The 72,089-nt window shown below is 44.6% G+C and overlaps 2 protein-coding genes across 2 annotated transcripts; both read left to right on the forward strand.

The window, feature by feature from the left end:
* The first annotated feature begins 4,244 nt into the window (after positions 1-4,244).
* Positions 4,245-25,124, forward strand: LOC139530317 (F-box only protein 40-like). The gene is made up of 7 exons (XM_071326607.1): positions 4,245-4,395; positions 13,416-13,458; positions 13,728-14,939; positions 23,196-23,482; positions 23,719-23,850; positions 23,932-24,280; positions 24,482-25,124. Exons 2-7 carry the CDS (start codon positions 13,456-13,458, stop codon positions 24,695-24,697), a joined length of 2,199 nt encoding a protein of 732 aa, XP_071182708.1. The 5' UTR covers positions 4,245-4,395; positions 13,416-13,455; the 3' UTR covers positions 24,698-25,124.
* Positions 25,125-34,218: 9,094 nt separating this feature from the next.
* Positions 34,219-56,027, forward strand: LOC139530318 (apoptosis-inducing factor 3-like). The gene is made up of 19 exons (XM_071326608.1): positions 34,219-34,594; positions 35,272-35,353; positions 37,995-38,104; positions 38,365-38,474; positions 38,787-38,831; positions 39,079-39,160; positions 39,279-39,391; positions 40,059-40,145; positions 40,480-40,571; positions 40,761-40,891; positions 41,052-41,167; positions 41,313-41,384; positions 41,502-41,565; positions 41,724-41,800; positions 43,350-43,467; positions 45,325-45,423; positions 45,499-45,574; positions 51,761-51,865; positions 53,483-56,027. Exons 1-19 carry the CDS (start codon positions 34,579-34,581, stop codon positions 53,520-53,522), a joined length of 1,635 nt encoding a protein of 544 aa, XP_071182709.1. The 5' UTR covers positions 34,219-34,578; the 3' UTR covers positions 53,523-56,027.
* The last annotated feature ends 16,062 nt before the right edge of the window (positions 56,028-72,089 follow it).

A 72,089-nucleotide genomic window follows, 5' to 3' on the forward strand; every position in this document is an offset into this window, starting at 1 on the left:
TGAAGGCTATGTTTCACAAAGCTATTGGTTTTTGAGTTGGTGATACAGAATTGCTTTCTAATTACCACTATGTGTAACGATGACGCTGGGAGTCAGGAAGGAGGTAGTGAGTTTTATGATAACAAGAAAGCGCCTGGATGTGAACACATAAACAATACTGCCTGAAGAGTGATGCTAGGGAGTGTTAGATAAAGGGGGAATAATCAGAGTAGTGATGAAGACCAGATGTGCCTCATGATGGGTTGCCAGGACCGGTGGTTAGTAAACCGGTGACATTGAGTGCCAGAGCGGGACAGTAGCCCCCCACCCACCCAGCCCCTACGCGTGGCTCCAGCTGCAGGACAACGCTGGCCAGGACGACGGCCCCGGCGCCGAAGACGGCGAAGGTGGAAGGTGGACTGCGAAGGTGGAAATCTCAGATGATTTTGGGATCTAGAATGTAGTCCACCAGAACCCAACACCGCTAGTCTGGACCGTACCCCTCCAAGTCCACCAGGTACAGGAACCGACCCCACAACATCGGGAGTCCAAGAGGGATCTGACAGCATAGGCAGGGCATCGTGTGGGACGGCATCAGCCAGGGGACCAGGAACCACCGGCCTGAGGATGGAAACATGAAAAGAGGGTGAGATCCGGTAGTTGGTGGGGAGCTGTACTCTATGTTACCTAGCTGGGCCCCCACAAACTGGGGGCTCAGCTTCTTACAGGGTAGGCAGAGTTGGAGGTTCCTGGAAGAGAGCCAGACGCGATCACCAGGCTGGAACACAGGAGCCTCATTGCGTTGGCGATCCACCTGCTCCTTCTTGCAGCAGACAGCGTACTGGAGCCTCACGTGGGCCTTGTTCCAAACCTCTTCTGTGCGCCTGAACCACTCAACCACCGCAGGATCTTCGGTCTGGCTCAGGGTCCACGGAGCCAGGGCTGGCTGATAACCCAAAACACACTAGAAGGGAGTCAGCCCGGTGGAGGAGTGACGGAATGAGCTTACTCCGCCCAGGGAAGGAATCGGGCCCACTCCCCCTGCCGGTCCTGGCAGTGACTCCTCAGGAACCGCAGATCCTGGTTCATCCTCTCCACCTTCCCGTTAGACTGAGGCTGGTACCCGGAAGTGAGGCTGACCGTGACCCCCAGCTTCTCCATGAAGGCTTTCCATACCCGTGAGATGATTTGCATGCCACGGTCGGAGACAATGTCATCCGGAAGGCCATAGTGCCAGAATACCTGCTGGAACAGTGCCTCAGCAACCTGGAGAGTGGTAACAAAGCTAAATTAACAAAGCTAATTTGAGAACAAGGCTACCTAAATTCTATCAGCATATCGATTACAGTGCACCAGCGAGTAACACACTCGACCATTGCTACTCTAACTTCCACGATGCATACAAGGCTCTCCCCCGCCCTCCTTTTGGCAAATCTGACCATGACTCGATCTTGTTGCTCCCCTCCTATAAGTAGAAACTAAAACAGGAAGCCCCTGTGCTTAGGTCTATCCAACTCTGGTCTGACCAATCGGATTCCACGCTTCAAGATTACTTCGATCACGTGGACTGGGTCACGTGGTATCGGATTTGTTCCGGGTAGCCTCAGAGAATAACATTGACGTATACGCTGAATCGGTGAGTGAGTTTATAAGGAAGTGTATAGGAGCTGTTGTACCCACTGTGACTATTAAAACCTTCCCTAACCAGAAACTGTCGATTGATGAAATATTAGCGGAAAACTAATTTTTTTAAAGTGTTTTACAGCGAAAACACAATATAGCGTTATATTAGCTTACTACAATCGCTAACACACAACACCATTGATTCAAGGAAAAAGGTGGCGATAGCACAGTTCGACAGATATATGAAATAGCATCCCAAATTGGGTCCTACCTTTGTTGATCTTCCATCAGAATGTTGTACAAGGGGTCCTTTGTCCAGAACCTTCTTTGTTTGGATTCAGAACGACCTCTTTCCCTCTTGAATTAGCAAGCACACTGGCCATGCGGCGCTAAGCTCTCCTTCGTGAACAAAGTCAAACAACGCAACACGCCTAACGTCCCGAATAAATTTCAATAATATAATAAAACTATATTGAAAAAACATACTGTAGGATGATATTGTGACATGTATCAAATAAAATCTAAGCCGGAGATTGTATTCGCCCATAACGACAGCTTTCCAGAAAGCGATTCCAGGTCCAACTTCGCGCTTTCGAAAAAAAAAAAAATGGCGGACCTCTCATTCCAAGATGATTTATTCCACCTCAGAACAAGATAATCAACTCATTTCTGCTCTCACTTCCTCTTGAAATCCAGGGGAAGGTGTATGAAGTGTCATGCCCATTTATAGGCAAGCTCTTGAACAGAGACCTCGCGTTCAGAAATCTCACTTCCGGATAGGAAGTGGGCTGCAGAATGAGTTCTGTTTCACTTAGAGAAATAATTCAAACGGTTTTAGAAACTAGAGAGTGTTTTCTATCCAATAGTAATAATAATATGCATATTGTACGAGCAAGAATTGAGTACGAGGCCGTTTGAAATGGGCACATTTTTCCAAGTTACTCAATACTCCCCCTGCAGCCATAAGAAGTTTTTAACACTTAACAAAGAGCTGCTGTTAGTTTCAGAATGGGTGGCAAGGAATAAGTTAATCCTAAATATTTCAAAAACGAAAACCATTGTATTTGGGACAAATCATTCGCTAAACCCTAAACCTAAGCCAGGTCCTACAGGCCCTCGTTTTGTCACACCCGGACTACTGTTCAGTCGTGTGGTCAGGTGCCACAAAGAGGGACTTAGGAAAATTACAATAGGCTCAGAACAGGGCAGCACGGCTGGCCCTTAAATGTACACAGAGAGCTAACATTAGTGATAGGCATGTCAATCTCTCATGGCTCAAAGTGGAGGAGAGATTGACTTCATCACTACTTGTTTTTGTAAGAAGTGTTGGCAAGCTGAATGCATTGAGCTGTCTGCTTAATGTACTGGCACACAGCTTGGACACCCATGCATACTCCACAAGACATGCCACCAGAGGTCTCTTCACAATCCCCATGTCCAAAACAGACTATGGGAGGCGCAAAGTACAATATAGAGCCATGACTCCATGGAACTGATGCAAGTAGTGGAATCCAATTAAGAAAACGGATAAAAATACACCTGTGAAACAGCGAGGACTGTGAGGAGACAGGCACACAAACACTAATATATACACACGTACAGTGTAATATTGTTGTATGGTGGAATTATACATTTTGTTTTGTAGTGGTGTAATAATGTTATATGATGTACTGTTTTATATGTTGTTTTATATGTAATATATTAAGTGACTTAATGTGTTTGAACCCCAGCAGCTAATGGGGATCCCTAATACATACAAATACAAACACTGCCTGGAAATAACCGTATTTTGCATGGACATTGCCATTGATGACTTACACCATTTTAAAGTAGTCAACTGGGTGGGACTTCCCATGGTTTTAGGAAGGATCACACAATTACATCCAGGTCATCAGGAGGGATCTGCCAAGGAATTATACTTGTGAGCAAATATTCCATAACTGCAGGTGAAAGTAAATCGGCAACCTTGGCTTCATACCTGTTCAAACAACACACTCCAGGTGGCAGTATGCACCGTTTAAGTGTGTTAACCAACTCAAGTAGTATAATAAGAAAATTGACTTCTTCAAAATGGAGATGGCCTCAATGGCACTGCCCAATGGGATACAAAGATGTGATGTTCAACTAAGTCCATGTGAGGAAGACTCCATGTAGTGGTTGTTTACGAAACAACTTGCATGAAAGTAAAGCTATGATTGCCCCAGTTGGGTATCAACTCCTGCCTCCCAGTCTTAGTATAGTATAGCCCTACCCCTCAGACAAGCCTTGATGGCCCCTTGTAGAGCTGAAAACAACTGAATGGGTGTAAGCAATATGGCAAGCAACTCTGTCCAACCCACAAAAGCCTGCCTGCCTAACCCATGACAGTTTCTACCATGGGGAGACAGTCAGACACACTGACACTTATCATTAAAGACACACTGAACTGATTGACAACATGACACCCATGTTGAATCTATAACGCCTTGAAACACTAATGAAATATGTGCAGTGGTTTCCTTCTGTCTGTCTCACGGTGTAACCTGACTCCACTGCTCCAGAGAGAGACCCCCTTCACCCTGTGGACCAGAATGCAACCTGGCTATATTTAAACTGCCCTGGTCAATGTCGTAATGAATTTTCAGGACTGTAACGCATGCAGGGATGACTGACTGACTAACCGACTGTCTGTATGACTGACTGTCTGACTGATGAGGTGACTGACTGGAATAGTTATTATAAAAGCTAAAAGCTGGACCTCAGCCTCAGAGGAGAGAGAGACAAGAAGAAAGACTCTTCAGCGTTGATACCCTGGTAAGACAACACTGTGTCAGATTAGTAAGTACACTGTTCTGAACTCCTGGTTCTGGAGGGTTGCAGTCAAGGTTGAGATCAATTGCATTTCTATTCAGACAATTCAGGAAGTAAACTGAAATTAAAATGTTTTTCTCATATACAAGCACTGAGTTTTTTTTTTATTGGAGTTGTAATTTTTGTTTATTTCTTGAATTGACTGAATTAAATGGAATTGAGGTGGTGACACTACTAAGCAACACTAGTCGCTCAGTTCGCCACACTGATTTAAGACAATGCCCTAACCCTGGTTGCAGTATGAACCGGGTTCTGCCCTAGCCCAGCACTAACACATGATATTCAGCTAATCAAGGTCTTGATGAATTAGTTGATAATTTAAATCAGGTGTATTAGTGTTGGGTTGGGACAAATACCTCCACACGCCGCAGCTCTCTTGGACCACAAGTGATATACTGTAAATTCTGGATTAGAGGTAAATTCTGGATTGACTCCTAGCCACACAGACAGACTAGATAGACAATTGTGTGCCAAATTCACACTTTTTTTGGACATTTCTGGTCATAGAGAAGCTACAATAGTCAAAAAACCTATTTGATTGAGTTGAAGTTGTAGTCTAGTTGAAGTTATAGTCTAGTTGAAGTTATAGACTAGTTGAAGTTATCGTCTAGTTGAAGTTATCGTCTAGCTGAAGTTATAGTCTAAAGTTATAGTCTAGTTGAAGTTATAGTCTAGTTGAAGTCGTAGTCTAGTTGAAGTCATAGTCTAGTTGAAGTTATAGTCTAGTTGAAGTTAGTCTAGTTGAAGTTATAGTCTAGTTGAAGTCATAGTCTAGTTGAAGTCGTATTCTAGTTGAAGTTATAGTCTAGGTGAAGTTAGCAGAAGTTTACTAAGGGTTGGTAATAGGCTGATTGGTCGGCTATTTGAGCCAGTAAAGGGGGCTTTACTATTCTTAGGTAGTGTCACGTTCCTGACCTGTTTTCCTTTGTCATGTATTTGTTTTAGTTGGTCAGGGCGTGAGTTGGGTGGGTTGGTCTAGGTTTGATTTTCTATGTTGGGATTTTGTGTTCGGCCTGGTATGATTCTCAATCAGAGACAGCTGTGAATCGTTGTCCCTGATTGAGAATCATACTAAGGCAGCCAGGGTTTCACTTGTGTTTTGTGGGTGTTTGTTCCTGTGTCAGTGTTTGGGCCACACAGGACTGTTTCAGGTTAGTCACGTTTGTTGGTTGTTGTATTTTGTAGTGTTTGTTGTTTTCCCATTAAAATATGAATACTCACCAATCCGCATCTTGGTCCGATACATGCTCCTCCTCGTCTGAGGAGGAAAACGACTACGACAGCCGTTACAGAAACACCCACCATAACAGGACCAAGCGGATTGGAGAAGGAAGGCAAGAACAACAGCAATGGGGAAATGAGGAATGGACTTGGGAGGAAATCCTAGACGGTAAAGGACCCTGGGCAGAGCCAGTGGAGTGTCGCCGCCCCAAAGCGGAGAGGAGGTTTTATGAGGCGAAAGCAAGGCAGAGCGGCTGGAAGCCCGAGAGGCTCACCCAAAAATTTCTTGGGGGGAGGCTAAAGGGGAGTGTGGCGAAGCCGGGTTGGATACCCGAGCCAACTCCCCGGGCTTACCGTGGAGTGAGAGGGCGTCGTACTGGTCAGACACCGTGTTATGCGGTGGAGCGCACGGTGTCCCCAGTACGCGTGCTTAGCCCAGTGCGGGCTATTCCACCTTGCCGCACTGGGAGGGCTAGGTTGGGCATCGAGCCGGGTGCCATGAAGCCGGCCCAACATATCTGGCCTCCAGTACGTCTCCTCGGGCCGGCGTACATGGCACCAGCCTTACAGGTGGTGTCCCCGGTTCGCCTGCATAGCCCAGTGCGGGCTATTCCACCTCGCCGCACTGGCAGGGCTACGGGGACCATTCAACCTGGTAGGGTTGGGGAGGCTCGGTGCTCAAGAGCGCGTGTCCTCCTTCACGGTCCGGTATATCCGGCGCCACCTTCCCGCCCCAGCCCAGTACCTCCAGTTCCAGCACCCCGCACTCGCCTTATGGTGCGTGGCCCCAGCCCAGTACCACCAGTGCCTACACCAGGCTTCCAGTGCGTCTCCAGAGCCCTGTTCCTCCTCCACGCACTCTCCCTGTGGTGCGTGTCTCCAGCCTAGTACCACCAGTTCCGGCACCACGCACCAAGCCTCCTGTGCGTCTCCAGAGCCCTGTACGCACTGTTCCTTCTCCCCGCACTCGCCCTGAGGTGCGTGCCCTCAGCCCGGTACCTCCAGTTCCGGTACCACGCACCAGGCCTATAGTGCGCATCGAGAGTCCAGTGTGCCCTGTTCCTGCTCCCTGCACTAGCCTTGAGGTGCGTGTCTCCAGTCCGGTACCACCAGTTCCGGCACCACGCACCAGGCCTACTGTGCGCCTCAGCAGGTCAGAGTCGGCCGTCTGCCCAACGGCGCCTGAACTGCCCGTCTGCCCAACGGCGCCTGAACTGCCCGTCTGCCCAACGGCGCCTGAACTGCCCGTCTGCCCAACGGCGCCTGAACTGCCCGTCTGCCCAACGCTGTCTGAACTGTCCGTCTGCCAAGCGCCGCATGAACTGCCCGTCTGTATTGAGCCTTCAAAGCCGCCCGTCTGCCATGAGCCTGCAAAGCCGCCCGTCTGCCATGAGCCTATAGAGCCGTCCGCCAGACAGGAGCCGCTAGAGCCTTCCGCCAGACAGGAGCCGCTAGAGCCTTCCGCCAGACCGGATCAGCCAAAGCCTTCCGCCAGACCGGATCAGCCAGAGCCTTCCGCCAGACAGGATCAGCCAGAGCCTTCCGCCAGACAGGATCAGCCAGAGCCTTCCGCCAGACAGGATCAGCCATATCCGTCAGCCAGCCATGAGCAGCCAGATCCGTCAGCCAGCCATGAGCAGCCAGATCCGTCAGCCAGCCATGAGCAGCCAGATCCGTCAGCCAGCCATGAGCAGCCAGATCCGTCAGCCAGCCATGAGCAGCCAGATCCGTCAGCCAGCCATGAGCAGCCAGATCCGTCAGCCAGCCATGAGCAGCCAGATCCGTCAGCCAGCCATGAGCCGTACAGCCAGGATCCGCCAGAGCCGTACAGCCAGGATCCGCCAGAGCCGTCATCCAGCCAGGATCCGCCAGAGCCAGCCAGCCAGGATCCGCCAGCCAGCCAGGATCCGCCAGAGCCAGCCAGCCAGGATCCGCCCCTCAGTCCGGAGCTGCCCCTTATCCTGGTGCTGCCCCTTATCCTGGTGCTGCCCCTTATCCTGGTGCTGCCCCTTGGTCCGGTGCTGCCCCTTGGTCCGGTGCTACCCCTCGGTCAGGTGCTACCCCTCGGTCAGGTGCTACCCCTCAGTCAGGTGCTACCCCTCAGTCTGTTACTGCCCTTTGGAATAGTGGGATTGACATGGAGGGTGAATATTGGGAGGAGGCCACGGAAGCGGGGGTTGACTATGGTGGGGTGGGGACCACGACCAGCGCCAGAGCCGCCACCGTGGACAGACGCCCACCCAGACCCTCCCCTAGACTTTGTGCTGGTGCGCCCGGAGTTCGCACCTTAAGGGGGGGGGTTCTGTCACGTTCCTGACCTGTTTTCCTTTGTCATGTATTTGTTTTAGTTGGTCAGGGCGTGAGTTGGGTGGGTTGGTCTAGGTTTGATTTTCTATGTTGGGATTTTGTGTTCGGCCTGGTATGATTCTCAATCAGAGACAGCTGTGAATCGTTGTCCCTGATTGAGAATCATACTAAGGCAGCCAGGGTTTCACTTGTGTTTTGTGGGTGTTTGTTCCTGTGTCAGTGTTTGGGCCACACAGGACTGTTTCAGGTTAGTCACGTTTGTTGGTTGTTGTATTTTGTAGTGTTTGTTGTTTTCCCATTAAAATATGAATACTTACCAATCCGCATCTTGGTCCAATACATGCTCCTCCTCGTCTGAGGAGGAAAACGACTACGACAGCCGTTACAGGTAGGGGAATAACTTTTGCTTCCATCCAGGCCTGAGGGCACACTAGAAAGTAGCCTTAAATTTAAGATATGGCAAATAGCAGTGGCAATATCGTCTGCTATTATCCTCAGTAATTTTCCATCCAAGTTGTTAGACCCTGGTGGCTTGTCATTGTTGATAGACAACAATACATTTTTTCCTCTTCCACACTTACTTTACGGAATTCAAAATTACAATGCTTGTCTTTCATAATTTGGTCCGATATACTTGGATGGGTAGTGTCAGCGTTTGTTTCTGGCATGTCATGCCTAAGTTTGCTAATCTGGCTAATTAAAAAATCATTAAAATAGTTGGCAATATCAGTGGGTTTTGTGATGAATGAGCCAGCTGATTTATGATGGAGCTGAGTTTGCCTTTTTCATTTAAGGTGCTCCAAAGATTTTTACTATCATCCTCTATGTCATTTATCTTTGTTTCAAAGTGTAGTTTCTTCTTTTTATTCAGTTTTGTCACGATTTCTCAATTTGTAGTACATTTTCCAATCGGTTGTACAGCCAGACCTATTTGCCATCTCTTTTGCCTCATCCCTCTCAACCATACAATGTTTCAATTCCTCATCAATCCACGGGGATTTAACAGTTTTTCCGTCATTTTCTTAATGGGTGAATGCAAAGTAGTAACTGGGATAGGCAATTTCATAAATGTGTCAAGTGCAGCATCTGGTTGCTCGTCATTACACACCACGGACCAAAAACATAGGAATCACTACAAAATTACGTACTATACTGGCTTTCCTAGATATGGCTACTATATTGTGATCACTACATCCAATGGATTTGGATACTGCTTTCAAACTAATTTCTGCAGTATTAGTAAAGATATGATCAATACATGTTGATTTCATTTATGTGCTGTTTGTAAATACCAAGGTAATTTGATTGATAACCTGAACCAGGTTGGAGGCACTAATTACAGTTTGAAGCTTTTTCTTTTTTGAGTGGGCAGGCTGATGAAAGCCAGTCAATATTTAAATCACCCAGAAATTATACGTCTCTATTGATATCACAGATTATCAGGCATTTCACACATGTTATCCAGATACTGACTGTTAGCACCTGGTGATCTATAGCAGCTTCCCACCAGAATGGGCTTTAGGTGAGGCAGATGAACCTATAGCCATATTACTTCAACAGTATTTAACATGAGATCCTCGCTAAGCTTTACAGGAATGTGGCTCTGAATATAGACCACAGCACCGCCCCCGTATGGCATTTCTATCTTTTCTGAAGATCTTATAACCATGTATTGCTACCACTGTACCATCAAATGTATTATCTAAGTGAGTTTCAGAGATTGTCAGAACATGAATGTCATCTGTTACTAGCAAATGATTGATTTCATGAACCTTGTTTCTTAAGCTACATATGTTAATGTGGGCTATTTCTAACACTTTTCTGGGATGCTTGATTGTTTTTCTTGCATTACTGGGAAGATTGTCAGAGGTAAACATGCTCGGGTTATTTTTATTTGTGCAGGGTAAGCTGCACACAGTGGACTTCCTGCTAGGGCAGACCACCTCAGTTTTAACAGTATAATTCTGGTTCATAGCCATATATTACTGCATACAATAGCTGTAGGTTCAACAGAGGCATTCAGGGCAGTAAGAGGGACATAAATTAGGTTACTTACATTGTGTCTATCATTTGAATGGTGTTTCCTCTGACACATTGGTGCAGCTGGGCGGGTGATCAGAAGTGCAGTTTGGCGGGTCATGTTTCGGGGGATGCATGACTCGACCTTTGCCTCTCCCCTGCCCGTTGGGGAGTTGCAGCGATGAGACAAGATCGAAATTGGAGAGAAAAGGGAGAAGAATAAAAAATATTCTACAACTTGATTGGAGTCCACCTGTGGTAAATTCAATTGATTGGACAGGATTTGGAAAGGCACACACCTGTCTATATAAGGTCCCACAGTTGACAATGCATGTCAGAGCAAAATCCAAGCCATGAGGTCTAAGGAATTTTCCGTTGAGCTCCAAGACAGGATTGTGTTGAGGCACAGATCTAGGGAAGTGTACCAAAACATTTCGGCAGCATTGATGGTCCCCAACAACACATTGGAACTACCAAGACTCTTCCTTGAGCTGGCCGTCCAGCCAAACTGAGCAACCGGGGGAGAAGGGCCTGGTCAGGGAGCTGACCAAGAACCCGATGGTCACTCAGAGCTCCAGAGCCCCTCTGTGGAGATGGGAGAACCTTCCAGAAGGACAACCATCTCTGCAGCACTTCACCAATCAGGCCTTTATGGCCAGACAGAAGCCACTCCTAAGTAAAAGGCACATGACAGCCCACATGGAGTTTGCCAAAAGGCACCTAAAGACTCTCACACCATGAGAAACAAGATTTTCTGGTCTGATGAAACCAAGATTGAACACTTTGGCATGAATGCCAAGTGCCACGTCTGGAGGAAACCTGCCACCATCCGTACGGAAAAGAATGATGGTGGCAGCATCATGCTGTGGGCATGTTTTTCAGCGGCAGGGACTGGGATACTAGTCAGGTGTGAGGAAAAGATTAACGGAACAAAGTACTGAGAGATCCTTAATGAAAACCTGCTCCAGAACCCTCAGGACCTCAGACTGGGGTGAAGGTTCACCTTCCAACAGGACAACTACCATAAGCACACAGCCAAGACATTGCAGGAGTGGCTTCGGAACAAGTCTCTGAATGTCCTTGAGTGGCCCAGCCAGAGCCCGGACTTGAACCCGATCAAAAATCTCTGGAGAGACCTGAAAATATCTGTGCAGCAAAGCTCCCCATCCAAACTGACAGAGCTTGACAGGATCTGCAGAGAAGAATGGGAGAAACTCCCCAAATACAAGTGTGCCAAACTTGTAGCGTCATACCCAAGAAGACTCGATGCTGTAATTGCTGCCAAAGGTGCTTCAACAAAGTACTGAGTAAAGGGTCTAAATACTTATGTAAATATAATATTTCAGATATAAATTTTTAATACATTTGCAAAACAAAATGTAGAATCAATTTTAGAATAAGGCTGTAACGTAACAAAATGTGGAAAAAGTCAAGTGGTCTGAATTCTTTTTGAATGCACGGTAGGCCTAAAGCCGACAAATAAAAACAGTAGAAAATATCCTGATAAAAATTCATGCTATTTCAATTTCATTCATCTCTCTACTCCGCCAGTCTGCCTTCCTTTCTATCTGTCTTGACTTGCGCTATCACTAGGGAAGTGCAACATTATATCAAATCAATCAACTGGTACCAAACACAATGTTAGGATAGAAGCAAGGGGAAATAATGCTCAAGTTGAGATAAATACAAGAGATGATTTGGACAGCGACATAAACATGATGATATTCTTATGAATGTACAGTGATGATGCAACTGTTGGTTGGCATAGTGATGCATAGTGTGCCTGTGATGACCAATACAGCAGGGCTTGGAACACTGCTCGTCCAGTCAGGATCCAAACAACAACAAAATGAACTTTAAAAAATGGATTAAACAGCATCTAAAGGAACGGCGGGGACTGCGAGGTGACGCACACACAGACATACTCTAACACACATCTGTTTTTTAGTTGTATTGTTCGTATTATTTTGGGGTTTGCGTGACTGTCCTTGTCTATCACTGTATCAGTGTTTCGTTACTTTCTTAGTGTTTTATTTGGATCCCAGGAAGAGTAGCTGTAAAAGCTAATGGGGATCCAAGTAAATAAACAGGTAAATGGGTTGACTGGAACGACAACGCCGTTTATCCGTGACTGTATTCAGAAAATACATCATGGGGGAAGTTAGGTCATGTTGTAAATGTATTCATTTATGCAAATGTAGGAAAATCATTATATTGTTCGTAAACTACACTGAACAGAATTAGAAATGCAACATGTAAAGTGTTGGTCCCATGTTTCATGAGTTGAAATAACAGATCCCGGAAATGTTCCATTCACACAAAAAGCTTATTTCTCCAAAATGCTGTCCACAAATTTGTTTACATTCCTATTAGTGAGCGTTAATCCATCCACCTGACAGGTGTGGCATATCAAGAAGCTGATTAAACAGCATGATCATTACACAGGTGCCCCTTGTTCTGGAGACAATAGAAGGCCACTAAAATGTGCAGTTTTATCACAAAACACAATGCCACAGATGTCTCAAATGTTGAGGGAGTGTGCAATTGGCATGATGACTGCAGGAATGTCTCACAACCGCAGACAATTGCATTTCATCGATGTCAATTTGTTTACAAAGAAATACCTTGACGAGATCCTGAGGCCCATTGTGAGGCCCAATCTTTTAAGGTATCTGTGACCAACAAATCCATAGATTAGGGCCTAATTTATTTATTTCATTTGAATGATTTCCTCAACTATAAGTCAGTAAAATCTTTGAAATTGTTGCATGTTGCAATTATAGTTTTGTTCATTGTATTTTAAACATGTTTTTACTTGTTACGTTGATATAAAGTGACTAGAGGGGACAGGAAAGACAGGGGAAAACATGGACTACATTCCGATTCTCTACCTTACCCAGAATTGCGCACTTGTATGAGGAATATGGTGGAAACTCCCACCAGGTATGCTTGCACCAATCCAATGCTTTTAAATACATAAGGGGGAGTGAACGAGTGCACACTTCTGGACAAGGGGTAGATCATAAGAACACAGACGTTGTGTCAAATAGGTAGTGGGACGGATTCGTACCCATGCCAACACCATACACCACCACCCGTAGGGGTGGTGGGACTAACCGCTGGACCACCCCCCAGGCCTCTAGCTGACAATGTCTATTCTTGTTTTATGGTTGTGTACATAAAGGAAGGAGGGCACAACATTGAGTATATTAGGACAGTATGATTACATGTCTTTATGGCAGATTAATGACAGTTTACATGCAAACAACGTTAATGTGATTCCCATGATAGTCCAATCAGATGATTGTCTGTGTTAAATCTGTACTGTTATTGTTTGTTGTTATTACCTCTAGCTTTAGGGAGGTTGAGACAAAACAACTTTATTGACTAATCATATCAATTATTTGTTTTTTCAGGATATTCACCAATTATTTGACACACTGAAGGTCTGTGAATATGGTAAGTTCAGAATTAATTTGAACTCAAAATGAATCAAATTTCAATAGCTATTGAAACCAAATAACGACAATCATAAAATGGGAAATTATTAAAACAGAGTTTATGTTTTTGATTGAGAGTAGTTTTGACTCTTTGCCTATGTTCTTTGCCTATGACTATCTCTCTCTTGCTTTGTCCCTCCCTCTTTCCCTCTCTCTGTTTTTCTCGCTCTCTCCCTCACTCTCATTTCCTCTACCTCCCTCTCTCCCTGTGTCTTGCCCTCCCCTAAGGTTCGTCCTTCCCGCCCCAGAGGTCACCGCCACTGTGACAGCTGTTTCAGCCAGTACTGCAAGGCCCCTGTGGAGATCTCGGTGTCATGTGTGCTCATCCCCTGCCGCCTGCTGTGTGGCGCCATCTTTCACCTGTGCAAAGAGGAGGAGCATGCGCTACTCTGCCCCAATGAGAGGGTGCCATGCCTAAATGCGGGCTTCGGCTGTCCAATCAGCATGCCCCGTTCCTGGCTGGCGGCCCACCTGCAGGTCTGTCCAGCCAGCGTGGTGTGCTGCTCCATGGAGTGGAACCGCTGGCCAGCCGAGGACGCCCAGTCACACACACATTCGGCCCTGCAGCATAACCTAGTGAAGGAAGAGGAGGAGGGAGGAGGACACGGCGAGGCGCTGGACCTGGCCATGGCTCTGAGAGATCAGCACCATTTGTTCCACTCCCTGAAGATGAAGAATCTCTTCCCTGAGCTGATTGAGAGGGTGGAAGAGGAGGAGAGGGAGGAGCAGAGGAGAAGGGAGGGGAGGAGGAGGGAGAAGGAAGAGAAGAAGAGGGAGAGGGAGGCCATGGAGGCACAGGGGGTGGATGGAGGAGTGTCTTTCCCTAACAGGGTTGGCTGTGTGTCTCCTGCTAATCGAGGATGGTATGGACCCCTCCCTGAGAATATTCAGGAGGCGGTTAGGGAGAGGGACAGAGAGAGGGAGGAGGAGAGAGAGCTGACCCAGGAGGAGAGGGAGGAGCTGGCCAGGGGAAGGGTGGTAGGATCAGAGGGCCCGGTGGCCTACGTCTGGGAGCGCATGTTTAACATGGAGAGGGGAGGCTGCATGATAGCTGAGGCTAACCAAGAGGCAGTGGCAAGGGGCAGAGGTCAGGGTCAAGCATCAGGAGTTAGAGGTCAAGAGATGGAGTCACATCAATCACAGACCCTGACCACCACAGGGACACAGGCACTTAATGACACACACACACACACAGACACACGCCCCAACCCCCAGTGCGTGGCCTGTCTGGCCGGCACTAAGAAGAAGCAGATGTATTACTGCAGCCAGCTGGAGCCCATGAAAATCAACACAGTGAGGACCTTTAAGATTCCCACCAGCTTCACGGCCAAACACACACGCATCAGGAACCCCGGACACCGGAAGAGGGTGGACGCGGCTGTGGACACCAGCGACCTGGGGGTGGAGCCACAGGACATGCCTATCTGGGAGGAGGTGCAGGTGAGAGTTCAAGGTAGTTGCGGACCGATAGTCTCCCGTTATAGTTCATTAGTCTCCTATTAGCATCAATTCATGCCTAACTGAACATTTGGACCCACCTCGGAGGAAGTTGCCGCACCTATTTTGAGTAATTCCTTTCCCAGAGCGGAAATTCTCATTTAAGCTAGCACATATTCAGGAATTGGGGGTGTGAACGTCGTGGTGATTTCCATGTGTAGCAGAGAAATAATGACAAATAAGATACTGACCGACAGCTGTCAGAGTAACTAGCTAGTATGCTAACCGTAGCTGGCTAATGAAAGTTATGTGAGCGCTATTTCATTTAAGACGGTTGAAAATGATTATTTCTTAAAAAGACTACCAGCCTACCTGTCAAGAAATGAGTCTCAGCTACACCGTGCCTACACAAGCTGTTGACATGTTGACGTTTGTCTGACTCTTCCCGTTTGCTAATTCCAGCAAAACTGTGTCATATTCCAGATCTCATTAAGCTAGCTATATATCAATGCATTATCTGGGCTGCGATTCCGCAGAAAGAATATAAGCTCTGGTAATACGGATAGTCTAACTATTGAGACAATGGGCGAGTTCGTTTCGCATGTACCGGTGCCCCGGGTGGGTGGAGATTTCTCTTTAGGATCAATGGAATGGTTGAAAAAAGGGAGGTGCAAAAACATTAGTTTGCACCCCTTATTTTAATTTGCTCCATGGCTCAGGCAGCCAGGTGCAGGCTACAGCAAAAAGAAGGAAGAGGAAGCGAGACCCCACTTGCTGTTTTTCTCTGGATCAATTCAAGTCAATGAACTAAGTAGACCAGACCCATCTGCTATTGCATTTGTGTCTATGGGAGACCCACCCCATTAACACTAGAACCACTGGGCCTTGAGGGACTGGAGAAATTCTAACAGTGTAATTCATATATTTCATATATGCTATTGCTAAAATAATAATTTGGTTGTTTTCATGAAGGTATTAGGTAGCATTAAATATACGATTTATTTTCTCATTTCAAATAACAAACTAGCATTTTCATTAGTTATGTCACTGTAGAGTATACAGTATCAGTCAATCAAAAGTTTGGACACACTTAACTCATTCAAGGGTTTTTCTTTATTTTTATTCGTTTCTACATTGTAGAATAATAGTGAAGACATCAAAACTTTGAAATAACACATATGGAATCATGTAGTAACCCAAAAAAATGTTCATATTTGTGATTCTTCAAAGAACCATTCCTTTGCCTTGATGACAGCTTTGCACAGTCTTGGCATTCTTTCAACCAGCTTCATGAGGTCGTCACCTGGAATGCATTTAAATGAACAGGTGTGCCTTCTTAAAAGTTCATTTGCGGAATTTCTTTCCTTCTTAATGCGTTTGAGCCAATCAGTTGTGTTGTGACAAGGTAGTGGTGGTGTATAGAAGATAACCTTATTTGGTAAAAGACCAAGTCCATATTATGACAAGAACAGCTCAAAGAAGCAAAGAGAAACAACAGTCCATCATTACGTTAAGTCAATACGGAACATTTCAAGAACTTTGAAAGTTTCTTCAAGTGCAGTCGCAAAAACCATCAAGCGCTACGATGAACCTGGCTTGTATACAGTGTGTGCAAATGAAGTAAGGAGGTATGGCAATAAATAGGCTATAGTGGAGAAGTAATTACAATTTAGCAATTAACACTGGACCGATAGATGTGCAGATGAGGATGTGCAAGTAGAAATACTGGTGTGCAAAAGAGCAGGGAATAAATTATATAGGGATGAGGTAGGTAGTTGGTTGGATGGGCTATTTACAGATGGGCTGTGTACAGGACCCGTTCCTGTAGGTTCATGCTCTACAACATTCGCAGAGTACGACCCTGCCTCACACAGGAAGCGGCGCAGGTCCTAATCCAGGCACTTGTCATCTCCCGTCTGGATTACTGCAACTCGCTGTTGGCTGGGCTCCCTGCCTGTGCTATTAAACCCCTACAACTCATCCAGAACGCCGCAGCCCGTCTGGTGTTCAACCTTCCCAAGTTCTCTCACGTCACCCCGCTCCTCCGCTCTCTCCACTGGCTTCCAGTTGAAGCTCGCATCCGCTACAAGACCATGGTGCTTGCCTACGGAGCTGTGAGGGGAACGGCACCTCCGTACCTTCAGGCTCTGATCAGGCCCTACACCCAAACAAGGGCACTGCGTTCATCCACCTCTGGCCTGCTCGCCTCCCTACCTCTGAGGAAGTACAGTTCCCGCTCAGCCCAGTCAAAACTGTTCGCTGCTCTGGCACCCCAATGGTGGAACAAACTCCCTCACGACGCCAGGTCAGCGGAGTCAATCACCACCTTCCGGAGACACCTGAAACCCCACCTCTTTAAGGAATACCTAGGATAGGATAAAGTAATCCTTCTAACCCCCCCCTCCCCCTTAAAAGAGTTAGATGCACTATTGTAAAGTGGTTGTTCCACTGGATATCATAAGGTGAATGCACCAATTTGTAAGTCGCTCTGGATAAGAGCGTCTGCTAAATGACTTAAATGTAAATGTAAATGTAAATGTACAGCTGCAGCAATCGGAAAGCTGCTCTGACAGACGATGCTTGAAGTTAGTGAGGGAGATATAAGTCTCCAACTTCAGGGATTTTTGCAATTCGTTCCAGTCATTGGCAGCAGAGAACTGGAAGGAAAGGCGGCCAAAGCAGGTGTTGGCTTTGGGGATGACAAGTGAAATATACCTGCTGGAGCGCGTGCTACGGGTGGGTGTTGCTATGGTGACCAGTGAGCTGAGATAAGGCGGAGCTTTACCTAGCAAAGACCTATAGATGACCTGGAGCCAGTGGGTTTGGCGACGAATATGTAGCGAGGACCAGCCAACGAGAGCATACAGGTCGCAATGGTGGGTAGTATATGGGGCTTTGGTGACAAAACGGATGGCACTGTGATAGATTTGTTTGTAGAGTGTTGGAGGCTATTTTGTAAATGACATCGCCAAAGTCAAGGATCAGCAGGATAGTCAGTTTTACTAGGGTATGTTTGGCAGCATGAGTGAAGGAGGCTTTGTTGTGAAATAGGAAGCCAATTCGAGATTTAACTTTGGATTGGAGATGCTTAATGTGAGTCTGGAAGGAGAGTTTACAGTCTAACCAGACACCTAGGTATTTATAGTTGTCCACATATTCTAAGTCAGAACCGTCCAGAGTAGTGATGCTAGGCGGGCGGGCAGGTGCGGGTAGCGATCGGTTGAAGAGCAAGCATTTAGTTTTACTAGCGTTTAAGAGCAGTTGGAGGCCACGGAAGAAGTGTTGTATGGCATTGAAGCTCGTTTGGAGGTTTGTTAAAGTGGCTAGTGATACATTTATTACATCAAGATGGCAAGATGCAGTAGATGGTATAGAGTACAGTACATACATATGAGATGGGTAATGTAGGGTATGTAAACAATATATAAAGTGGCATTGTTTAAAGTGGATAGTGATACATTTATTACATCAATTTTTCCATTATTAAAGTGGCTAGAGTTGAGTCAGTATGTTGGCAGCAGCCACTCAATGTTAGTGATGGCTGTTTAACAGTCTGATGGCCTTGAGATAGAAGCTGTTTTTCAGTCTTTCGGTCCCTGCTTTGATGCACCTGTACTGACCTTGACTTCTGGATGATAGCGGGGTGAACATGCAGTGGCTCGGGTGGTTGTTGTCCTTGATGATCTTTTTGGCATTCCTGTGACATCGGCTGGTGTACGTGTCCTGGAGGGCAGGTAGTTTGCCCCCGGTGATGCGTTGTGCAGACCTCACTACCCTCTGGAGAGCCTTACGGTTATGGGTGGAGCAGTTGCCGTACCAGGCGGTGATACAGCCCGACAGGATGCTCTCAATTGTGCATCGTTATTTTTATTTATTTAACCAGGTAGGCTAGTTGAGAACAAGTTCTCATTTACAACTGCGACCTGGCCAAGATAAAGCATAGCAGTGTGAACAGACAACAACACAGAGTTACACATGGAGTAAACAATAAACAAGTCAATAACACAGTAGGAAAAAAAACAAAATGAGTCTATATACATTGTGTGCAAAAGGCATGAGGTAGGCAATAAATAGGCCATAGGAGCGAATAATTACAATTTAGCAGATTAACACTGGAGTGATAAATCATCAGATGATCATGAGCAAGTAGAGATACTGGTGTGCAAAAGAGCAGAAAAATAAATAAATAAAAACAGTAAGGGGATGAGGTAGGTAAATTGGGTGGGTTGTTTACAGATGGACTATGTACAGCTGCAGCGATCGGTTAGCTGCTCAGATAGCAGATGTTTAAAGTTGGTGAGGGAAATAAAAGTCTCCAACTTCAGCGATTTTTGCAATTCGTTCCAGTCACAGGCAGCAGAGAACTGGAAGGACAGGCGGTCAAATGAGGTGTTGGCTTTTGGGATGATCAGTGAGATATTCCTGCTGGAGCGCATCTGTAAAAGTTTGTGAGTGTTTTTGGTGACAAGCCGAATTTCTTCAGCCTACTGCGCTGCTGCGCCTTCTTCACCACGCTGTCTGTGTGGGTGGACCATTTCAGTTTGTCCGTGATGTGTACGCCGAGGAACGTAAAACTTTCCACCCTCTCCACTACTGTCCCGTTGATATGGATAGGGGGCTGCTCCCTCTCCTGTTTCCTGAAGTCCACGATCATCTCCTTTGTTTTGTTGACATTGAGTGTGAGGTTCTTTTCCTGACACCACACTCCGAGGGCCCTCACCTCCTCCCTGTAGGCCATCTCGTCATTGTTGGTAATCAAGCCTACCACTGTAGTGTCGTCTGCAAACTTCAAGATTGAGTTGGAGGCGTGCATGGCCACGCAGTCGTGGGTGAACAGGGAGTACTGGAGAGGGCTGAGAACGCACCCTTGTGGGGCCCCAGTGTTGAGGATCAGCGGGGTGGAGATGTTGTTACCTACCCTCACCACCTGGGGGCGGCCCGTCAGGAAGTTCAGGACCCAGTTGCACAGGGTGGGGTTGAGACCCAGGGTCTCGAGATTAATGACGAGTTTGGAGGGTACTATGGTGTTAAATGCTGAGCTGTAGTCAATGAACAGCATTCTTACATAGGTGTTCCTCTTGTCCAGAAGGGATAGGGCAGTGTGCAGTGTGATGGTGATTGCGCCGTCTGTGGACTTATTGGGGAGGTATGCAAATTGAAGTGGGTCTAGGGTGGCAGGTAAGGTGGAGGTGATATGATCCTTGTCTAGTCTCTCAAAGCACTTCATGATGACAGAAGTGAGTGCTATGGGGCGATAGTCATTTAGTTCAGTTACCTTTGCCTTCTTGGGTACAGGAACAATGGTGGCCATCTTGAAGCATGTGGGGACAGCAGACGGGGATAGGGAGAGGTTGAATATGTCCATAAACACACCAGCCAGCTGGTCTGTGCATGCTCGGAGGACGAGGCTAGGGATGCCGTCTGGGCCGGCAGCCTTGCGAGGGTTAACACGTTTAAATGTCTTACTCAAGTCGGCCACGGAGAAGGAGGGCCTGCAGTCCTAGGTAGCGGGCCACATCGGTGGCACTATATTATCCTCAAAGCGGGCAAAGAAGGTTCTTAGTTTGTCTGGAAGAAAGACGTCGGTGTCAGTGACGTGGCTGGTTTTCTTTTTGTAGTCCGTGATTGCCTGTAGACCCTGCCACATACATCTCGTGTCTGAGCCGTTGAATCGCGACTACACTTTGTCCCTATACCGACATTTCACTTGTTTGATTGCCTTGCGGAGGGAATAACTACACTGTTTGTATTCGGCCACATTCCCAGTCATCTTTCCGTGGTTAATTGCGGTTGTTTGCGCTTTCAGTTTTGAGCGAATGCCGCCGTCTATCCCCGGTTTCTGGTTAGGGTAGGTTTTAATAGTCACAGTGGGTACAACTTCTCCAATGCACTTCCTTATAAACTCACTCACAGAATCAGCGTATAAAACGATATTATTCTCTGAGGCTGCCCGGAACATTTCCCAGTCCACGTGATCAAAACAATCTTGAAGAGTGGATTCCGATTGGTCAGACCAGTGTTGAATAGTTCTCATCACTGGTACATCCTGTTTGAGTTTCTGCCTACAGGGCGGGAGGAGCAAAATGGAGTCGTGGTCAGATGGATTCGTGGTCAGTCGTGGTCAGAAGGGAGGGCATGGGAGGGCCTTGTGGGACTATCATTTGTTTTTCAACGGGACAATGACCCAACACACCTCCAGGCTGTGTAAGGGCTATTTGACCAAGAAGGAGAGTGATGGAGTGATGCATCAGATGACCTGGCTTCCATAATCACCCAACCTCAACCCAATTGAGATGGTTGGGATGAGTTGGACCGCAGAGGGAAGGAAAAGCAGCCAACAAGTGCTCAGCATATGTTGGAACTCCTTCCAAGTGAAGCTGGTTGAGAGAATGCCAAGAGTGTGCAAAGCTGTCATCAAGGCAAAGGGTGGCTACTTTGAAGAATCTAAAATCTATTTAGAATTGTTAAAAAAAAACATTGGGTTACTGCTAGATTCCACATGTGTTATTTCATAGTTTTGATGTCTTCACTATTATTCAACAATTTAGAAAATATTAAAATAAAGAAAAACCCTTGAATGAGTAGGTGTGTCCAAACTTTTGACTGGTACTTTATGTAAAAACAAAATACCACAAAACCCACCAAAATTCAATTGTTCAATCAATTTTATTTGAGTGTTTTTGTATCAGCTATTAAACCGAAAACATAAGTGCTGGAGCTCCTTTTTATAAAGATACCTTTTTTACCCTAAACACAAAGACACACTGTCAGCAAAATGCACCATCAAATAATGAAAACAGCTTAAACATCATTATAAGCGCAAAGTGTGCTCGATAAATAGTGAAAATCAGCACAAAAGCAATAATGGCATTACAATTAATATAAGTGTCGCTATGACAGCAGTCATAAATAGTCAATTATTGTCAGCTCATGCTTACATGGCGTGCATTTTTACGCAATGACATCAGTTGGATTTCATTTAGCGCTTATTCCTTGTCCTAACAGTCGACACAAATCTTCCACTTTCCCTAGCTTGACACACTTCCCACAAACACGTCACTTGCAGGTGACACAAGTGTCTTGGGTTCTGTCTTTGTGCATCTGGCCACCTGGCACTGTCTCCTCCCCGGGAGCTGTGAGCAATTCTATCTCACGCAAAGGCTCCCATGGAATCTGTGCTGCTGCCTTGGCCCTCATTAGGTCTCAAACGTAGCCCTTATGCCAGACTCATGATGAAGTCTCTTCAAAACATCCACGCCAACCTATGGAACACAATAGAGTAGAAAACATTAGGATTATTTTCCCATAGGAAAAACATCATGTGTTCTGTCACTTCAAGCATTGTATACGTTTATCTATATGTATGGCAATAGGTATTATGCAATATTGACTTACCTTTGATTGTAGCAGCGATGACGCAGCACGTGCATCCATTCGTCTTGGTCTTCTTGCCATTGTAAATGAATTAAATCTCTCACTGTGTACTCCAAGTAGGCCAGAGTACACTGATAAAACTGCTTGGGTTTGGTGGACTGATATAGGGTACATTCACGTTTTAGTGATGACATAAATATCCATCATTCGCTTCCCCTTGCTCATCAACTCACCCATTTGCCCCCTTTCTCCCCATCATACATTAAGTAAAGTATCATATCTGTTGTTATACGTGTGAAATTAGTTTCGGTAAAGTTTAGGTTAAGTTTTGAGGCAATTATGGGGGTGATTATCAACTGGGCACTGAACATTCCAATGTCGGGAGAATGAGTGCAGCATGCCCTACTGTGGGGAAGAGGGGCAACGGGGAAAACCATTCAAATACAACATTCCCTACTAAAGCTGGTTATAACTCCAGTTCTGTTTGTGATATTAAAATCATATCAACAGCATTCAATATACGTACTTATGTAGGAAAAGTCAAGGACGGAGGAGGGAATGACTTAAAAAATAGCATAGTAATAAAATAAAAAATTAATGAGCAGTCAAAATTACGTAACTGACAATTTCTCCAAAATGGTAAACTATCTTTAACAAATATGCACGAAGCAGGCAGTACGGTTCTGTCACTTCAAGCACAAATGTATCATACTTTGACTAAAACAATGATTTATTGACTTACATCACGGGTAAACTCTGGCCATTGTCTTTCAGCTCGAAAAAGGTGGATTTCTAATGGTGTGGGCGTTTAATCTTGTCCAGCAACAGTGTAAAAAGTTAGGATGTGCATATCACTCACAAACCCTTCCTGCATGTATCCTCCAGGCCAGTCTGCTGTGTTCTCTGGAGAAGGAGCAGAGGGGTCACCTGATCGCTGAGTCACAGTCCAGCGATGCCCTCCTGAGCGACACGGGGACGCAGACCTACGCCTTCCTGTCAGCTCCGTTCAGTCGTGACACTTCATTGGCCAGTCTGACGGAGGACCGCCCCCTCCAGCTCCACCTCCAGCTGCAGGCGAAGGGTGTGACGGCCCGACACAACAAGTCTAGCTCCGCCTTCACCTTTCTCTGTGGACACACCTTCCAACGCAGAGAGTTCCCCAAACACTTCAGGTACTCCAAACACTTCAGGTAGCCCAAACACTTCAGGTCCCTCAAACACTTCAGGTATCTCAAACACTTCCAACAGAGAGAGTGCCGCAAAAACTTAATGTGCTCAAAACACTTCAGGTAGCCCAACCATTTCAGGTACCTGACCCTCTGCCGTGTAGTAGCCTTGATATGGCTTGATATAATTTAGTATGTTTTCTAGACAAATAAAATGAATGTTCCTCATCATTATTATTCAGGAACGTGCACAACGACATACAGATGTGTGCTAGTGGCTGGTTTGAGCAGAGGTGTCCCCTAGCCTACCTGGGCTGCACTTACAGCCAGAGGAGGTTCCAGCCCTCCACACACACTGCCACTGTCACCTACAAGTAAGAAAGCTCCCTCATAGAAACATACAGACAGCCCTTACCATTACCCTGACAATAACTTTATCTAACCTGTACCTCCAGCAAAGAGCTTAGTAGCTTCAGCCTGAGACCCACTGTCCCTGCCTCTCTAAATGAGGAGCCCCAATACTCCAAATCCCAGCCTGCTCCAGAACCAGTCTCAAACCTCAGGAGGCGAAGGTCGAGGGGTGGAGGAGGACGGGACCAGGACTCTCTGAGCACTCTGCCCTACGAGGTGCTGCACCACATGGCCAGCTTCCTGGACAGCTTGTCCCTGTTCCAACTGGCCCTGGTGTCCCACCTCATGAGGGAGGTGTGTTCCTCTCTGCTGCATGACAGGGGGATGGTCTCCCTCCTCTGGGAGAAGAAGACCTATAAGACTGGCATGGCCAAGTGGAAGGCCAAGAAGGTGGTGAGTTAGCCGAGATAGGAGAAGTTTCTAAATTAGTTTTTTACGGTGCTTTTCCTTTGTTGATTTCCTCTCCTCTCTTCTCCTTCCTCCTCTCTGCTCTCCTCTTTTTTGCTTTCTCCTCTTCTCTCTATTCCTTCCTCCTCTCATATTCTCCTCCCCTCCACTGTACTCTCCCTCCACTCCTCCCCTCCCTCTGCCCAGGTGTGGCAGTTCAGTACTCTGTTCTCTCCAGTAGAAGCATGGTGTTTTGACAACAATGTACCCTCCATGTCAGACCACCTGAAGGTGTGCCCTTACTACGAGATGGAGCCCAGGACCGAGCGTGTGCTCCTGCCTCACATTGTCAACAACAAATTGAACACAGACACACAAAGCAACAGCAATAGTCTGGTCACCCTGTTCCAGAAGAAGACTTGAATAGTGTTTCATAAGATTTAATAGTGGTTCATTAGCTTTCAATAGTAGTTCATAAGGTTTGAATAGTGGTTAATTTGTGCTGCACCTACAATCCTCTACCCTGAGTGCCTGTCTGTTTGTGCCATCATGCCAACTCCTTGTCACTCATTGTCATGCCAAACATGTATGGCTTGACAATAACAGCAATAGAGTTGGCAAGAGCATAGACATATCTGGGACCAAGTTAGCGATCCACTTAAAGAGCCACTGAACATGCCGATTGGCATGTGTGTTTTTCTGTTGCTCATTAGAAAAATGAGATTTCTCTCTTGGAAGTGCGTTTCCTGACTGATTCTGTGCTTGGTTAATGATGTTTGTCCCCCATGAGACACTGCGGAAGCCTATTTCACTTCCTCAAAATCCCCAGAATAAATCTAAGATAACTCAAGAGATCTGTAATACATTTGTACGTTTTTGCTAAGGATGATTTAGTTGCACAATTCTACATCTAACTAAGATGTTTGGTGCAGTATTTCTCAAGTTTAAAAAAATTGCAACGTGTTGTCTAATGTCGAAGTCGGAGCAGCTGGGCAGATCTGTCTCATAGTCTATGCTATTGTATAGAGAGCAATCACCGCAGCTGTTCACCCCATGTTAGTGGGCAAATTGACATCTTCAAATCAAAACCCAACCTTTATTAATTTACCCGTGGTGAAGCACAGATGTTCCAAACTGTCAGACTGGATGTGCAACTGGTCAACTGGAGTCAGGTGCAGGAGAGCAGAGATAAGTGAACAGGCACACTTTAATTGGCAGAAGCAAATCAGTCGGACGCAACAGCGTCACAACACTCCTGCCAAAGGCAAAAGCGAATAGCGCACTAGTCACACAAATAATGTACAACAATACAATACCACGGGTTCAAAACAATACCCGGAAAAACCCAGCCTGCCACGTCACACAATAAACGTAACGAACAACTACACACACAGACATGGGGGGAACAGAGGATAATATACACATAGAGTGATGAGGGGATGTAAACCAGGTGTGCGGGAAAACAAGACAAAACAAATGGAAAAGGAAAGGTGGAGCAGCGATGGCTAGAAGACCGGTGACGTCGACTGCCGAGTGCCGCCCGAACAAGGAGAGGAGCCGACTTCGGCGGGAGTCATGACACAAACTCCGTTTTAGAGTACAGCACACATTTTGTTGTAACCCCGGACAAAAACACTTTTCTGCCCTACTAGAGCTGCCCCGGTCAACTGCAATTGCTGTTATTGTATTTTACTTAATTGAATATTTTTTTGGAAACGTCTAGGAGCAACAATGGCTTAGCCGCGAAGTGGTAGACCACACAAGCTTACAGAACGGGACCGCCAAGTGCTGTTCTCTGGATGAATGAATCATCTGGCAGCATCTCCAACTGACAAATCTGGGTTTGGTGGATGCCAGAAGAATGCTACCTGCCCGAATGCATAGTGCCAACTGTAAAGTTTGGTGGAGGGGTAATAATGCTCTGGTGCTTTTTTTCATGGTTCGGGCTAGGCCCCTTAGTTCCAGTGAAGGGAAATCTTAATGCTACAGCATACAATGACATTCTAGATGATTCTGTGCTTCCAACTTGACTGGCCTGCACATAACCCTAACCTCAACCCCATCAAACACTGTTGGAATGAATAGGAAAGCCAACTGCGAGCCAGGCCTAATCGCCCAAAATCAGTGCCCGACCTTACTAATGCTCTTGTGGCTGAACAGAAGCAAATCTCCGCAGCAATGTTCCAACATCTAGTGGAAAGCCTTCCAAGAAGAGTGGAGGCTGTTATAGTAGCAAAGGAGGGACCAACTCCATATTAATCCCCATGATTTTGGATTGACATATTTGACGAGCAGGCGTCCACATACTTTTGGTTATGTAATGTACGTACAGTATATACCATTTCCAGCCTTTCACAATAAAATAATTAGACTGCCCACAATTCATCATCATTACACTATTGTTTTAAATTCAATCATCCTCTTTATCCTCATCATTCAGATAAATCAACTTCAATCACCTTCTTCACCCTCCTCATTATTCAGTTCATAGAAGTCACATGCACCATTATCAGTTTCTATCTGGTTTCTATCGCCCATTCATCCGTTGATGACGGAATAGCATATTTAAATTGTACGTTTATTATGTTACTAGTTTTTGCTTAGTAGCCTGAGCAATGCAGCCTCGTGAGTGGTCATGCGTTTATGCAAGGACAGCACGGATATAGAGCTGCACCTCTTGAATTTTGAGTTATTTGACAAAGGTTAGTGTCATAACAACTGCAGAATATGCTCTCTCTGATACTATATAGAAATCAAAATGTTTTAAATGGATGTAACTCTGAAGGAGGATTTGATAAAGTGATGCTCCTCTCCCTGCATCTGTAAATTAGAATAGAATAAAACTTTATTGTCCATCCAAATGGACATTTTGCTTTGGCATCACATTACTTTCAAAGGATTGCATACGCATACGTTCTCACATCATACACATTTAAACCAGTCAGTCCATCATATTGCAAACACTAAAGATATAGAAGACATTCATATATTTACTCACAACTGACCACTGTCCCAACTGCAATGGATAGATAAGTACACATACCGATACAATTTACATTGCATTTAGTAGTCCAACAGCACAAGGAACGAATTAATGTTTGAACACATTCTTCTTGGCCATGGGCATTCTGAAGTGCAGCCAGAGGGAAGCCTCTCGAACTGAGGGTGTAGAGAGTGGGAAGGGTCGCCAACGACAGACAGTGCCTTCTTTTTGGTTGCCTTCTTGAACAGACCTCTCAACTGAGCCTGTGGTCGACCAATTACTTTGCTGGCTGTGTTTACTATTCTGGTTAGTTTGCTTTTGCTCCTCACACTCAGATTACCATACCAGACTGTCATATTTTTTATTTTATTTCACCTTTATTTAACCAGGTAGGCAAGTTGAGAACAAGTTCTCATTTACAACTGCGACCTGGCCAAGATAAAGCAAAGCAGTTCGACACATACAACAACACAGAGTTACACATGGAGTAAACAAACATAGTCAAAAATACAGTAGGAAAACAAGTCTATATACAATGTGTGCAAATGAGGTGAGAAGGGAGGTAAGGCAATAAATAGGCCATGGTGGCGAAGTAAATACAATATAGCAATTAAACACTGGAATGGTAGGATGTGCAGTAGATGAATGTGCAAAAGTAGAAATACTGGGGTGCAAAGGAGCAAGATAAGTGAATAAATACAGTAGGGGATGAGGTAGTTGTTTGGGCTATTTACAGATGGGCTATGTACAGGTGCAGTGATCTGTGAGCTGCTCTGACAGCTTGTGCTTAAAGCTAGTGAGGGAGAAAAGAGTCTCCAGTTTCCGTGACTTTTGTAGTTCGTTCCAGTCATTGGCAGCAGAGAACTGGAAGGAAAGGCAGCCAAAGGAGGAATTGGCTTTGGGAGTGACCAGTGAGATATACCTGCTGGAGCGCGTGCTACGGGTGGGTGCTGCTATGGTGACCAGCGAGCTGAGATAAGGCGGGGCTTTACCTAGCAGTGTCTTGTAGATGACCTGAAGCCAGTGGGTTTGGCGACGAGTATGAAGCGAGGGTCAGCCAACGAGAGCGTACAGGTCGCAGTGGTGGGTAGTATATGGGGCTTTGGTGACAAAACGGATGGCACTGTGATAGATTGCATCCAATTTGTTGAGTAGAGTGTTGGAGGCTAATTTGTAAATGACATCGCCGAAGTCGAGGATTGGTAGGATAGTCAGTTTTACGAGGGTATGTTTGGCAGCATGAGTGAAGGATGCTTTGTTGCAAAATAGGCAGCCAATTCTAGATTTAATTTTGGATTGGAGATGTTTGATGTGAGTCTGGAAGGAGAGTTTACAGTCTAGCCAGACACCTAGGTATTTGTAGTTGTTCACATATTCTAAGTCAGAACCGTCCAGAGTAGTGATGCTGGACGGGCGGGCAGATGCGGGCAGCGATCGGTTGAAGAGCATGCATTTACTTTTACTTGTATTTAAGAGCAGTTGGAGGCCACGGAAGGAGAGTTGTATGGCATTGAAGCTCGTCTGGAGGGTAGTTAACACAGTGTCCAAAGAAGAGCCAGAAGTATACAGAATGGTGTCGTCTGCGTAGAGGTGGATCAGAGACTCACCAGCAGCAAGAGCGACATCATTGATGTATACAGAGAAGAGAGTCGGCCCAAGAACTGAACCCTGTGGCACCCCCATAGAGACTCCCAGAGGCCCGGACAACAGGCCCTCCGATATGAAACACTGAACTCGATCGGAGAAGTAGTTGGTGAACCAGGCAAGGCAATCATTTGAGAAAGCAAGGCTATTGAGTCTGCCGATAAGAATGTGGTGATTGACAGAGTCGAAAGCCTTGGCCAGGTCGATGAAAACGGCTGCACAGTATTGTGTTTTTTTATCAATGGCGGTTATGATATCACTTAGGACCTTGAGCGTGGCTGAGGTGCACCTGTGGTCAACTCTGAAACCAGATTGCATAGCGGAGAAGGTACGGTGGGATTCGAAATGGTCGGTAATCTGTTTGTTAACTTGGCTTTCGAAGTCCTTAGAAAGGCAGGGTAGGATAGATATAGGTCTGTAGCAGTTTGTGTCAAGAGTGTCTCCCCCTTTGAAGAGGGGGATGACCGCAAATGCTTTCCAATCTTTGGGAATCTCAGACGACACGAAAGAGAGGTTGAACAGGCTAGTAATAGGGGTTGCAACAATTTCGGCAGATAATTTTAGAAAGAAATGGTCCAGATTGTCTAGCCCGGCTGATTTGTAGGGGTCCAGATTTTGCAGCTCTTTCAGAACATCAGCTATCTGGATTTGGGAGAAGGAGAAATGGGGAGGCTTGGGTGAATTGCTGTGGGGGGTGCAGAGCTGTTGACACACACACACAATGCAAACAGTAACAAATTGGAGTCAAAGGCAGAGGTGAGAACCACAAATGTGATTCACCACCTGGATTCGGTCTTATGTAACAAAATGTGAAATGGTGTTTTTTACATTGGATAAAAGTAGACTCAGAGCTACAAAATGGTATATTATACACTGCATTTGAGGAACAATGGGAAAGTAATTCTGCTTTGAAAGTTGATCAACTTGTAAACTCACTTTTGAGAAAATCGCCTTTGACTGTTTTGGTATCTAGTGAAGAGCCCCTCTTGCACACCCATTCAGCATTGTTCACACCCTCTTAAGTTTAGCCCCACCCATCTCGTCTCAATTTCATTACGCTTTTTTGCAGACGTTTACTGACACAGGCCCTATTCAACGGGTGTTGTACACACGTCACGTAACGTTAGCTAACGAGCCAGCCAGCTAACGTTAGCTAGTTAAAAACAATGAACAAAGTGCCAACACTGTCTAACATTGGACTCTATCTAGAAAAGCAAACAGCTCTGGGAAACTAATAATATTGTCCGCTAGGGAGCCAGCCAGCTAATGTTAGCTAGCTAGCTACCAGTACACTTTAGCTTAAGACATATAGCTAGCTAGCTAGGTAAACAATGTTTAAGACCACACACGTCACATAACGTTAGCACATAACGTTAGCTAGTTTAACAACAATGAACAAAGTGCCAACAATGCCTCAGTGCTGGGAGCTAACCAACCATGTCCAATGTCAGCTAGCTAACATTAGGCTCTAACTAGAAAAGCAAACGGCTCTGGGAAACAAATAACAACATTAGCTAGGGAGCCAGCCAGCTAATGTGAGCTAGCTAGCTAACAGTACACTTTAGCTTGAAATGAAACCATAAATGTGTAATATGTGAAAATGTAGCTAACAAACACTAGACTATCAACAAGCATCATGGACGCGTCTCTAGGATTAAATGTCAGGAATTGTGAAACACTGAGTTTAAATGTATTTGGCTAAGGTATATGTAAACTTCTGACTTCAACTGTAAGTATGTATGTATATGTATGTGTGTATATATATATATATATATATATTTGGAAGTGATGCAGACAACTGCATTGATGGAAGCTACAATCTATCTGCAATATTAAAGCTGATCTACCCACTAATTTGTCATTTTTAAAATATAAATAAAAAACCACCTGTCACGCCCTCGGGGTTCTCTGTGTTGTAATAGGGCAGAGCGTGACTAGGGGGGTTTCTAGATAGTATATTTCTATGTTGGTGTATGCGTATGGTTCCCAATTGGAGGCAGCTGAATATCGTTGCCTCTAATTGGGGATCATACTTAGTGTGTCCTTTTTCCCACCTGCGATGTGGGATATTGTTTTGTTTTGTATGTGTGCTTATGTGCGCTAAGTATTTCACATCGTTATATCTTTGTTGTTTTGAGAAGTTTCACTATTATACAAATGTGGAACTCTACTCACGCTGCGCCTTGGTCCAATTATTTACATGACGATCGTGACACCACCATCTCACAGTAAATCCTCAGCCGCCATAAACGATCACATGCAACACATTTTGCCATGCTAATGTGCCTTTTGTGTATAGGCATTAGTCTTTATAGGGATGTTGGGATTACTGCACAGTTTCCCAGACCAATGCATAAGTCACCCCAGCATGAGAGCTCACTCTTCACATGCAAGTCCAGTTCAGGTGTCACATGGGCTGACCAGCCATGGGAGGTAGCGAAATATGTGCATATGAAGGCAATGCACGTCAGAACTTTCCAGATGGCATGTGGCACTCATGGCACTCATGACATGTGACAGTCCAGTTCTATGGTGTCTCTGCCTGTGGTAACTGCCAGTGGGGAGGGCTGATGGTGGAGTGGGCCTATTGAGGACAGTTCTGGGAGATTCAGGATGATTTTTTATTATTTTATTTAACCTTTATTTAACTAAGCAAGTCAGTTAACATCTTATGGCTGGGGGAAGTATTGAGTAGCTTGGATGAATAAAGTGCCCAGAGGTGCCCAGAGTAAACGGCCTGCTACTCAGCCCCAGTTGCTAATATACACTGCTCAAAGAAATAAAGGGAACACTTAAACAACACAATGTAACTCCAAGTCAATCACACTTCTGTGAAATCAAACTGTCCACTTAGGAAGCAACACTGATTGACAATAAATTTCACATGCTGTTGTGCAAATGGAATAGACAAAAGGTGGAAATTATAGGCAATTAGCAAGACACCCCCAATAAAGGAGGGGTTCTGCAGGTGGTGACCACAGACCACTTCTCAGTTCCTATGCTTCCTGGCTGATGTTTTGGTCACTTTTGAATGCTGGCGGTGCTTTCACTCTAGTGGTAGCATGAGACGGAGTCTACAACCCACACAAGTGGCTCAGGTAGTGCAGCTCATCCAGGATGGCACATCAATGCGAGCTGTGGCAAGAAGGTTTGCTGTGTCTGTCAGCGTAGTGTCCAGAGCATGGAGGCGCTACCAGGAGACAGGCCAGTACATCAGGAGACGTGGAGGAGGCCGTAGGAGGGCAACAACCCAGCAGCAGGACCGCTCTCTCCGCCTTTGTGCAAGGAGGAGCACTGCCAGAGCCCTGCAAAATGACCTCCAGCAGGCCACAAATCAGTTTTCCATTAAAACAATAAGAAAAATTAATACATTTCCACATAAATTCACAATGGAGCTGCGCTGTTGCCAGCAACGTTTTGTGTCTCACGATGCGTCCCTTTCAGATGGTTATTCCAATGGCAGCGAGCTTTACACCACTCCAGCTGACACTTAGCATTGCGCATGGTGATCTTATGCTTGTGTGCGGCTGCTCGGCCATGGAAATCCATTTCATGAAGCTCCCGATGAACAGTTATTGTGCTGACGTTGCTTCCAGAGGCAGTTTGGAACTCGGTAGTGAGCGGTGAAACCGAGGACAGAAAATTATTACAAGCTTCAGCACCTGGTAGTCCGGATCTGTGAGCTTGTGTGGCCTACCACTTCACGGCTGAGCTGTTGTTTCTCCTAGACGTTTCCACTTCACAATAACAGCACTTACAGTTGACCGGGGCAGCTCTAGCAGGGCAGACATTTGATGAACTGACTTGTTGGAAAGGTGGCATCCTATGACGATGTCATGTTAAAAGTCACTGAGCTCTTCAGTAAGGCCATTCTACTGCCAATGTTTGTCTATGAAGATTTCATGGCTGTGTGCTCGATTGTATACACCTGTCAGCAACGGGTGTGGCTGAAATAGCAGAATCCACTAATTTGAAGGGGTGTCCACATACGTTTGTGTATATAGTGTATAAGGCAACTCCAGGGCACAGAGCCAGGATGGTGGACATGATTGTCTGGAAGAAGCAATGTGCCAGCTCAACCCAAACAGGACAAAAATGCACCGGAACATCCCAATGTGCATCACAATACAGTGAGCCAGCAGAAGGTCATGTTGGATTCAGGCAGATGTATTGGACGAGCAATGAATCAAAGCTCACTTCTAAATGATAAGGAGGTGACTTAAGAGACCGATCCTGGAGGCGCAAGTTATACCACAGTGGGGGCAAGTTGTTGAGCTAGGGAGAGGGTGTCAGAGTCCAGGATTCTCTTTTCTTTAATTGGAGCATCCCAGTTGTCTTACTGATCCTCAAAGAGGCTGGTGACTTGGTGTTGCCATGGCAAGCAGTCTGTTGCCTTTTTATATATCCAGACAAAGGTATTTGAGTGTATATGATGGGCATATTAGATTCATAACACAGTTGAAGTACACAAAAATAGTGTTGAGTACAGGTCATAAGTGCGGTACAGAAATCTGGAAAAAGTATCTAATTTAAAACATGTACTTCTACAAGTGATTAAAACACCATTTAATGGTATTGTGGAAGCCATATTGGATTTTGGACACCAAATTGGATTTGGAGTCAAGTCTAGGAGTGGCCGCTAACGTAATTGCAAGCGTAGGGGCTGAACATATAAAATCCACAGAGGAACATTTAACTGGAAAACATGACAGTTTTCAGAGTCTGAGATCACTTGCCTTAGAGCTGATTCCAGTAGCCACAACATCATAAAACGTGTAACTTTATGCATTTTGTCAGGCAGGCCATATAGCACTGAATTAGAGCACATTTGACTGGGAAAGTTGTCTATTGAAAGGTTACCAAAGAGTTAACTTCATCATAAATATTCAAAGTTGATATTTATGACTATTGTATCTGTGTGTTTACAGGTTTATTTTTCCAAAATGCTTTAAGGTATTCTAATGCTGTTTTTTTTCATGTATGTGGGGCAGACAATTTACTATTTGTATTTCACATTTTTGCAATATCAAAGCTAGCAATATTGGGTTACATGAGCGTATGTGGCCCCCTCTCACAACAAATTATTTCCCATTTGTAATTGGCATTGAAACAAATTTTCACAACAAAAAAAATATTTTCATTATGGCCATTGGCCGCAACCAACATGATGATAAAACATTGATTTTGTAACGATGATTTGAATGAATGAGCAACCCAAAGGTTTACGCAAGTTGTGCATTCTCACTCATTCATTGTGAACGTTAGTGCCTCGTCAGCCTTTCTCTATGCTGCTGTTGTGTCACACAGAAAGGCTTGCTCTTCTCTTCAACAATAACGACTAAGGACAAAACTCTAAGCAAAATCACAAACAATACCGGATCTACATCCAGTTATTCCCTTTAGATTTAAAAAATACAGTTATTTTTTGTGGAATATTTTCAGTGCTCCTCAACTTTTCCTGCACTTTTACCGACCTGTCAAATCATCGAGGGGCCGAGGGATGAGGGTTGGAACAGGTTTGGTTGCCGAGAAAACGGACTGTTGTCCCATCGCGATAGGTGCTTTCCGCTAATGCAAAGACTGCCTCCGGACACTTTCATAAAACATACTTGAATTCTTATCACATGTTCGTTGAGGACTATTGAGGAACGTCTGTAATTACTGTAGAATCAGCGGGATGTCTGGAAGGCCACGTGAGTACCGTTTTCTGTGTGAAAAAAATGATTTAGTAATGGTTGAATGAGTAGGCTAGACTGGTGCGTAAAAGTCTGCTCACGACTCACCTGTCAAATCATCCAGCAGATGTAAAGGCTCTCCCTCATGCGTTGCATAATTCTCCTGTGATGTTGCAGGCAGGGGGATTTTCCATTCTGCTCTACTGTAAATTGTAATCTCGCTGTGTTATACACCATGATCATGTGTTTTAGAAACTATGAGAGAATGACATACTTACTCATACACCTATAACATCTTTATGTACATTTTTAAATAAGTTAACCACTTTTTTATAGAAAATAAGATATTTGTAAAAGCACACCTGATACATTTTCTTCTTGAATATTTGGTTATCTTACTTTCATGAGCAGTTTATGGAGAGGACAGAGTTGACAATAAGCCCAGATGTCTTTTGTCCTCTTATGTGAATCACCCTTCACCTTCACACACACACACAGAGAATGGGTCAACAACTTCTAACACTCCTGTGTGTGTGTGTGTGTGTGTGTGTGTGTGTGTGTGTGTGTGTGTGTGTGTGTGTGTGTGTGTGTGTGTGTGTGTGTGTGTGTGTGTGTGTGTGTGTGTGTGTGTGTGTGTGTGTGTGTGTGTGTGTGTGTGTGTGTGTGTGTGTGTGTTTGTGTGTGTGTGATCACAGATTTTAGCGAGTTGCTGGACGTCGACCAAGATGAAGAGCTGACAGAGGTGGTGTGTCTGGAGTCAGAACTAAAGGACGGACAGTAAGAAAGAGAGGGGAGAGGGGTGGAGGAAGAGAGGGATGGAGAGAGATATATATATATACAGTGGGGCAAAAAAGTATTTAGTCAGCCACCAATTGTGCAAGTTCTCCCACTTAAAAAGATGAGAGAGGCCTGTAATTTTCATCATAGGTACACTTCAACTATGACAGACAAAATGAGGAAAAAAAATCCAGAAAATCACATTGTAGGATTTTTTATGAATTTATTAGCAAATTATGGTGGAAAATAAGTATTTGGTCAATAACAAAAGTTTATCTCAATACTTTGTTATATACCCTTTGTTGGCAATGACAGAGGTCAAACGTTTTCTGTAAGTCTTCACAAGGTTTTCACACACTGTTGCTGGTATTTTGGCCCATTCCTCCATGCAGATCTCCTCTAGAGCAGTGATGTTTTGGGGCTGTTGCTGGGCAACACGGACTTTCAACTCCCTCCAAAGATTTTCTATGGGGTTGAGATCTGGAGACTGGCTAGGCCACTCCAGGACCTTGAAATGCTTCTTATGAAGCCACTCCTTCGTTGCCCGGGCGGTGTGTTTGGGATCATTGTCATGCTGAAAGACCCAGCCACGTTTCATCTTCAATGACCTTGCTGATGGTAGGCTTTGTTACTTTGGTCCCAGCTCTCTGCAGGTCATTCACTAGGTCCCCCCGTGTGGTTCTGGGATTTTTGCTCACCGTTCTTGTGATCATTTTGACCCCACGGGGTGAGATCTTGCGTGGAGCCCCAGATCGAGGGAGATTATCAGTGGTCTTGTATGTCTTCCATTTCCTAATAATTGCTCCCACAGTTGATTTCTTCAAACCAAGCTGCTTACCTATTGCAGATTCAGTCTTCCCAGCCTGGTGCAGGTCTACAATTTTGTTTCTGGTGTCCGTTGACAGCTCTTTGGTCTTGGCCATAGTGGAGTTTGGAGTGTGACTGTTTGAGGTTGTGGACAGGTGTCTTTTATACTGATAACAAGTTCAAACAGGTGCCATTAATACAGGTAGCAAGTGGAGGACAGAGGAGCCTCTTAAAGAAGAAGTTACAGGTCTGTGAGAGCCAGAAATCTTGCTTGTTTGTAGGTGACCAAATACTTATTTTCCACCATAATTTGCAAATAAATTCATAAAAAATCCTACAATGTGATTTTCTGGATTTTCTTTTCTCATTTTGTCTGTCATAGTTGAAGTGTACCTATGATGAAAATTACAGGCCTCTCTCATATTTTTAAGTGGGAGAACTTGCACAATTGGTGGCTGACTAAATACTTTTTTTTGCCCCACTGTATATATATAAAAGACAGAGATGGTGTGTCTGGAATCAGAACTACAGGATGGTCAGTAATAGGGATGTGGCATATTTTTTTAAATAACGCTTAAACCGTCATTTTTTAAATCAGTTTTCCGTTAAAACAATAAGAAAAAATGAATACATTTCCACATAAATTCACAATTGAGCTGCGCTGTTGCCAGCAACGCTTTGTGTCTCACGATGCGTCCCTTTCAGATGGTTATTGCACCTGTACTACCATTACTGTACTTTAATTCCACCTTGCAAAGTTTGCATTTCCTTCCTTATTTAACTTCTCAAAGTATTGCCATACCCATACAGGACTTTTTCCAACTGTTAACGATGATGACGTAGTGGTGGAGAGTCGACTGCAAAATAATTGATTCCTCGACTCCTTGCACGTGTCCTCCGGCTGTCGACTCCCATTTATGAGTGTCAAGATTCTTATTCCGCTAAGAATCGACTCCTAAGATTCAGTATTTTTGGAACAGATGGGACTGATTAGTTGCCATACTTCCGAGATCACAAACACATGCATGGAGAGACAGAGAGAGAGGGGAGGGGCACAGTATAGGCAGGTGGGCCACCAGGGAGACAGAGTCAGAACTGTGAACTAGGCCTATTAATCGGCAATCAAAAGCTGTATCTCACAATGGAATGCTGTACCGCAACATTTCTAAGTTTTCAATGTTTCTTAACTTCAGTAAAGCCGGGCCTATCATCAATGAATAGGCTAGGATACTAAGAGGATCTAGATGCAAAACTGGGTGATAGCCAAGCAGGTAAGAGATTGGGTCAGTAACTGAAAGGTTGCTGGTTCGAATCCCTGCAATGATTAGGTGAAAGCTGTCGATGTGCCCTTGAGCAAGGCACTTAACCCTAATTGCTCCTGTAAGTCGCTCTGGAAAAAGAGCATCTGCTAAAATGACCCAAAACAAACGTCACTGTTCACAGGTTCTATTCACAGGTTCTGTTCACAGCGTGGTAGCCAGGCACCAAGATAGTGGAGAAGTTGAGCCTCGCGCTTAAGTGCTCTAAGTTGTTGCAGAAATTGACCTACTATGCTGTTTACCATCTACATCCTATCGATGAATCTACCTTTACACAACTTTCCCCAGGCCTTTATAGCCTATCGCCTAGTTAGGCTATAACCCAGAAAATAATGTGTTTTGTGATTCAAATGTTTGGGTATTTTCTTAAATTTAAGGATCCCAGTTTCATCACACCCTATTCAGTAAGAAAGAGGGAAGAGAGGATGGAGATAGAGAAAACATGGGTCAGAAAGCACAGAGAGACAGATCAGTACACATGTTGTACACACATTTGTTTGTGTGTGTGTGTGTAGGATGATGGAGGTGGAGGTGGGACGTCACAATGTTCTGTTGGTACGGAGTGAAGGCATATACAGCGCCATCGGCAACCAGTGTACACACTACGGCGCTCCCTTGAGCAAAGGTGAGGAAGTACAGTCAGTGTGTGTGTGTCCCTGTGAGTGCATGTTCTCCAAGTCATGTACTGTACACAATGTATTGGCTGTTATAATAGTGTATTGTGTGTGTGTGTGTGTGTGTGTGTGTGTGTGTGTGTGTGTGTGTGTGTGTGTGTGTGTGTGTGTGTGTGTGTGTGTGTGTGTGTGTGTGTGTGTGTGTGTGTGTGTGTGTGTGTGTGTGTGTGTGTGTGTGTGTGTGTGTGTGTGTGTGTGTGTGTGTGTGTAGGGATTCTATCAGGGCACAGGGTGCGATGCCCGTGGCACGGGGCCTGCTTCAACATCCAGACAGGAGACCTGGAAGAATTCCCTGGCATGGACTGTCTACCCTGTCACACGGTAGGGAGGGAAAGGGTGGCAGGGAGGGGGAGGTATGAGAGGGTGAAGGGAGACATATAGAAAGAGAAACCTGGAGGAATACCCTGGCATGGACTTTCTACCCTGTCCCACGGTAGGGAGGGAGAGGGTGGCAGGGAGGGGGAGGTAGGAGAGGGGAAGGGAGAAATATAGAAAGAGAAACATGGAGGAATACCCTGGCATGGACTTCCTGCCACAAGGTGGGTCTAACAGACAGAAAGACAGGCAGGAAGACAGATAGACAGGCAGGCAAGAAGACAGGCTTTGATTGACTTTGTTTGATATATTTTTCAGGTGAAAGTCGAAAACAACAAAGTGTATGTGTCCGTAAACAAAAAGGTAAGCATCACTTTTAAAAATCGCATTGATTTTATTAAATGCCAGAATATTACAACATGCTGCATTTGCTGTCAAGCTGAAGCTCTCATTTCGGTTTCGATTTACTGTTACTGTTGCCTTAACCATGTCATACAGAAACAGTAAGAGCCGAAAAACTCTTTGAGTTAGTTATAGATGGATCATAAAGCAGTTATGAATTCTTTATGACCCTTTATGTCACTCTATGTCATGTGGTGTTTGTGTGTAGGCAGCGAGACAGACCAAACGAATAAAGTGTATGGGCTCCAGAGTAGAAGGTGTCATCCACACCATCCTACTGCTCGGGGGAGGTGAGGACGGGATACTGGGGCTCAGTGTGCGTGTGTGTGCACAAGTGCTTTGTGTGTGTGTGTATGTGGTTGAGCGCGTGAGTGTGCGTGATGGTGTGCTCTCTCTCTGTAAGCGCAGGGTCTGCGTCGTTGGTGTGTGCGGAAACTCTGAGACAGGAGAACTTTGGAGGCAGAATCATCATGGTAACCAGGGACAACCTTCTGCCCTATGACAAAACACGACTCAGCAAGGTAAATTACCCAAATTCTGTATTTCCAAATTCTGTATCTTCTGCAAAATTCCCAGGTTTTTCCAGAAATCCTGTTTGTAGGATTCCAGATTTCCTGCTCATTCCCTTCTTATTCTGGGCTCCCGAGTAGCACAGCGGTCTAAGGCACTGCATCTCAGTGCAAGAGGCGTCACTGTAGTCTCTGGTTTGAATCCAGGCTGCATCACATCTGGCCGTGATTGGGAGTCCCATAGGGCGGTGCACAATTGGCCCAGGTTTGGCTGGGGTAGGCAGTCATTGTAAATAAGAATTTGTTCTTAACTGACTTGCCTAGTTAAATAAAACCTTCTGGGCATCAACCGACCAGGATTTCTGAATAACCTGAGATTTTTGGGAGCGTAACCAGAACTCTACAACTCTAGAGCTTACCCTCCCAAATCCTTACCTTATTCATTAGCTGAGGAAATAGAAAATCGGCATGTTTCTATTCTGGTAGGGGCAAAGGTCATTGGGTCAGAGGGGAGGTCAAGCCCTATAGATCTATAAAAAAAATAGAATAGATGGGTAACTCATTCTGGAGTTTAAAAAAAGTAAAAAGTAGTCCTAAAATATGTTTTTATTCTTTCTAACCGTCACCTAGTTGGGTTTGAGTACAATAACACATCATTGTACCCCCCCCCCCTCCCCAGGTAATGAATGTGGAGAATGACAGCATTTTGCTGAGGAGGATGGAGTTCTTCCATAAATACGACATCGAGGTGTGGCTCCGCAAAGAGGTGGATACAATACAGCTTTATTTATCCAACTGTTACATAGTCCTCATTCTCCTGGCCTTTACTTTCTGTTGCGTTAATTTAGGAAGGATGAGTTTCTTGAACAAATTATTCTCAAGGTTCTATTGGAATTCTACTGTTCGAACAGATGACCTCAAAGGGTTCATTTAGATAACATGGCTCTCTCTCTCTCACTGTGTTTTCTCTTTTGTGCTCATTAACCTGTAGTATATCTGCCTGTATTTACAGCATATGAGTGCACTATATTTATGGCCATTGCTTGGTTGTTTGCAAGCTCTCAGACGCTTTCTCAAGCTCTGTGTTATTGTCATGACAGGCCATGTCATTGGACACAGAGAAGAAGAAAGTAACATTTGATGACGGTTCAGTCCAGAGCTACGACCAGCTCCTCATATCCACAGGCTGCAGGTGTGTACATACTCACACAAACACACAACACACACACACTAACACGCATGCATGCAGAGAACAGTAACCCCAATGTGGTCACCATTCCACCCACCTCAGAACACAGCAGTAGTTAGAGAATGGGAATAGGAATGTCCATTCTACTTATTCTATTTCTGTGTTCTGATTCATTCTAATTATGTTGTGTAGAGCGAAGGGTCTGGAGTGTCCAGGTAAAGACCTGGAGAATGTAAAGATGCTGGAGACACCGGAGGATGCAAGGCAGATACATGTTGCCTGTCTGGGCTGTCATATCGTCATCGTGGGGACATCCTTCGTTGGTACACAGTCTCATTCTGTCTCAAATTGACACTTTATGCCCCAACAATGCACTACTTTTGTCCAGAGCTCTCTGTCTTTGTGTGACTCTGGCCAAAAGTTGTGCACTACACTATGAGTAGCCCTGATCTGTGTATTTCCCTGGCTGTGTGTTGTGTTTAGGCATGGAGGTGGCATCCTATATGACAGACAAGGCCTCCAGCATCACAGTGATTGGCAGCAGTGAGCTACCCTACCAGAAGACCTTGGGCCCTGAGATTGGCAAGGTCACCATGATGGTGAGAGACAGGAGAGGGCGCTCCGAACCCTCGTTTTATTTAAGCTTCCAATGTATAACTAAGCTGCATTTAAAACTGCTTAGAAGTCATCTTCCTTTCTGCCTCCTCACCCCTCTCACCTCTCATCCTCTCCTTGTGTTGACAGATGCTTGCAGAGAAGGATGTGGCGTTTTATATGAATGACAATGTGTCAGAGGTCCGCGGAGAGAACGGAAAGGTACAGTAGAGAGACCTCCCTGTGTCAGTGTCCTGGCAACATGAAGAGAATCCCATTATAGTTGTATAGCTGTGTTGGGTTATTCAATGAGAATAGCATGTGTTTGTCTCTGTGCAGGTAAAAGATGTTGTGCTGAAGAGTGGGACAGTCATTCCTGCTGATGTTTTAATTGTTGGCATCGGTATGTACAACACAGGACAATTATTACACTTTAAATTCAGTGTACTACACAACCTCATACTACTGTATGGCAAATCTGAAATATAAAGACATTTCTAAAGACTTTCTCTCTTTCCTCTCTCTATCTCCTTTCTCTTTCCTGTATCTCCCTCCCTCCAGGCGTGATCCCTAACTCAGAGTTCCTGCAGGGTACTCCCATAGCGATGGACTCTAAGAGCTCAGTCATAGTGGACAAGGTGAGCTCCAATTGGATGGCTGAATAAAGCATGTTGTTGTCCTGCTGAATCAAACCGAGGGTTGCTTTGTTTGTTAATAGTAAGAATGTTGACATCTAATTTGTGGCATTTGTTGTAGCTTTATTTGTGAGAGGTTAGGAGTAAATAAAGCTTTACTCTTTTGACGGTATGTAGGCTCTATGTTAGCCCAAAGGCCTGGCTAATAGCAATAGTGAGGGAAGGTATGCAGCCGGCTATACACTCGTATCTCCTGTGGACCGGTTCGTACAACAAAAACATTCTCCATTCAGGCTGCAAAGGCGTCTGTTTCCTCCTTAACTACATTTCATGGCGGGGGAAAATATGCATACTTTCTTTATGAGACACCATTTCTCACCACCATTCTAGAGTGGTTAATGCTAGTCCCAAATGTTGCATAGCGTGTTCAGCCAATCAGGTTGCAGCAGTCTATTGTTTTTCACCTCTGGTCTGATAGTCCGTGACTTGCATTAGCCATGGTGCTTCATAAAGAAAGTATGCATATTTTCCCAGTTTTTTAAAAATGTATTAAATCGAGTTAAGGAGGAAACCTTTGCAGCCTGAATATAGAAACCGGTCCACAGGAATACGAGTGTATAGCTGGCTGCACACATTCCCTTCGAAGGTAAGATGAAACGACTCAACATCACCATCTGCCGACCTTTGGGCTAGCTCTATGTAGGCTGTATGACAGTGTTTATAGGGAGAATCTCAATTGCATACTCCTCGCGTCCTCTTTCCTTGCCTCCTTCTCAAAACCAATTGGGGGGGACCGCTGGCTTTCTCATCCAGTGGGTTTTGAGGTGGTGTGGAGAGAGATCGTGAGGAGTATGCAGTTGAGATTCTTCCCCAGAGTTTATTTATAGAGTGTAACTGTCAGTGGTGTAGTGGAGAAAAACGCCGATCACCATTCACCAGTGTTGGGGAAGCTACTCTGAAAATATAGTTTACTAAACTACCAATTACTTCACACTAAAGCTACCTTCAAGAAGAATATAGTTGACTTAACTAAGGTTAGTTAGAAAAAGTAGTTCACTACATCCAAACTACTTGGTGAAAAATGATCACATCTGAATCTAATGTCAGGGACTACAAATTGCAAGAAGAGATCACATTGGAATCAGATGTTAACAGAATGTGTACTTTCGCCTATGAAACATAAAAAGTGAGAATAAAGCACACAAAAACTGTTTCAAATGAGATTAAGGCAGGTCTGATGCTGAAAAAAATAATAATACTTCACCCATATGTCAAAAAGTTATTCATTACTGAGATTTGAATTTAGTTCAGCTACCGCCAAGCTACTACAAAATGTAATTCAATTACTAGTTGAACTATAAGTAGTTCACTACTCCCCAACACGGCCATTTGTGGTTAGTAAAGTAACGCTCCCTATACTTTCAATGCATTGTTCTGCAAAAGGTGGGTAACTGCCTGCGCAAAATAAAAAAGCGGTGTTTACATGCACCTACCCTCCACTACACAACTTGTTACTATACTAAGTGTGTGTGGTTCCTCTCCTCTCCTGCAGTGCATGAGGACCAATGTTCTCGAAGTGTTCTGTGGAGGAGACCTGGCTACCTTCCCCCTGACAATGGCTAAAGACCAGAGAGTCAATATAGGACACTGGCAGATGGCACAGGCACACGGTAACTCACCCAGGCCAATTTAAACACATGCATCAGGCTTTTACCTTGATTTTATATTTTTTTATTTAACTAGGCAAGTCAGTTAAGAACAAATTCTTATTTACAATGACGGCCTACCCCGGCCAAACCCAGACGACACTGGGCCAATTGTGCGCCGCCATATGGGACAATCACGGCCGGATGTGATTCAGCCTGGACCTTTGCTGTTAAAGAAAATATGGCCTCAATAATCTTTCAGATCAAAAATATCTAAAAAGCAAGGTCTCTAGGGTTTGACTAATGTGGGTTTTACTGGGCTTTTACTTAAAGTACCAGTCAAAAGTTTGGACACACTTACTCATTCAAGGGTTTTTCTTTATTTTTACTATTTTCTACATTGTAGAATAATAGTGAAGACATCAAAACTATGAAATAACACATATGGAATCATGTAGTAACACATTTACCACATGATTCCATATTTAAACAAATTTTATATTTGAGATTCTTCAAAGTAGCCACCCGTTGCCTTGATCACAGCTTTGCACAATCTTGGTATTCTCTCAACCAGCTTCATGAGGTAGTCATCTGAAATGCATTTCAATGAGCAGGTGTGCCTCTTTAAAAGTAAATTTGTGCGTTTGAGCCAATCAGTTGTGTTGTGACAAGGTAAGGTTGGTTTACAAAAGATAGCCCAATTTGATAAAAGACCAAGTCCATATTGTGGCAAGAACAGCTCAAACAAGCAAAGACAAACGACAGTCCATTATTACTTTAAGTCAGTCAATCTGGAAATTTCAAGAACTTTGAAAGTTTCTTCAAGTGCAGTCGCTAAAACCATCAAGGGCTATGATGAAACTGGCTCTCATGAGGACCGCTACAGGAAAGGAAGACCCAGAGTTACCTCTGCTGCAGAGGATACATTCATTAGAGTTAACTGCAGATTGCATCCCAAATAAATGCTTCACAGAGTTCAAGTAACAGACACATATCCACATCAACTGTTCTGAGGAGACTGCATGAATCAGGCCTTCATGGTCAAATTGCTGCAAAGAAACCACTACTAAAGGACACCAATAAGAAGAAGAGACTTGCTTTGGCCAAGAAACACGAGAAATAGACATTAGACCGGTGGAAATTTGTCCTTTGGTCCTTCTGATGAGTCCAAATTTGAAATGTTTGGTTTCAACCGTCGTGTTTTTGTGATCTCCACATGTGTGGTTCCCACCGTGAAGCATGGAGGAGGAGGTGTGATGGTGCGGCGGTGCTTTGCTGGTGACACTATCAGTGATTTATTTTGAATTCAAGGCACACTTAACCAGCATGGCTACCACAGCATTCTGCCTGGATGCACCATCCCATCTGGTTTGCATTTAGTGGGACTATCATTTGTTTTTCAATCGGGTCAATGACCAAACACACCTTCAGGCTGTGTAAGGGCTATTTTACCAAGAAGAGCTTTATCAGATGACCAGGCCTCTACAATCACCCAACCTCAACCCAACTGAGTTGGTTTCGGACGAGTTGGACCGCGGAGTGAATGAAAAGCGGCAAACAAGTGCTCAGTATATGTGGGAACTCCTTCAAGACTTTTGGAAAAGCATTCCGGGTGAAGCTGTTTGAGAGAATACCAAGATTGTGCAAAGCTGTCATCAAGACAAAGAGAATCTAAAATATATATTTTGATTTGTTTAGCACTTTTTTCCATATCTGTTATTTCATAGTTTTGATTTCTTCACTATTATTATACAATGTAGAAAATAGTAAAAAAAATAAAAAATAAAATTGAATGAGTCGGTGTGTCCAAACTTTTGACTGGTACTGTATATAGTTGCTATTGATTTTTATGTTGTTGCTGTGTGTGTGGTGTTGTTGTAGGGAGAGTAGCAGCCCTGAACATGCTGAATATACCCACTGAACTCAACTCTGTCCCTTACTACTGGACCGTCCTACTGGGGAAGAACATCAGATACACAGGTAAGCCTATCTACTACACACACCTTAACACACCTGAACGCGCACTAATCATTGGTGTATATGTGTCCTTTGCAGGCTATGGGGAAGGATACACTGACATCGTGGTAAAAGGGAAAGTGGAGGAACAAAAGTTCCTGGCCTTTTATATCAAGTGAGTCAACAAAAAACGGCATTGTTCAAATGGACGTGTGTGTGAGAATGTGAGAATGTGATGCCTGTATGCGTGTATGTGTCTGTGGCTGTGTGTGTGTGTGTGTTTGTATGTGTGCGTGTGTATACTTTAACACAAGATGTGTGTGTGTGTGTGCATGAATGCATGGCGGGGTTTCCATTAGCCTGTAATTGGTGGCCTTTGGCCTATGCTACTGTTGATTGCAAAGACGGAGGCTGTTTTCATTGAAGTCGAACAACAGTTAGAGAGCATGCCTATAGTGAAAAGCCTACATGGCAGAGCTCCAGACTGCAACCATTTAGTCACATTTTGCGACCTTTTCACTTGGCTGTGCGAGTAAAAAAAAATATTGGTCGCATCGGTGCTGTAAGGGCTGTCGCTCTCCTCATCCTCGGATGAGGTGAGGAGAGAAGGATCCTCAGACCAAAACGCAGGCTTTGGGAAATAAGCCATCTTTATTTAACAACGATGATGGCAACACGAAACGAAACAAAACACTTTCAAACTACAAAACAAGAAAACGACGTTGAACGAAACCTGAACATAAACTTACATAACTAAACATAAACTTACGTACAGGAAACGGACGACATCGAAACGAAACGAAACAAACAAACGCTACAGTCCCATGTGGTACGAACATACATACAGACATAGGAGACAATCACCCACAACGAACACTGTGACAACGCCTACCTAAATATGACTCTTAATTAGAGGAACGCCAAACACCTGCCTCTAATTAAGAGCCATACCAGGCAACCCAAAACCAACACAGAAACAGAAAACATAGAATGCCCACCCAACCTCACGTCCTGACCAACTAACACACAAAAACTAACATAAATAGGTCAGGAACGTGACAGTACCCCCCCCACAAGGTGCGAACTCCGGACGCACCAGCACAAAATCTAGGGGAGGGTCTGGGTGGGCATCTAACCACGGTGGTGGTTCAGGCTCGGGGCGCGGTTCCCACCCCACCATAATCCATCCTAACTTCCTCCCTCCAAGAATGTCCACCCTCTTTTGACCCCCACAAAATTCCCTTAACAACATATCTAATAGGGACAACCCCGGGACAGAGAGATAAATCAAGAAAGAGGGATAGATAAGAATATAGAGATAGATGAAGATAGAGAGGGAGATTAGGATAGAGGGGCAACTCCGGACTGAAAGGCAGCTCCGGACAGAGAGACAGCTCTGGACTGATGGGCAGTTCTGGGTATCCAGCCTTTTCAGGCTGAAGGGCAGCTCATGGCTGACTGACGAATCTCGATGCTCATGGCTGGCTGACGGCTCTCGACGCTCATGGCAGGCTGACGGCTCTCGACGCTCATGGCAGGCTGACGGCTCTCGACGCTCATGGCAGGCTGACGGCTCTCGACGCTCATGGCAGGCTGACGGCTCTCGACGCTCATGGCAGGCTGACGGCTCTCGACGCTCATGGCAGGCTGACGGCTCTCGACGCTCATGGCTCTCTGACGGCTCTCGACGCTCATGGCTCTCTGACGGCTCTGGCTGCTCATGGCTCTCTGACGGCTCTGGCTGCTCATGGCTCTCTGACGGCTCTGGCTGCTCATGGCTCTCTGACGGCTCTGGCTGCTCATGGCTCGCTGACGGCTCTGGCAGATCCTGTCTGGCTGGCGGCTCTGGCAGATCCTGTCTGATTGGCGGCTCTGGCAGATCCTGTCTGATTGGCGGCTCTGGCAGATCCTGTCTGGTTGGCGGCTCTGGCAGATCCTGTCTGGTTGGCGGCTCTGGCAGATCCTGTCTGACGGGCGGCTCTAGCGGCTCCTGTCTGACGGGCGGCTCTAGCGGCTCCTGTCTGGCGGACGGCTCTAGCGGCTCCTGTCTGGCGGACGGCTCTAGCGGCTCCTGTCTGGCGGACGGCTCTGTAGGCTCATGGCAGACGGGCGGCTTTGCAGGCTCATGGCAGACGGGCGGCTTTGCAGGCTCATTGCAGACGGATGGCTCAGACGGCGCTGGGGAGACGGATGGCTCAGATGGCGCTGGGGAGACGGATGGCTCAGATGGCGCTGGGTAGACGGATGGCTCAGATGGCGCTGGGGAGACGGATGGCTCAGATGGCGCTGGGGAGACGGATGGCTCTGGCCGGATAATGCGCACTGTAGACCTGGTGCGTGGTGCCGGAACTGGAGGCACCGGGCTAAGGACACGCACCTTCATACTAGTGCGGGGAGCAGGGACAGGGCACACTGTATTCTCAAAGCCTACTCTATCCCTGATGCGTGGTACCGGCACTGGTGACACCGGGCTGAGGACAAGCACATCAGGATTAGTAGGGGGAGAAGATACAGTGGGTTCAGGGCTCTGGAGACGCACAGGTAGCTTAGTGCGTGGGCCCGGAACTGGAGGCACCGGGCTAGATACACGCACTACAGGGAGAGTGCGTGGAGGAGGAACAGGGCTCAGGATACGCACTGGTAGCCTAGTGCATAGTGTAGACACTGTAGGTACTAGGCTGGGGCGGGGAGGTGGTGCCGGAAATACCGGACCGTGGAGGCGTACTGGCACTCTTGAGCATTGAGCTTGCCCAACCTTACCTGGTTGAATACTCCCGGTTGCCCGACCAGTGCGGGGAGGTGGAATAACCCGCACCGGCCTATGTAGGCGAACCGGGGAAACCATGCGTAAGGCAGGTGCCATGTATGCCGGCCCGAGGAGACGCACTGGAGACCAGACGCGTTGAGCCGGCCTCATGACACCTGGCTCAATACCCAATCTAGCCCTCCCAGTGCGGGGAGGTGGAATAACCCGCACTGGGCTATGCACTCGTACAGGAGACACCGTGCGCTCTACTGCGTAACACGGCGCCTGCCCGTACTCCCGCTCTCCACGGTAAGCCTGGGAAGTGGGCGCAGGTCTCCTACCTGCCCTTGGCCCACTATCTCCTAGCCCCCCCCCAAGAAATTTTTGGGAATTACTTACGGGCTTTTTCGGCTTCCGTGCCAGACGCGTTCCCTCATAGCTCCGGTTCCTCTCTCCGGTAGCCTCCGCTCTCCTCAGTGCCTCCAGCTGTTCCCATGGAAGGCGATCTCTACCAGCTATGATCTCCTCCCATGTGTAGACACCTTTTCCATCCAAAACATCGTCCCATGTCCATTGCTCCTTCTTCTGTCCCTTACTCCGTTTATTTTCCCTTTGCCGCTTGGTCTTAGCGTGGTGGTTGATTCTGTAAGGGCTGTCGCTCTCCTCATCCTCGGATGAGGTGAGGAGAGAAGGATCCTCAGACCAAAACGCAGGCTTTGGGAAATAAGCCATCTTTATTTAACAACGATGATGGCAACACGAAACGAAACAAAACACTTTCAAACTACAAAACAAGAAAACGACGTTGAACGAAACCTGAACATAAACTTACATAACTAAACATAAACTTACGTACAGGAAACGGACGACATCGAAACGAAACGAAACAAACAAACGCTACAGTCCCATGTGGTACGAACATACATACAGACATAGGAGACAATCACCCACAACGAACACTGTGACAACGCCTACCTAAATATGACTCTTAATTAGAGGAACGCCAAACACCTGCCTCTAATTAAGAGCCATACCAGGCAACCCAAAACCAACACAGAAACAGAAAACATAGAATGCCCACCCAACCTCACGTCCTGACCAACTAACACACAAAAACTAACATAAATAGGTCAGGAACGTGACAGGTGCAAGCTGCACATTCCTTCAAATCACTCAAAACGTCCTATTTTTTAGGAGGCTAAAACCATGATTTGGTCGAACAGTAAAGTACATTATCCTCATTATTCCTGTAATGAAAGTGTCTGCCTGCCTGCCCCTATACCTGTTTCACTGGGGCCTGCTGCTGTGTTGAGCGAGCCACTCTCTTTCCCAGGGTGAAGAAAAGTGTTCTGGTTGTATCATTTTGTTCAAATCCAATTGCGGGGAAAACACGGCTATCCTATTGTCACAGATGGAGAGAGGGTGTTCTCAGCTTTTTGTAGGTGTGCTGTTTATTTCTCAACTCTATATTTTGAGCTCAATAGCAACTATTTTACAAACAAGACATTTGATATGGCTTTGAGATACGGAGTGTGTGAAATGTTGATAGGCCTCATTAAGTGGAATGCTACAACTTTTTGGGGCCATTAAATGTCCTGTTAGATTAATACATGGCTACTAGCTGTGGGTATTATCTGTAGAGATAGTGACCTAGTAGTTGGGTTTTGTTTTTACATTAAATGTCCTGTTAGATTAATACATGGCTACTAGCTGTGGGTATTATGTCACGATCGTCTTGCGGAGAGAGAGAGGACCAAGGCGCAGCGTGTGCAAAATACATTCTCTTTTATTCAGAGAAGGGAAAAACACGAAACGAACACTGAATACAAACTAAACAAAACAACCGTGACGCAAGTGCATAGACAAGCGAACAAACGTACAACATAGACAATTACCCACAAAACCCAAATGCCTATGGCTGCCTTAAATATGGCTCTCAATCAGAGACAATAAACCACAGCTGCTTCTAATTGAGAACCAATCTAGGCAGCCATAGACATACAAACACCTAGACAAGACACTGACCCATTAAACGTACAAACCCCTAGACAAACCAAAACACATACATTCCCCATGTCACACCCTGACCTAACTAAAATAATAATGAAAACAAAGATAACTAAGGCCAGGGTGTGACATATTATCTGTAGTGTTACTGATCTAGCTAATGTGTTTTGAGTTTCCACTTCATCAGTTGGTGAATTATTAGTCTAAATTAGCCTATGATATTAGAGCACGTAAAGATGCAGGCAAATTCATCTCTGTTGAACAAGAAAATGCAGTGCCACTGTGCCACTCGCTGTTCAGGTAGGATGCCATTTTTGAACTAATGTATTATTATTTTCGTATTTATAATAATTTGTTTAATCATTATTATTATTATTGTATATAATTGTTATTATTGTAGGCCTTTTTATTAACCTAAACCAGTTATTTAAAAATGCTAAACGTATTTTGTTTCAGTCTGAATTAAATTAAGTTCGTTCTGTCTTTTTAATTGTGTGCTCTGTATTTAGTTTAAGATAGGTTATAAGTAGGCATGTTGTAAAATAAATATCATTAGCCTATTGCTGTAATTGTTGGGGTACGGTAGGCACAAGTAGTTCTTGGTAATTGCTGCAAAATAACCTGTTGCAAACTTTTGTTAAGGTTTAAGCCAGTTCGGTTGAGCAATTTTCCTTGGCCAAACTAAATGTTTGTGTTTTCCGCAATATAATATCCTTCTCGTATTTTTCCTATAAACAATGGCTTGACCTACTTTTGATATTACCCTAATAAAGTTTAGAAACTTTTGCGAAGTTTTGGTGTGGTGCGGCTATTAGCCTACTATACTGCAGGCCTATGACATGAAGGCAGTGCACGCCTGCGCGCCAACTGACTCTGACAGTTGAACTTGAGGTGAGGAAGAATGTGTTAGGCCTACCAGAGTTACTCAAATAATATAACAATATAATGCTTATTTTTATAAAAAATATTCTGATTACAATTTTGGGAATTAGCTTCCTTCTGTATACTTATATCTGTATAGCAGACGCAGTAGCCTGACAAGTATAAATAAAATAAATTATTGTTTTAGGAAAGTAAAAACCAATAAAACAATAGGCTATAAAGTTATGCATATTCTTTACCTTTATTTAACTAGGCAAGTCAGTTAAGAACAAATTCTTATTTACAATGACGGCCTACCCCAGCCAAACCCAGACAATGCTTGGCCAATTGTGCACTGCCCTATGGGACTCCCAATGACAGCTGGATGTGGAGTTGGAGTTGAACCAGGGACGCCTCTTGCACTGAGATGCAGTGCCTTAGACCGCTGCGCCACTCGGGGGGCCCCAAATGCATATGCTACACATCAAAACACAAGGAATAATGTTTTTGTAATATATTATATAGTCTGTAAGGACACGTAAATGTGGCTAATTTATCCCTTGATGGCACTGGCTGCGTGGCCTAATGTGTTAAGCACCCACTGCATATGGATGACCGGTACATTTCTCTATTGTCCGATAAATGAAAATCTTCCCCTGGTCACTTGTCTGGCGCAAAATTTTCCAGAAAACCTGGTGCATGTATGTATGAATACTATTCTTCTCCCCACTATTTTTCTCCCCGCAGGGATGATGAGGTAATAGCAGCAGCCAGTCTGAACTATGACCCAGCTGTTTCTGCTGTGGCCGAGAGGTTCGCTGCAGGAAACACCATCACTAAGAAAGAGGCTGAGTACGTGGCTGCCTTCATCCCTCTCTCTCACTGTAAACTCATTATTTTATTTTATCCAGGCAGACAGACAGACACAAGCACACACAGACACACACTGTAATACAGTGCCTTCAGAAAGTATTCATACCCCTTGACTTTTTCCACATTTTGTTGTGTTACAGCCTGAATTTTAAATGGATTAAATTGACAGTTTGTATCACTGGCCTACACACCATACCCCATAATGTAATAGTGGAATTATGTTTTTAGAAATAAAATAAAAATGTGTTTAAAAAGTCACATAAATTGCATGGACTCACTCTGTATGCAATATTAGTGTTTAACATGATTTTTGAATGACTACCTCATCTCTGTACCCCACACATACAATTATCTGTAAGGTCCCTCAGTCAAGCAGTGAATTTCAAACACAGATTCAACAAACAAAGGCCAAGGAGTTTTTCCAATGCCTCGTAAAGAAGGGCACCTATTGATAGATGGGTAAAGTTTTTTTTTAAAAGCAGACATTAAATATCCCTTTGAGCATGGTAAAGTTATTCATTACACTTATTAATTACACTTTGGATGGTGTATCAATACACCCAGTCACTACAAAGACACAGGCGTCCTTCCTAACTCAGTTGCCGGAGAGGAATGGCTGTGAAAGGAGCAAACTCAGGAAGGATCAACAACATTGGAGTTACTCCACAATACTAACCTAAATGACAGAGTGAAAAGAAGGAAGGCTGTACAGAATAAAAATCTCCCAAAACATGCATCCTGTTTGCAAAAAGGCACAAAAGTAAAGTAAAACTGCAAAAAATTAAATTAACTTTATGTCCTGAATACAAAGCATTATGTTTGGGGCAAATCAAACACAACCCATCATTGAGTACCACTCTTCATATTTTCAAGCTTAGTAATGGCTGCATCATGTTATAGTTATGCTTGTCATCCACAAGGACTAGGGAGTTTATTTCTATTTTTTATAAAGAGCTCAGGCAAAATCCTATTGGAAAACCTGGTTCAGTCTGCTTTCCAAGAGACATTAGGAGACATCTTTCAGCAGGACACCTAAAACACAAGGCCAAATATACACTGGAGTTGCTTACCAAGATGAAAGGGAATGTTCCTGAGTGGCCTAGTTACAGTTTTGACTTAAATCAGCTAGAAAATCTATGGCAAGACTTGAAAATGGCTGTCTAGCAATGATCAACAACCAACTTGACAGAGCTTGAAGAATATTTTTTATAATAAATGTGTAAATATTGTTCAATCCAGGTGTCCAAAGCTCTTAGAGACTTACCCCGAAAGACTCACAGCTGTAATCGCTCTTAGAGACTTACCCAGAAAGACTCTGCTGTAATCGCTGGCAAAGGTTATTCTAGCATGTATTGACTCAGGGGTTTGAATACTTACTGTATCTAATTAAGATAGTTTTTAAAAAATAAATGTTTTACAAATGTTTTTTTTTTTAAATCCACTTAGACATTACAGAGTATTTTGTATAGATTGTTGAGAAGAAATTGACAATTAAATACATTTTAATCCCAATTTGTAACACAAAATGTGGAAGAAGTCAAGGGATGTGAATACTTTTTGAAGGCAATGTATCTCTTTCCCTTCTCTTCCTCACAGATCAGATGACCTGAGGTGGCTGAAGCTGGAACTGTCCTGATCATCCCTCCTTCCACTCATCCGTCTCAACATCACTTCATCTCCGACACACAAACACAGAATGTCCCCCCTCTGTCCATCTCTCCCTCCCTCCTCCTCCTCAGGCATCCCTCCTCATCCCCTCTTCCCCCTCTTCTGGAGAACAAGTCGTCTGGCTGGAGGCTCGACAGACACAGAAGAGACCTATCAGAAGAGGACGACGTGACGTTGCTGAGTTATAACCAGTAGTGTAGTGGAGGGTAATCGCATGTAAACGCCGTATATGCACTTTTTTTCATTTTGTGCGAGCGTTTACTCACCTTTTGCGGAAAAATGCATAGAAAGTGCACGGAGCGTTACTTTACTCACTGATAACGGCGATCAGCGTTCACCCACCAATTTTTTTTTACCACGACATCACTTGTTATGACATCAGACGTATAGCAGGACGACACTCCACAGTTTGTCTGTTCTGTTCTTAGCCAGTTTGTTTAGAGGTGGGGGGAGACAGAAAAAACAGTGATACCTCAGACAAACAGATTTTGTGGGTTTCATTTTTCATTTACGAGGATGAGTTTTATATGTTCTCCGTTTTGGGGAAACTACATGGTCATGATGTCGCCAATGCCCACCTGTTGATGTAGACATTTCTTACTTCACATTCTGAAAATGGAGAAGAGGAGATGACAGAAAGGTAGCTGTGTGTGTTCTACTGTAGATATGGTTGTCATGGTAGCTACCCACTGGGCACACACTAGTTGAATCAATGCTGGTCAAAATTAGATGAAAGTAGTACTGGTTGATGATTTTTTTCAAATCCAATGTATTTTCCACGTTGATTCCACGTCACAATACGTTGACAAATTACGTTGAAACAACGTTGATTCAACCAGTGTGTGCTCAGTGGGTAGAGTTCTACTGTTGACACGATAGCAACATGATGACATGCCAGGTTGGAAGTCATGGTAGCTAGTGTTCTACTGTCGATACGGTGGTCACATGACAGGTTGGTAGTCATGGAAGCTGGTGTTGTACTGTCAACATGTCAACCAGTGGTGGTGGTATAGTCTGAGTTTACGCTTACTTTGGGGTTCCATGGAAAGGGTTGCTAGGTAGGCCATTGCCGGGGTCACGGGCAGTGGAAAAACACAGGTGACCTTAATGGCAGCTGTGGCCATGTGGATGGACCAATCAGAATGCTGTTTGGGGGATTAGAGGGACAGAGGGCCAGGGCCGAGGTCTTTGAGGCAGGGATGCTGAATTAGGCAACCTGAACAAAACAGGCTGCAGAGAGAATAATAGACATGGACAAACACAACACAAAAAGATAACAACAAAACGCTTTCAAAAGAACTGCTGTGCTTCTCTCTCACCTATCTCTCTTTCTATCTCTTACATCTCTCCCTCTCACCCCACTGGGCACACTAGGTCGTTTCAACGTTGATAATTGGGTAATATTTGGTTGAGATGTTGATCAATGAGTTTACAACCTATATTTGTTGAATTTCCAATGTGTTATCACTATGCTTTCAACCATCTAAAAGCACAACCTAATTCCAATGGAAAAACAATGCCAGATTTGTTGTTTATTTATAAAACAGATGAATGAATGTGTTATCATTGTTCTTCATCTAATATCTGAACCACATGACCCGGGCCTGGTTTCCCGATAGCAGTGGAATTTAGGCGTATGAGTGTTTTAATGATGCATTGTTCCAACAACGGCCGGAGATGTAACATGCGTTTCCCAAAATACCACGCAGAGAGAGCGTTCACTAAGTGCGTTGTTGAGGCATAGGCCTACAGTCGAAACTAATAGGATCGAAAGAAAGTTAGCGCGGCTCTCGGATCAGTTTTCTCCATTCAAATCTTACTTTAACATTCACATTTTTGATGGGTCAGCTCCTAGAAAGATATTATCACCTATGACTGCAACTATTAGCCTACCCCAGTGGTCGCCAACCGGTCAATTCAAATCAAATCAAATTTATTGTTAACATACACATGGTTAGCAGATGGTATTGCGAGTGTAGCGAAATGCTTGTGCTTCTAGTTCTGACAGTGCAGCAATATCTAACATGTAATCTAACAATTACTCAACAACTACCTAATACATAAAAATCTAAGTAAAGGAAGGAATAAGACTATATAAATATATGGATGAACGATGACAGAGCGGCATAGGCAAGATACAATAGATGGTATAAAATGCAGTATATACATATGAGATGAGTAATGTAAGATATGTAAACATTATTAAAGTGGCATTATTAAAGTGACTTGTGATCCATTTATTAAAGTAGCCAATGATTTCAAGTCTGTATGTAGGCAGCAGCCGCTCTGTGTTAGTGATGGCTGTTTAACAGTCTGATGGCCTTGAGATAGAAGCTGTTTTTCAGTCTCTCGGTCCCAGCTTTGATGCCCCTGTACTGACCTAGCCTTCTGGATGGTAGCGGGGTGGACAGGCACTTGCTCGGGTGGTTGTTGTCCTTGATGATCTTTTTGGCCTTCCTGTGACATCGGGTGCTGTAGGTGTCCTGGAGGGCAGGTAGTTTTCCCCCGGTAATGTGTTGGGCAGACCGCACCACCCTCTGGAGAGCCCTGCGGTTGCAGGCAGTGCAGTTGCCGAACCAAGCAATGATACAGCCCAACAGGATGCTCTTGATTCTGCATCTGTAAAAGTTTATGAGGGTTTTAGGTGACAAGCCAAATTTCTTCAGCCTCCTGAGGTTGAAGAGGCGCTGTTGCACCTTCTTCACCACACTGTCTGTGTGGGTGGACCATTTCAGTTTGTCTTATACTACATAAGAATAAATGTATAGTTACAGTAACCTCAAAACATTTAATGGATATGTATCTAGTGCTTGGATAGTTTCATCTGACCACTGGCTTAATCTCATTCTTTAACTATTATTTTTGGTTGAGTTGGAGACATGAATCCAACATATCATTTGTTAACTTGTCAACAAGTTAATATGCTATTTATTGTGTTTCAAAAGTGATATTGAATTGTGTTTGGTTGTCAATGCAACCAAATATCAACATTTAAAGGAGATGTATCTTCTGCTTGGATAGGTCCATCAATGGCACTGATTAGTCTGGCTTTAATTCTAGTTTGTCTTCAAATTAATTATTGATATGTTGGATTCACGTCAATTGCTGTTGATGACTTTTGCAAATGCTATAGGCCAAAATAGCATCATTGATGATATACAGTGCATTCGGAAAGTATTCAGACCCCTTCACTTTTTCCACATTTGTTACGCTACAGCTTTATTCTAAAATTGATTAAATAGTTTTTGTCCCTCATCAGTCTGAACACAATACTCCATAATGATAAAGCAAAAACAGTTTTTTAGAAATGTTTCCAAATGTATAAAAAATAAATAACTGAAATATTCCATTTACATAAGTATTCAGACCCTTTACTCAGTACTTTGTTGAAGCACCTTTGGCAGCGATTACAGCATCGAGTCTTCTTGGGTATGACGCTACAAGCTTAGCACACCTGTATTTGGGGCGTTTCTCCCATTCTTCTCTGAAGAATCTCTCAAGCTCTGTCAGGTTGGAGGGGGAGCATTGCTGCACAACTATTTTCAGGTCTCTCCAGAGATGTTCGATTGAGGTAATTCCGGGCTCTGGCTGGGCCACTCAAGGACATTCAGAGACTTGTCCTGAAGCCACTCCTGTGTTGTCTTGGCTGTGTGCTTATGGTAGTTGTCCTGTTGGAAGGTGAACCTTCACCCCAGTCTGAGGTCCTGAGCGCTCTGGAGCTGTCACGTTCCTGACCTATTTTTATGTTATTTTGATTATGTTTAGTTGGTCAGGGCGTGAGTTGGGGTGGGCATTGTATGTTGTGTGTGTTTGGTTAGTCTATGGGTGTTGTATGTGTATGGGATAGTGTTTGTTAGGTTGTCTAGTTATGTCTATGGCTGCCTAGATTGGGTCTCAATCAGAGACAGCTGTCATTCATTTGTCTCTGATTGGGAGCCATATTTAAGGTAGCCATAGGCAGTAGGCTTTTGTGGGTGTTTGTTTCCCGTGTCAGTGTTTGGACCACACAGGACTGTTTTGAGGTATGTCACGTTTGTTGTTTTGTAGTTTGTAGTGTTTTCTTGTTATTTACATTAAACATGTACAATTACCAATCCGCATCTTGGTCCGATCCATGCTCCTCCTCGTCTGAGGAGGAGAACGACTTTGACAGCCATTACAGAAACACCCACCACAACAGGACCAAGCGGATTGAGGAAGGAGGGAAGGAACTAAAGCAATGGAGAGAAGAGGAATGGAGTTGGGAGAAAATTTTCAATGGAGAAGGACCCTGGGCTAAGGTTGGTGTGAATCGCCGCTTGAGGGAGGAGAAGAAGGCAGCCACAGCCCAGGAGCGCTGGTATGAGGAGGCAGCACGTAAGAGAGGCTGGAAGCCCGAGAGGCTCACCCAAAAATTTCTTGGGGGGGGGGCTAAAGGGGAGTGTGGCGAAGCCGGGTTGGATACCTGAGCCAACTCCCCGGGCTTGCCGTGGAGTGAGAGGGCGTCGTACTGGTCAGACACCGTGTTATGCGGTAAAGCGCACGGTGTCCCCAGTACGCGTGCTTAGCCCAGTGCGGGCTATTCCACCTTGCCGCACTGGGAGGGCTAGGTTGGGCATCGAGCCGGATGCCATGAAGCCGGCCCAACGTATCTGGCCTCCAGTACGTCTCCTCGGGCCGGCGTACATGGCACCAGCCTTACAGGTGGTGTCCCCGGTTCGCCTGCATAGCCCAGTGCGGGCTATTCCACCTCGCCGCACTGGCAGGGCTACGGGGACCATTCAACCTGGTAAGGTTGGGGAGGCTCGGTGCTCAAGAGCACGTGTCCTCCTTCACGGTCCGGTATATCCGGCGCCACCTTCCCGCCCCAGCCCAGTACCACCAGTGCCTACACCACGCACCAGGCTTCCAGTGCATCTCCAGAGCCCTGTTCCTCCTCCCCGCACTCGCCCTGAGGTGCGTGCCCTCAGCCCGGTACCTCCAGTTCCGGTACCACGCACCAGGCCTAGAGTGCGCCACGAGAGTCCAGTGTGCCCTGTTGTTGTTCCCCGCACTAGCCTGAAGGTGCGTGTCCTTAGCCCGGTACCTCCAGTTCCGGTACCACGCACCAGGCCTACAGTGCGTCTCAGCCGGCCAGAGTCTGCCGTCTGCCCAGCGGCGCCTGAACTGCCCGTCTGCCCAGCGGCGCCCGTCTGCCCAGCGGCGCCTGAACTGCCCGTCTGCCCAGCGGCGCCTGAACTGCCCGTCTGCCCAACGCCGTCTGAACTGTCCGTCTGCCATGAGCCTGCAAAGCCGCCCGTCTGCCATGAGCCTGCAAAGCCGTCCGTCTGCCATGAGCCGCTAGAGCCGTCAGCCAGACAGGAGCCGCTAGAGCCTTCCGCCAGACCGGATCAGCCAGAGCCTTCCGCCAGACCGGATCAGCCAGAGCCTTCCGCCAGACCGGATCAGCCAGAGCCTTCCGCCAGACCGGATCAGCCAGAGCCTTCCGCCAGACCGGATCAGCCAGAGCCTTCCGCCAGACCGGATCAGCCAGAGCCTTCCGCCAGACCGGATCAGCCAGAGCCTTCCGCCAGATCTGACCAGCCAGAGCCGTCAGCCAGCCATGACCAGCCAGAGCCGTCAGCCAGCCATGACCAGCCAGAGCCGTCAGCCAGCCATGACCAGCCAGAGCCGTCAGCCAGCCAGGATCCGCCAGCCAGCCAGGATCCGCCAGCCAGTCCGGAGCTGCCGTCCCTCAGCCCGGAGCTGCCGTCCCTCAGCCCGGAGCTGCCGTCCCTCAGCCCGGAGCTGCCGTCCCTCATCCCGGTGCTGCCCCTTATCCCGGTGCTGCCCCTTATCCCGATGCTGCCCCTTCAGTTAGGTGGGTTTAGTTGGAGGGTGGTCATTGGGTGGGGGATACGGAAGCGGGGAGTGACTATGGTGGTGTGGGGACAGCGTCCAGAGCCGGAGCCACCACCGTGGACAGATGCCCACCCAGACCCTCCCCTAGACTTTTGGTGGTGCGTTCGGAGTACGCACCTTGAGGGGGGGGTTATGTCACGTTCCTGACCTATTTTTATGTTATTTTGATTATGTTTAGTTGGTCAGGGCGTGAGTTGGGGTGGGCATTGTATGTTGTGTGTGTTTGGTTAGTCTATGGGTGTTGTATGTGTATGGGATAGTGTTTGTTAGGTTGTCTAGTTATGTCTATGGCTGCCTAGATTGGGTCTCAATCAGAGACAGCTGTCATTCATTTGTCTCTGATTGGGAGCCATATTGAAGGTAGCCATAGGCAGTAGGCTTTTGTGGGTGTTTGTTTCCTGTGTCAGTGTTTGGACCACACAGGACTGTTTTGAGGTATGTCACGTTTGTTGTTTTGTAGTTTGTAGTGTTTTCTTGTTATTTACATTAAACATGTACAATTACCAATCCGCATCTTGGTCCGATCCATGCTCCTCCTCGTCTGAGGAGGAGAACGACTTTGACAGCCATTACAGGAGCAGGTTTTCATCAAGGATCTCTCTGTACTTTGCTCTGTTCATCTTTCCCTCACATGTTTTGTTACCCGATCAGGAATGCTGTTAAATATAATAGATATTAGGTTTAATTTAAAGCAAATGTGTATTATTTAATTTATGCAAAAGTCTTCATTTTACACATTCTGTCCTTGAGGTAAGGACCATATTGTGTTGGTTCTACTTGAGGATTCATTCAAACGCTGCATAGAATTTATTCACAACATAAATATTTAGCAGGACTCCTTCAGCTGTCAAAGGCATAACAAAGCATAACCAGAATTGTGTCTTGGGAAAAAGACACTGAAATAATAGACAAACACCCCTTGTAAGAACCAACTCTTTTCAATGCAAACGGACTCTAGGGGCTCTATTTTCAGCTGGTATTAAGCCAGAACAATTGTCAAACGCACATTTGTTTGAAATTTCAATCTATTAAAGCCAGCACTCTTCTGTTTTCAAACCCTAGTGCCTGGATTGGTAATTTACCTGTTTTATATGAGCTCGCTTGCGCTAAGGTGGTAAGTGTGGCAATATCTGAGGTGTGTCCTTAAAAATGTGTGCCAAAGTTTCAGGCAACGCTGGTGGGGATATTTACTCAAAGTAACAACACAGTCAAAGACTTAGTAACTTTGTTGTTATCACGGTCTGGTTACCTATAACTACAAACATAGTTAAGTTTTAGCGTTTTTACATATTTATTAACTTATTTCCGGATAGCTTCGGAACTACCCACAATGCACTATTTCTCAATGTCATATGGAGAACCGGTGCTACCTAGCTAGTTCCAGCTGGTTAACATTAGCGACTAGCTATGCTAGCATGTAATTACAGTCCAAACCAAGTGTTCGTGCTGGTGAGCTATTATGTACATCAACAAAGAAGAAACAAATCTTAATCACCAAAGCTTTATTAAAAGATCAAGTTTGGGAGCATCATATTTTTATATATGTAGGCTATTGTACATTATTTTAGCAAGCTGCTGTTATTATTTTGGATGTGCATAAAACCCTGTCCATGCAGGCTATATATGCCCATGGAACGAGAGATTATATGATCCAGGGATGCCACTCATATTTAGAAACATTTAAGTTATTTTCCTGTAACAATTGCTTGTTTTTAATTTCATTTGTTTAAAAAACAAGCCCTTATAGGCTACCCTTACCCTACTATAATGAAAGCTGGTTCAACAGCAATGCACCTGTACCCCTTCAAACATTCAACCTCTAGCTGCGTACCCCCCTCTAGCACCAGGGTCAGCGCACTCTCAAATATTGTTTTTTGCCATTATTGTAAGCCTGCCACACACACACTATACGATCCATTTATTAAGCATAATAATGAGTGTAAGTTTGTCACTTCCCACAAGGTGGGTAGTGACAAAAGGCTCTTATAGGACCAGGCCACAAATAATAATAATCAATCATTTTGCTCTTTATTTAACCATCTTACATATAAACCTTATTTGGTCATCAACAATTGTGAATAACTCACCACAGGTTAATGAGAAGGGTGTGTTTGAAAGGATGCAGATAACTCTGCAATGTTGGGTTGTATTGGAGAGTCTCAGTCTTAAATCATTTTCCACACACAGTCTGTGCCTGTATTTAGTTTTCATGCTGGTGAGGGCCGAGAATCCACTCTCACATACAGTTGAAGTCGGAAGTTTACATACACTTAGGTTGGAGTCATTAAAACTAATTTTTCAACCAATCCACAAATTTCTTGTTAATTAACAAACTATAGTTTTGGCAAGTCCGTTAGGACATCTACTTTGTGCATGACACAAGTAATTTTTCCAACAATTGTTTACAGACAGATTATTTCACTTATAATTCACTGTATCACAATTCCAGTGGGTCAGTAGTTTACATACACTAAGTTGACTGTGCCTTTAAACAGCTTGGAAAATTACAGAAAATTATGTCATGGCTTTAGAAGCTTCTGATAGACTAATTGACATAATTTGAGTCAATTGGAGGTGTACTTGTGGATGTATTTCAAGGCCTACCTTCAAACTCAGTGCCTCTTTACTTGACATCATGGGAAAATCAAAAGAAATCAGCCAAGACCTCAGAATTTTTTGGGGGGACCTCCACAAGTCTAGTTCATCCTTGGGAGCAATTTACAAATGCCTGAAAGTACCACGTTCATCTGTACAAACAATAGTACGCAAGTATAAACACCATCGGACCATGCAGTCGTCATACCGCTCAGGAAGGAGACGCGTTCTGTCTCCTAGAGATTAATGTACTTTGGTGTGAAAAGTGCAAATCAATCCCAGAACAACAGCAAAGGACCTTGTGAAGATGCTGGAGGAAACCTGTACAAAAGTATCTATTTCCACAGTAAAACAAGTCCATATATCAACATAACCTGAAAGGCCGCTCAGCAAGGAAGAAGCCACTGCTCCTAAACCGCCATAAAATATCCAGACTACGGTTTGCTACTGCACATGGGGACAAAGATCGTACTTTTTGGAGAAATGTCCTCTGGTCTGATGAAACAAAAATAGAACTGTTTGGCCCATAATGACCATCGTTATGTTAGAAGGAAAAAGGGGGAGGCTTGCAAGCCGAAGAACACATCCCAACCGTGAAGCACGGGGGTGGCAGCATCATGTTGTGGGGGTGCTTTGCTGCAGGAGGGACTGGTGTACTTCACAAAATAGATGGCATCATGACGATGGAAAATTATGTGGATATATTGAAGCAACATCTCAAGACATCAGTCAGGAAGTTAAAGCTTGGTCGCAAATGCGTCTTCCAAATAGACAATGATCCCAAGCATTCTTCCAAAGCTGTGGCAAAATGGCTTAAGGACAACAAAGTCAAGGTATTGGAGAGGCCATCACAAAGCCCTGACCTCAATCCCATAGAAAATGTGTGGGTAGAACTGAAAAAACGTGTGCGAGCAAGGAGGCCTACAAACCTGATTCAGTTACACCAGCTATGTCCGGAGGAATGGGCCAAAATTCACCCAACTTATTGTGGGAAGCTTGTAGAAGGTTACCCGAAATGTTTTACCCAAGTTAAACAATTTAAAGGCAATGCTACCAAATACTAATTGAGTGTATGTAAACTTCTGACCCACTGGGAATGTGATGAAAGAAATACAAGCTGAAATAAATCATTCTCTCTACTATTATTCTGACATTTCACATTCTTAAAATAAAGTGGTGATCCTAACTGACCTAAGACAGGGAATGTTTACTAGGATTAAATGTCAGGAATTGTGGAAAACTGAGTTTAAATGTATTTGGCTAAGGTGTATGTAAACTTCCGACGTCAACTGTAGGTACGTGGTTGCAAAGGACATCAGTGTCTTAACAGCTCAATTTGCCAAGGCAGGATACTCTGAGTGCAACCCAATCCAGAAATCTGACATTGGCTTCTGATTAAATTCAATTTTCACAGAACCACTTGTTGCAATTTCGATAAGGCTGTCTTGTTCAGATATCGGTGAGTGGACTGGAGGCAGAGCATGAAAGGGATAACGAATCTAGTTATTTGTGTCATCCGTTTCGGGAAATGACCTGCGTAATTGCGCACCCAACTCACTCAGGTGCTTCGCTATATCACATTTGACATTGTCCGTAAGCTTGAGTTCATTTGCACACCAAAAAAATCATCCAATGATGGAAAGACTTGTGTGTTGTCCTTGTTAATGCAGACAGAGAAGAGCTCCAACTTCTTAATCATAGCCTCAATTTTGTCCCGCACATTGAATATAGTTGCGGAGAGTCCCTGTAATCCTAGATTCAGATCATTCAGGTGAGAAAAAACATCACCTAGATAGGCCAGTCAAGTGAAAATTATGGTCAGTTAAGAAAACTTTAAGCTCGTCTCTCAATTCAAAAAAACGTGTCAATACTTTGGCCCTTGATAACCAGCCCAGTGCTGTAGTCCTATAGCATCCTCTGAAGGATATTTTAGGGACTACAGTGAACCATGTAGTCTTCTACATTGACCAACTCAAAAGTACTTTTTTTTAACCAATGTTTAAACTAATTTCATAACCAGAAGTTTATATTAAACTTTTTTTTCCCTCCTGTTTAAGGCACACTGAGAAACATATAAATATACTTCAAATTCACTTTTATTGATTTAATTCATGAGTTAAAATCATATGGCTATAAATGAGTGGTTCCTCATTCCCCCCTCCCTAGCACTGAAGTTTAGCCTTCACACTGCTAATTGATGATTCCCTGAGTAAAAACTCTGTCCCAAGTATGCAAAACAAATCACAATGGTGATCACAAAATAAAACCCTGCAGATGAGCGACGCTATTGGTGTTGCTGGGGTAAAGCAAGACCACTAGCATCGGCCCACAGCCTCTCCGTCCTCTACAGTATTCCCACTCCGTCTCTGCTCTCAGGATGGTGGCCTGAGCCCCTGCTGCCAGGATGGTGGCCTGAGCCCCTGCTGCCATCACCACCTGTCTGTGGAGCAGGTAGCGCTCACGTCCGTTAAACCGGTACACCTCCAGCCTCCTTTGCCTGGGGGTCCTCCAGAACACCCTCCCACCTCAGGCTCTCCTTGGCCTGAGCACTGACGACCCCCTCAGAGGATGGCGCCAATGGAGGCACTCTTCTCTGACACAAAGACATTTTTGTCATGTCTTTGTGCATTCATCTCCTCCTGCTGTCCCGTTGCCCTTGGTCAGCTGGTCTTCTGACCCGACGGGGCAGCGTTGGGGTGATGGTAGTGCAGTCTGGGGTTTCTCTGTGGGACAATGGTAAAGCAGATAAGATTACTGGCCACAACTCAATAGGCTACTGCAGTGTGACAAGGTGCACTGCATCCAGCTATCAATTGCTTCCCAAATGGCACTACTTTTGACCAGAGCCCTATGGGAATGGGGCCATTTGGGACAGTCTTGTATGTGGTAGGAGGGGAAAGAGCTTGAGCTAATGGATTAGTTGACCCTAATGGGGCCTCATGACACTGGTGCTTTCATCTCTACAGGGACACCTGATCCCAAAACACTTGCATTGTTCAGCTCCTCAGCAGAGTTGAGGTCAGGACTAGGGTAGGGAGACCTGTACTAAATGATAGATTGGGAGATAAATGGTCCTGTGTGGATCATGTGGTAAAGGCAACGTCAAGGTTGTGAGTTTTTACTCCCCACAGGGATCACATACTAAACATTTATTCACTCAAGTGTCATGTATAGGCCTATATTGTATTCATTCATAATACTATCTTTTAAAATGCAATGTGTCATTATAATGAACCAAAATCATTGTACAGTAGTGTTAAAAAAATAATCACAAACCTGTCTTCTGAAGTCAGGAGTGCTGGAATGTCCTGACACATCTGTTTTCTTTGCTGCTGGCGTCCTTCTCTTTGGTCTCCATGTTTGCGGGCAGCAGTGGAGGTTAGTCTTTATTCACAGAACACATGCTCCCATCACCTGAGTCCAGGTTGTATCGGGGGGACGTAACATAGTGAATTTCAATCTGAGAGACTCAAATTAGTATGATATGTTAGGTTTCACATGGTATATATTGTGTGGATGTACATACAGTCAAGTCGGACGTTTACATTCACTTAGGTTGGCGTGAATAAAACTCGTTTTTCAACCACTCCACAGCTCCACAACTTGTTAACAAACTATAGTTTTGGCAAGTCGGTTAGGACTTCTACTTTGCATGACACAAGTCATTTTTCCAACAATTGTTTACAGATAGATTATTTCACTTATAATTCACTGTATCACAATTCCAGTGGGTCAGAAGTTTACATACAGTAAGTTTACTGTGCCTTTATACAGCTTGGAAAATTCCAGAAATTGATGTCATGGCTTCTGATAGGCTAATTGACATAATTTGAGTGAATTGGAGGTGTACCTGTGGATGTATTTCAAGGTCTACCTTCAAACTCAGTGCCTCTTTGCTTGACATCATGGGGAAATCAAAAGAAATCAGCCAAGACCTCAGAAAAGAAATTGTAGACCTCCACAAGTCTGGTTCATCCTTGGGCGCAATTTCCAAATGTCTGAAGGTACCATGTTCATCTGTACATACAATAGTACGCAAGTACAAACACCATGGGACCATGCAGCTGTCATACTGCTCAGGAAGGAGACGCGTTCTGTCTCCTAGAGATGAACGTACTTTGGTGTGACAAGTGCAAATCAATCCCAAACAGCAAAGGACCTTGTGAAGATGCTGGAGGAAACGGGTACAAAAGTATCTATATCCACAGTAAAACGAGTCCTATATCGACAACCTAAAAGGCTGCTCAGCATGAAGAAGCCACTGCTCCAAGTCAGACGACGGTTTGCAACTGCACATGGGGACAAAGATTGTACTTTTTGGAGAAATGTCCTCTGGTCTGAAACAAATAGAATTGTTTGGCCATAATGACCATAGTTATGTTTGGAGGAAAAAGGGGGAGGCTTGCAAGCTGAAGAACACCATCCCAACCATGACGCACGGGTGGTGGCAGGATAATGTTGTGGGGGTGCTTTGCTGCAGGTGGGACTGGTGCACTTCACAAAATAGATGGCATCATGCGGTAGAAAAATTATGTGGATATATTGAAGCAACATCTCAAGACCTCAGTGAGGAAGTTAAAGCTTGATTGCAAATGGGTCTTCCAAATGGACAATGATCCCAAGCATTCTTCCAAAGTTGTGGCAAAATGGCTTAAAGACAAAAAAGTCAAGGTATTGGAGTGGCCATCACAAAGCCCTGACCTCAATCCTATAGAAAATGTGTGGGCAGAACTGAAAAAGCATGTGCAAGCAAGGAGGCCTACAAACCTAACTCAGTTACACCAGCTCTGTCAGCAGGAATGGGCCAAAATTCACAACTTATTGTGGACGGTTACCCGAAACGATTGACCCAAGTTAAACCATTTAAAGGCAATGCTACCAAATACTAATTGAGTGTCTAAACTTCTGACCCACTGGCAATGGGGTGAGAAATAAAAGCTGAAATAATTCTCTACTATTCTGACATTTCACATTCTTAAAATAAAGTGGTGATCTTTACTGACCTAAGACAGGGAATTTTTAATAGGATTAAATGTCATGAATTGTGACACTGAGTTGAAATGTATTTGGCTAAGGTGTATGTACACTATACAGTTGAAGTTTGGACACCCCTTCAAATTAGTGGATTTGGCTATTTCAGACACCTTTTGCTGACGGGTGTATAAAATCGACCACACAGCCATGCAATCTCCATAGCCACATTGGCAGTAAAATGGCTTTACTGACGAGCTCAGTGACTTTCAACGGGACACCGTCATAGGATGTGAGCTTTCCAACAAGTCAGTTCATCAAATTTCTTCCCTGCTAGAGCTACCCCGGTCAACTGTACAGTGGTTCCTCTAAATGTTGCGGCACACCCTGCGTGCTGCTGCATTTTGTGGCACGTCATTTAATTCTCAGCCACTTCTGTTATTGCTAGTTTGACCACCAGAGGGCAACTTTGAGAAGCATTTGATAGAATTCCGTATTGGCATTACATGGCATTACCAGGGAATAACTGGTATATTGGCTTGATTTTAAGAAATTTTGCTTAATTTTATTTAATATTATGGTGTTTCCATTCAGGGAAATTGTCAGTTTGTAAATTCAGACCGTTTCGCTCTCGGAGCGCACACTGGACGTTCGGGCCGAGGAGGGGTTGTAAAAAAAAAAAAAGACACAAATTAAACCACTGACCATTTTACTCGCCCTAGCAGAGCTGGTAAGGCAGTTTGTGTTAACCAGAGCGTTGGTGACTAATAGGCTAACCACACCGCTCGCGTCGCGTGAGCGTTGCAAAAATAAATGTAGAAATCCATGTTATTAAATTATTGCACCCACACTGCTCGTGCGCGCCAACAAGCGTCTGCGTTGCCAAGGGCTAAAATAGAACTCCTTTCTGTTTCTGACGCAGATCGCGCTGTAAGTCCTGCGTCTTCCATCTCCTCATTGGTTTATAGAAGCAGGTACCCACGTGCCATCTCCTCATTGGTTATACCCACGTGGGTGATTGAAAGACTAAATGTTTTGCCGGTTGTCGTGGTAAAAGTGTCGATGCCAATCACCATAAGTTCAAAGATGAAAAAGCCTGGAAGGAGGAGAGATGACGAAAGGATTTGGTTGACTGTTTTATGTGGATCAATTGTCGGAGTAGAGGACCTTGTGCATTTCAGGTAAAATAACAACTCAATGTTTATATCACAGGACAAAATAGCTAGCAACAGCAAGCTAGTTAAATAGGACAAATTAGCTAGCTAGCTAAATTGCCGTACATGTGTTAATGCTTTTTGACCTGTCCCCAAATAAAAATGACTGTTCTATCTAAAGCAGCAGATGTCATATCTCAGTTATTGTTTTCATATCTATAAAAAATAGCGGTTCTCTTTCAGAGCGAGCTGATCAAGGGGTCAAATGTAGATATTGGCAGATATTCACTGTCCAAGGTACAGGCCGTGGAAGCTTTATTGCTGGCAAGTGTCCATAACGGGGGTAATTAAACTGTTCTGTTCTTTTTCTCCAACTCTGCCTGTCTTGTTGTACATGGAACCTGTCTCGCATGCATTAATTAAAAAACCCTTAAGATGTCAGCTGCTAATTTTCAGACTTACAACACACAAACACAGCCATTTTCACTGGACTATCTGTTGCTGCCAAGTCATGATTTCCCTGCGGTTTAGCCTTGCAATAGCCAAGTGGAGACACATAGCCCTCTATTTAAATGTTTCAGGTACACTCCGATAGGTGTCTGCGTCACATACGGTATCTTCTATTGACGTCATCTTCTATTTGTCCTGATGTGTCTGTTTTTCAGCTTAAAGTACTCTGTAGCCACTTAGTGTGGACACTAGGTGAGACCACAAGTCTCTCTCCTTCACGTCATCCCTCGCCCCTTCTCCCTAAATCGTCTAGGTTATAGCAGCTGTTTTGGTGAACCCCTCCTGCATCTGAACTGGCTGACAGAGGGCACAGCATGCTCATAGGTGAGGTCACTTGGTCGGGTCAACAGGAAGTTTTAAAGATTCTTTACATTGAAATACAGAGATGTAGTAGTCCCAGAGTTAATGATCCAAGGTAAGTTTTGCATTTCACCTCCTGATGATTATGATGACTGACCGTGTTAGAATAAAAAAAGGCTTAATCATGCTCTCTATCATCTGTCTCTCGTCTGCAGGTATGTTTTGATGTGAGAGAGGAAGCCAGTCCCGTCATTGCCACCTCACCCGCTCTTAAGATAACCTTCGGGCCAACTGGGAGCCCATGGCTGGTTAGGAGACACCGCAATTGTGATGAACTGAAAATATTAGGGTAGCACTGTAATTCATTGAACATATGCTGTCTGCTGCTGTTCTTATCTCTCCCCACCGCGTCGTCCTCGTTTTATAATACACACCATATGTGCATTGAGGTACAGATTGAACTTGTATTTATAATATTACAATTATAATTCATTTATGTATTTATAACACCTGGATAATGAACTTCTTTCAATAAAGCGTTTCACATTCTCCCCTGGTTGAAATGAAGTATCTCATTGAAATGCTATCCTGTGTCAGATTAATGCAGCTGAATGGAGTTAGATATGCATAGATTGATTTGTAATTCATATATACAGAAAACAATTATGTTTCTAGTCTATTGCATCGTTACAATGTGTAATTGTTCTGGGAGCAGGAGTGGTAAACACTGTGTGTAATTGTAATACATACATGCAGACACAGCATCATTACAATACGGGAGTTTGATATGACTGAAAGAATGTCTCAGATTCATACCTGAACCGCACCTTTATTTGCTAAGGAAGAGTATATGATCAGTGAAAATATTCAATGTACCGGCTACAATGTGGGCATCTCATGCGTGGTAATAACTACAGTACATGTATAAAGGACTTGCATCCTTGGCATAAAGTTATTATATTCTAATCTATCCGTAGGCTTCATTAATGCCATTCAGACTTGAAGTTGATGCAACTATGATAGCTGAGGATTAGGTTCTGAACTAATATTCACACCAATCTAACGTTTTACAGATCGGCTACGTACTGTAGCTAGCTACACATCCATAGGCAGTTATTTTTATCCTCCACTACACAATAAGCAAGTAAACAGTTAGCTATGTTACTTCAGCTGCATTGCAAGACAAGCTTACACAATTGTACATTCAATTTGCAGTAAATGCTTTAGCTAGCTAGATTCTTTACATCCACTGTTTCACAAGACAGGCTGGTTTTCGAGTCCCTAAAACACATGAATTCTAACACTAGCTAGTCAGCTAACTTGCTAAATGGAGGTTTTCAATAACTTTATGACAAAATATGCACAAACGTCTCTACATTAACTAACATATTCCTCTCAATTGTACTTTTTTTTTGTTGCTTAACTCGACATAACGTACATTTAGTTCCGCCGTAATGTTTTGTCAGCCATCTTTGAACGCTGCAAGGGTGCCTCGCATCAAAATTCGTCATTGGAACCACTGGTCATATAAAAACCTTAACACTCATTATGCATTTGGGTCCCAACTACCCCTTGTAGGGGGTAGTTGGGAAGCCTAAAATAACCATGCGCAATGCCAAGTGTCGGCTGGAGTGGTGTTAAGCTCGCCGCCATTGGACTCTGGAGCAGTGGAAACGGGTTCTCTGGAGTGATGAATCACGCCTCACCATCTGGCAGTCCGACGGATGCCACCTACCCGAATGCATAGTGCCAACTGTATAGTTTGGTGGAAGAATAATGGCCTGGGGCTGTTTTTCATGATTCGGTCTAAGCCCCTTGGTTTCAGTGAAGGGAAAGCTTAATGCTACAGCATACAATGACATTCTAGACAATTCTGTGCTCCCAATTTTGTGGCAACAGTTTGGGAAAGGCCCTTTCCTGTTTCAGCATGATAATGCCCCTGTGCACAAAGCAAGGTCCATACGGAAATGGTTTGTTGAGATCGGTGTGGAAGAACTTGACTGGCTTGCACAGAGCCCTGACCTCAACCCCATCTAACACCTTTGGGATGAATTAGAACTCCGACTGCTAGCCAGGCCTAATCGCCCAACATCAGTGCCTGACCTCACTAAAGCTCTTGTGGCTGAATGGAAGAAAGTCCCTGCAGCAATGCTCCAACATCCTAGTGGAAGGCCTTCCCAGAAGAGTGGAGGCTGTTATTACAGCAAAGGGGGGACCATCTCCATTTTAATGCTCATGATTTTGAAATGAGATGTTTGACGAGCAGGTGTCCATATACGTTTTGTCATGTAGTGTATGTTATGAATTACAATACATATGATATTTTATGAATTGCAATTCATACAATATGTTACGAGTTTGCAAAACGTATATTTGACTAATTCCAATTTGTTTTGGCTAACGTTAGCTAGGTATCTAGGTGGCTAACGTTAGCTAGGGTTAGGGTTAGGAGTTAGGTTAAAGGGTTAGCTAAGTAGTTGCAAAGTTCCTAATTAGCTAAAATGCTAAAGTTGTCCTTGATGAGATTCGAACACGCAACCTTTGAGTTGCTAAATGTTCGCATTATACGCCTACCCATCCACCCCGACCAACCACCCTACTTTTGTTTATGCCTTAAGTAACACTAACATTTCATACTCATTTTAGTGTCCTGGATTTACATTTACTATGTTACATATAGTCTATAAAACCAGAATGCCCGACGGGGATTGTGCAAAGGTAATTCTCTTTGCACACACAACAGCATCCAGGCCTCCACCGAATATGGATGGGAGCCACAGCTGTTGACTGAGGTAAACAATGCAATTGTATACACAATTATTGCATATACTGTAGTCTTTCAAATTTGTGATTGACTTGGAGTTGTTGTTTGTCTATTGCTATTTTAGTATAACGTACTTTCAGAACACTGAAACCCCACCTCATGTGGAAGTTGTCGAACTACAGTACCAGTCAAAAGTTTGGACACACCTACTAATTCAAGGGTTTTTCTTTATTTTTACTATTTTCTACATTGTAGAATAATAGTGAAGACATCAAAACAATGAAATAACACACACTGACCCATGTAGTAACCCAAAAAGTATTAAACAAATCAAAATAGATTTGAGATTCAAATATAGATT

Source organism: Salvelinus alpinus, chromosome 9 (genome assembly GCF_045679555.1).
Source record: "Salvelinus alpinus chromosome 9, SLU_Salpinus.1, whole genome shotgun sequence".
Lineage (NCBI taxonomy): Eukaryota > Metazoa > Chordata > Actinopteri > Salmoniformes > Salmonidae > Salvelinus > Salvelinus alpinus.

Excerpts from the sequence above, each read along its gene's own strand:
- LOC139530317 (XM_071326607.1), top strand. Across the intron at positions 23,483-23,718 it reads GAGTTCCCCAAACACTTCAG|GAACGTGCACAACGACATAC; the intron begins GTACTCCAAACA and ends ATTATTATTCAG. Across the intron at positions 24,281-24,481 it reads AGTGGAAGGCCAAGAAGGTG|GTGTGGCAGTTCAGTACTCT; the intron begins GTGAGTTAGCCG and ends CCCTCTGCCCAG.
- LOC139530318 (XM_071326608.1), top strand. Across the intron at positions 39,161-39,278 it reads CATCCTACTGCTCGGGGGAG|GGTCTGCGTCGTTGGTGTGT; the intron begins GTGAGGACGGGA and ends CTGTAAGCGCAG. Across the intron at positions 39,392-40,058 it reads ACAAAACACGACTCAGCAAG|GTAATGAATGTGGAGAATGA; the intron begins GTAAATTACCCA and ends CCCCCTCCCCAG.